Below are 72,089 nucleotides of genomic sequence, written 5' to 3'. Positions count from 1 at the left end.
TAATTTACTTGCCCCCCACAAAATAACCGGAACTACTTAATATTGACCAAAACCAGAGCAGAACTCCCACCACGGGACTCTGGCAATCAATTAATACAGTTGCAACCACTATATGGCAAGTATTTCATACAGCTTAAGCTAAACAAATCTGAACTATCCCTTTAAGCTGAGTGACTGGTGCTGAATAGGTAAGTATTGTAATTATGTATACATTTTTTAACCCACAGTGGGAGTGAGTCATTATTGCAACAGGTCATTTCAGCCAGGGAAGCAATCAGTTGAAGTAGGCATCCAGCTGTGCTTCTAACAAGCATGATGCACGCACGTACACACACAAACTCCTCTCTCTACATGTCTCTCTAATTCATTTGTCTCATGTTGCACAGCTGCGTCTAGATTCTCCCGGCGGATCCTGCCTATGCCATAGAAAGCATAGGTGGACCCCAGGCTAGTCATCAGCTGACCCATGGGGAGTGGGGCCATGGAGGGCTGGAGGAGCTCACAGAGATGGTGAAGACTCTTGTCCGGACGCAGAAGACCAGAGACCAGCAGATGGAGAGAGAATCCTCTCAACAGGAGCAGAGATGGAAGCTCCAGCAGCTCCACCTGCAGGTCAATGACGTGAGACTATAGTCTGGAGTCTGGACGTGAGGAGGAGGAGGAGCACCAGAAGGAGATGACACATGAGGAAGAAGAGGGGGAGCAGCACCAGAAGGAGATGAGGAAGAAGAGGGGGAGCAGCACTAGAAGGAGATGAGGAAGAAGAGGGGGAGCAGCACCAGAAGGAGATGACACATGAGGAAGAAGAGGGGGAGCAGCACCAGAAGGAGATGACACATGAGGAAGAAGAGGGGGAGCAGCACCAGAAGGAGATGAGGAAGAAGAGGGGGAGCAGCACCAGAAGGAGATGAGGAAGAAGAGGGGGAGCAGCACCAGAAGGAGATGAGGAAGAAGAGGGGGAGCAGCACCAGAAGAAGATGACAGATGAGGAAGAAGAGGGGGAGCAGCACCAGAAGAAGATGACAGATGAGGAAGAAGAGGGGGAGCAGCACCAGAAGAAGATGACAGATGAGGAAGAAGAGGGGGAGCAGCACCAGAAGGAGATGAGGAAGAAGAGGGGGAGCAGCACTAGAAGGAGATGAGGAAGAAGAGGGGGAGCAGCACTAGAAGGAGATGAGGAAGAAGAGGGGGAGCAGCACCAGAAGGAGATGAGGAAGAAGAGGGGGAGCAGCACCAGAAGGAGATGAGGAAGAAGAGGGGGAGCAGCACCAGAAGGAGATGAGGAAGAAGAGGGGGAGCAGCACTAGAAGGAGATGACACATGAGGAAGAAGAGGGGGAGCAGCACTAGAAGGAGATGAGGAAGAAGAGGGGGAGCAGCACCAGAAGGAGATGAGGAAGAAGAGGGGGAGCAGCACCAGAAGGAGATGAGGAAGAAGAGGGGGAGCAGCACCAGAAGGAGATGAGGAAGAAGAGGGGGATCAGCACCAGAAGGAGATGAGGAAGAAGAGGGGGAGCAGCACTAGAAGGAGATGACACATGAGGAAGAAGAGGGGGAGCAGCACCAGAAGGAGATGACACATGAGGAAGAAGAGGGGGAGCAGCACCAGAAGGAGATGAGGAAGAAGAGGGGGAGCAGCACCAGAAGGAGATGAGGAAGAAGAGGGAGAGCAGCACTAGAAGGAGATGAGGAAGAAGAGGGGGAGCAGCACCAGAAGGACATGAGGAAGAAGAGGGGGAGCAGCACTAGAAGGACATGAGGAAGAAGAGGGGGAGCAGCACCAGAAGGAGATGAGGAAGAAGAGGGGGAGCAGCACCAGAAGGAGATGACACATGAGGAAGAAGAGGGGGAGCAGCACCAGAAGGACATGAGGAAGAAGAGGGGGAGCAGCACCAGAAGGAGATGAGGAAGAAGAGGGGGAGCAGCACCAGGAGATGTGTCCTGTTAGTTAGTCCCTTAGCTAGCCAATCGGGTCTTCATTGTTTGTCGAGTTGACACCCGTGTCCTGTTAATCCCCGTGTCTACATTTAAACCCTATTCAGTGCGTTTGCCAGTTTGTAACCTCCTGTTACGGGTATGTCCTGTTCTAAATCTGTGCATGTATCTCAATGTGTTCGTGTTTCTAGCGTTCGGAAGGTTTGAACTCTGCATTTGGGTCCTAAAACCTTCATCTTGACAAGTGTGTTTTGAAAAGAAGAGAAGTGCTTTGAAAGATGAAACAGATTTGTCTGGATGGGCTCCTCAGCCGAGGGTCAGACTAACTGTGTTGTCACGCTTTGTGAGCACAAATGGTTGGCCAAATAGTGTCGTGGACACTTTATTCACCCAGCCATGATAGATGTACTAGAGGTTTTACTGATATACTCCTCAATCATTTGTTATAGGTTAGATCAGATGCCACTGCACATTATTGACCTGCACTTAATCCTATATATACACACACACACACACACACACACACACACACACACACACACAGTCATTTTAATGTGTGTGTGTGTGTGTGTGTGTGTGTGTGTGTGTGAATAAAGCTTAATGTAATATTTAATGCAAAAACACAACTAAATGCATCAAATTGGCTTTCTACAGTGTTTATTAATGTGGATATGCACAATGTACTTTATTTCATGATTAATACATTATTAATTAATGCATATTAATTATTAACCGCTTCGTACCTGAAAACCCATATGATAGAGGGGTCAAAGTTGAACAAAAGTTGCGCTAATATTTTAGAAATAGGTAAATAATACAAATGTTAGTTATGTGAATTAATTTACTTGCCCCCCACAAAATAACCGGAACTACTTAATATTGACCAAAACCAGAGCAGAACTCCCACCACGGGACTCTGGCAATCAATTAATACAGTTGCAACCACTATATGGCAAGTATTTCATACAGCTTAAGCTAAACAAATCTGAACTATCCCTTTAAGCTGAGTGACTGATGCTGAATAGGTAAGTATTGTAATTATGTATACATTTTTTAACCCACAGTGGGAGTGAGTCATTATTGCAACAGGTCATTTCAGCCAGGGAAGCAATCAGTTGAAGTAGGCATCCAGCTGTGCTTCTAACAAGCATGATGGAACACCTATTGATTGATTGAATTCTTCTGATTGTGATTCTGCTTGGTCAATGGTCAAGTATGTTATTTCAGTATATTGACAGCTGAGCTTAATAACAGCCCTGTTGTCAAGCACCTGCTGCTTGGTTTTGTGCTGTATCCAATGCAGCCCTGTCAAGGTTAATTTCTCAACAATGTCCCTCTAATGTCTCTAACCGACCCAGTGTGGGGTTGGAGTTGAGGTGGAGGGAGAGAGAGAAGAATAATTTTCATAAAACTACAATACTCAATGACCTTCATTTTCACGTACAAACTTTTCCCTACTGGGTATAATTCAAAATGGTGGGAGATCTAAAGAACAGAGGTCATAGGTCATGTGCCACATTGTTCCTCATAAGGAGATGCATATGTGCAATGAAGTTTCCTTGCTGTAGTAGTTCAAACAGGGCATGTGTTATAGGCTACCTGTTCAAAGTTTACATTTAGTTATCATTGGTCCAAGATGCTCCAGAATGAGTCCAGATAGATTGCCTGTAAAGGTGAATATGCAACAGTTTCACTAACACAGATTGTAGAAAGCAGATTTGATACATTGGACTTGATTATTGTGCATACAAAAAAAAATCTCAAACGATATATTTGATATGAATTTGGGGTTTTCGGGCATGAAGGGGTTAATTTACATTATTTAATTAACAATGCATTATTCGTAAATCAAATAGAGAAAATGAGAAATAAACTTTATCTGACGAAATCACGTTCAGCCAAAAATCTGCCTTCGGCTCCTGGACTACATTGGGATAAAATGCAACTTCAATTTAGAATAGAAGTGTTTGACTGTCCCAAACTGTGCGTACTTGTGTATTTATCATCTGTACTGATGTGCAGCTGCATTGTTGGCCTGTGTTATGCTGTTATTACACGATGCTCAACAGTACGTCCAGTTGGGGACGCCTACTGATGCCACAGGGATCCATCTTTGATGTCCGTTCAAAGATATAATATACAACCTTTTCCTGCTGTTAGACCTCAACTCTCCTTGGTTATTTGTTGACACAAGTGTGGAACATAATTCTCTCGAGATTAGAAACAAAATCCCCCAGGATAGAGAGAGGAAGGAAGAAGAATCGCAATGGAGGAACGGCTAAAACAGGCTCCAGATTTGTGACCTGTTAAATCAGAGCTTCCCAACATTTTTGTTTCACAGACCAATTTTTAAGGGTGGTGCGTGCATTTATTTTTGTTTTACATTTCACATTTTCTATTGCATTTCAGAAATAGAAAAATAAAAGATTCCATTAAGTAAAAAAGTTAAAATGGAATGTAGATCGGCTATTTTCACTTATTTGGAAACAGGGCTTAATTGATTATTTGGACCGATGGGTCTCAGACACACAGCTAGGCCTGACCATGGTCAGTGGTTGCGTGCGAGAAAGTATATCTCTAAGGGATTTAATAGGGTCAGGATAGATGCAGGATTAATATCTAATTCTTACTCCAAATATGGAGGCAGAACGAAGAAGATCATGATTGATTATGGCTGATTGAACAGGCTGGTTTCGCAAGGGGCTTTATAACCCGAAAATAGCAGACTTACTACTGTACCAGCTGAGCTTGTAGATCCGCTATTTTTGGGATGCGACACAGTCGTACGAGGAGCTGTAATTCGGGCTTGAAAGTGACACGATTCTCCGGACCTTTGACATTTGTTGTCAGCCTCTAGTGTGTAGCTTACTTTAGTCAGATGTGGAGATGAACTTCTGTAGCCTGTTAAAAGGATTGTTGGCAAGTTATTGAAGGGTCTGAGATAACATAAATAACTGTACTGTATGATAGTCTTGAACCATTTTCAACCACTGGTGTCCCTATTTTGGGCATGTACAAAATAATGTCCAAGTATAAAATTGTATCGGATCGGGAGCAAAAGAAACGTGATCTAATATATATATATATATATATATATATATATATATATATATATATAACAGATCTAGTTGCGAGCTTGTAGATTGGCAAGGTTTGTAAATACATCAAAGATGCATTTATAATCCATTGCTAATGGATAAAGCCTTGATATGGAAGATCAGGTGGTCTCCAACATCAGAGTGTTTCAACCCTCGGGCAGTGATTGGCCAAATCACTGCCCCTCTCATCCAGGCTTCCAGCTATAGACAAATCCACGGAGGGGCGCCCCGGGCGCAGCAATCACCGAAGTGCAACCAGCACCAACCACAGCATCAGCCACACCCGGCCAACAGGGCACCGCATCCATGGAGCAGTGCCCTGCCGGCCAGGTGCAGCCAACCAGCTCCGACCACACCCCAGCAACCACCGTGCCCAGGGCAGCCCCCCCAAACCCCCCCATTGTCCTTTCTCTTATGACAAAATAATGAGATTGATGAAGATCTGTATAAGTCTAGTCTAATAGCAACCACATTCATTCCCAACTCATAGAACACTTATTTGTAGTAAGCGGACGGAAATTAGTGCAATCAGGCCTACATACGGTTGTCAGCGAATCAAAAAAAAAAAAAAAAGACTCTGTACGTAGCCCCCCCCCCACAAAACGTTTTCTTCTTTCTGTCCTGCCTGGCTGCCACTGAGTTGTTTAGACATTGTTGGTGCTATTCCTAGTTTATGTTATCAACTTACGTGTCAGATGTCAACAGCTAAATGATACACACTGGATACACGCCCTGCACATTCCAACCAACATCTGTAAACATGAGCATTATAGTGATACTGGCAAGCAAAGGGAAGCTGTGTTTGTTTGTTTTGTGTAGTGTTAGTTGACACTGTACATCCATCATCATGTGTAGAGGATCCACATACAGTAGCACAGCAGAGAGACGGAAGGGAACCATATATGAAACATCCCGGGATTCCATCTCAGGGCAGCTGCTGGTACATGTGGTTCAGTAGCATCCATGGCCTCTGCCTGGGCTTCTAATATGATCTATAATAGTCTGAAGTATTTATTTTTCTTGCGATGCTCTCAAATGATGAAAAGATTAACCACTTTAACACTGTTACACTTAAGAAATAGTCAGCTTTGGGTAGGGTGACCAGATGTCCCCCTTTGCGTGGGACAGTCCCACATTGTGACTATAGTGTTCAAATGCCCTATAGTCCCCTAATAGTTGGCTTTCTGTTGTAAAGCTCTCATTGCCTCTTTCCTGCAAAATGTTGCCTACTATTAAGTCTGTTAAAATGAGAAATATCGCCTAAGCTACGGTACCAAGTCAGCCATACTACCCATGACCAAAATTTGCATGTAAAACCAAATGTGAGATCAGAGGGGTTTAATAATAAAATGATAGGCATTATTAGGCCTATCGAATATGACATCAACGCATTTGAGTAATAAGTTGCTAACACCGCCAGTCCCCCCGGTTGGATATAAGAGGCAACCTTCTTATTATATTTTGTTTACTTGTTAGAATCAAAGGTTTTAAGTAATAAGTTGCTACCCCGCCCCCCCCGTCCCACACAAGTGATACTTCTGTCCCTCAAATGAACACTTTGGATCTAGTCACCCTAGCTTTGGGGGAGCTTGTTTTTCAATCAAGCCTTTTCATTAGCCTACATGGCGACCGACTGATCGCTCTTTCATTGGCACCTAAAACATCTCCAGTTGCTCATTGTAAAGTCTGATGGGGAATTTCCTGTCGATAGATAGACATGTGTCGTCCTGGTCTCTAAACTGCCTCCCCCTAGCTGGCCATGGGCACCTGATGGAGGGCAAAGGAACTAGTTGGAATAAAGTGTTCCGTCCACGCCAACCGGAGGAACTACCCCCCCCACCCCACAGTGTCAAGTGAAAAGAGAGACTCCTCATGCATGGAGGGAAACATTAGGTCAGCCCGTTGCTCTCCCCAGGGGTTGGCAGAGGGAAGGCGTGATCAACCGCACAGAATGCAGCCTACTGAGATGATAGGTCAGTAGACAGCTACTGAGAGCATTCAATGCTCTGATTAGGTGGCACTAGACAAATGACACTGGGTGAAAAAAATGGGTTGCAAAAATCGTGGGAATAAATTGTGGCGTCACCAAATTTGCAACCCTGAAACGGATATTTTCCAGAAAAATATAAATGAACAATACAAGTCAAACGTTTTAATCTGGCCCATTTCTGCCCATGTAAATGACTCAGTAGGCCAACATGCAGCTGGAGGGCAGTGGCGCCAACACGTAATCGCAAAGAAATAACGCCCAAGAATAACAGGATACCGTTTGGTGTTGGGTGGAAAACTCATATGTCCAAAAACTGTTATTCTTCAGGATTCTAATAAAATAAAAATATATAGACAAAATAGCAGATCTACCTTTTTATCACTTTTTTTTGCTACTTTTGTATAGTATGATGATGCAGGGCATTTATTTAAGTTTGAAGATGGAGATACGAGGTTTCTGTATGAAAAACAATGATATGCAAACTAGGAAACTAAGTTGTCGTTAATGTTGGGCTGCTGATCTTTATCTTTAATTTGCAGGGACAACACACAGAATTGGATTGTAACTTCTGACTAAACATGTGGCTGTTCCCTTGCTTTCCCTCACACCATTTAAGCACAAAAGAAAGGGAGAAAAGGCCTGAACCTAGAAGCCTTCCTGCTTCGAAGGGACCAATGCAAAGACTTGCTGTAGCCTACTGAACTTCTATCATCTATTCTACTCACTGTATAGCTATTGCCTATCAGTGGTTCAACTTAATACATAATATGGGCCGCGGACCCCCTTCTGAAAACATTTTGTGCCAGCCAGGGACCCGGGACCCCGTATCATAAGAGTGGTGTGTTTAAAGATGTTAAAAAAAAATCCAAAATGTTCACAATTTCAAAATATTTCAAAAGTAGCAGGTCTGCAAGCTCACAACGTGCTGCGATGCATTTTAAGCTTTTAGATCGTACCCCTCAAGGACCCCTGGGGTTCCCCACACCCCACTTTGAGAGCCACTGACTGTTCTATAGCACAGAATGAGTAATGATTAGCAGTTTGACAAGTCGATAGTCGTAATCGTGTCATGCCGTCCACTGACATAAATCAATAGGGCTTGAGGGATGTTCTTAGACTCTGTCAAAGAACATCTATCTTTAAAAGATTCAATACCCATATGTACACAGCCAACCAGGAGAGCTCATTAGCTTCACTGTTTACGTGAAGATGTCAGGTTGCTCCTTGGGTTAATAAGAATCGATGTTTAAGTGGCTTCTCTGGTTCCAGGAAAAGTTGGACACAGGTCTCCACCAGGATATGATCGTTTGTGACGTAACAGTATATTCGTAATGTTATAAAGATGAATGCATGCTGTGTTTTTAAAAAATGGCTGGCATTCATTACATGACAGATCCGGCGTGAATTGAGTACATAACTATAAAGTCACTTGTGTGATATTTTGATCACATCTGAAGCACTAATAATTAAATGCACCAACTTCCCAATTGTAATTGTGGGTTGACGGGAGTCAACCCACAGAGCCGATCCTTTTATGCGCCAGAATGAACTAGACTAGACTAGACTACATTCAGACTAGACTATGTATAAATAAGGCCAGGCTTAGCTTCTTGCTTTGCCTGCCACCTAGAATGCCTGAAAGATAGTATGCCTTCAAAATACAGGTTGTGTCTCATCTCCCCCTTCTGGACACATTATGCACTTACACCAATACAGTATGTAAGCTACACATGCTCTACAAACAGCCATAAAAGGGATTTTTTGTTGGGGGGGGAAGACAGTTATGTTTGGAGGAACATGAGCTATGGAAATCACACCTGTGAATACACTTTATTTATATTTATCCATAAGGGTTTGCCTGTGTCATCATCATGCAGTGGGGTTTTTTTTCTCTCTTTTTTCCATTAGGACTTTTAACAGGGACACACCCACGCTGCACCCAACACCTCAAACATGGACACTAGAAAAGTGGTCCTCCAAATTTTCATATCTAGAACACCCAGATTGACTTATATGGCCACAGGCCCATAGGCCGTATAGCTGAAGATATGTACCAGGGACCCCATGAAGAAGATTTGATAATTTTCTTTACATGAAAGTAATGCCCCATGGCCTTGAAGGAAGATTTGCGTTAGTCTTCATATCAAAGTCTCTAAATAATGTGACATAGTGAGCTTGTAGATCGGCCATTTTGAATAGTCATCAAGCAGATATATATTTTTAGTTTGAAAATTTGAACTCTTCAAAAATAGCAGATCTACGACCTCATAGCACATCACATAACACGCTATAAGCTTGTATATCTGCTATTCTTTGAAGTCCGATAACACCCACTTCGAGAACGACTGCTCTAGAAACTAAAACACCACTGGATCTGACAGAGAACCTTTTAGTTTGAGATCTTCAAAAATGGAAGATCTACGATCTCATAGCACGTCACATAACGTGCTGAGCTTGTATATCTGCTATTTTCTAAAGTCCAATAAACCCCACTTCTAGAACCACTGTCCACTGGCTGCACTAGAAACTAAAATACCACTGGACCTAGTGGCCAGAGGCCACATGCCATATCAACTCCAACTCAAGGAAACATAAGTGTCTTGAGTTCGTTAGCCAACCTAGTTCATCTGGTTCTCACATGTGATGACACTTAGGCTCATCAAGGCTTCAGGGAGGGAGAGGAGAGTGGTGATATAAAGAGAGGCAAGAGAGAAGACACTCAGGACAGAGAATTAGGTGACAACTGGGAGGAAATATGACCAGGGGTCATCAATATGTCCCCCTTTGTCTGTGGCAGACTTGGCCTTGTCCGTGGCAAATTAAAGATTTTGTTTTTACATATCATCATCATGTTTTTATCATAAGTGCAAATTAGTGTGCAGGTTTTCTTCAGCATAGGTTTGCCACTGATTTACTATGACACTATGACACTTTATAATAATAATTAGAAAATACTGTTCCTGAAGAAAGAGTGAGGGCTCGAATAGCTATGAGTCCCTATACGTCTTCAGTATTCAAGTTATCCCTCTGTCTTCCTATTCCTATTGATTGACCCACATCACAGCCCAGTGGGAAAACGGGCCCGGGCAATATTTGTTAAAATGTTTTATGTGGATACGCCCACCAGTTCATTAAGTTTGCCTTGTTTGCCTAGTGGGTGGTGATGGCTGGTTATCCACCTGAACTGAAGCCGCACCCACAGCTGTGGTTGTATGATAAAGTAAAAAGTCATTAGCACGCTTGACTGAGTCTCTTGATGTCTTCCCTATATGGGAAGACATCATTGCACATAACCAAACCAAGGGGTCTAATGAAGTAAACATAAACACATGACAAACTGGAAAAAATACAAAAATCATGTCACTCCATCTTTAAATTACAGTGACGAGAGAGATTAAGATAGAGAGAGAGTTAGAGAGAGGGGCCAGTGAAGTTCAAACTTCTAATTAATTAAGAGCTCTGGCTGAGCTTCACAATGGAAAAGGGCACCTTTTCAGTGATAAAGCAGAGGAAAACAAAAACAATCCTCGGGAGCTCTGGAAACTACTAAACAACCAGCTAGGCTGCTCAAATCGAACGACACCCTCATCACTGACAAACTTGATGTAGACAACTACTTAAACATCTTCTTTACAAACATTGCAACAACACTGCAAACTGCCCTCCCACTCTGGGGCCTGGGCGCTTTGGTGTAGAGCACATCCAAACCTTCTACAAAAACCTAGGTGTTTGTAAAGATGATTTTAAGCTGACAATGGTAACAACTGAGGAGGTACTTAAATAACCGAATGCCCTTCAACCCCACAATTACACCCACTGGCCATGACAATATGAATATTCCCTCCAAATTTCTCAGACACTCGGCCATCTCTATAGCTCCAATCATCAACCATATAATACACCTTTGGTGAAACTGGCCAAAGTAACCCAGCCCCCTGCACAAGAAAGCAAATTAGACCTCGGACAGGAACAAACTGCATGTTGAAAAGGCCCTCAGCTCTTAACTTGGTAGAATTTGCACCTGGCTCGCTGATAACAAACTATCTTTACACCTGGTGAAAGAATTGTATGGTTGTAAGAAGGGTATTTGCTGGTTGTATATCACCCTTACACCAGTGTGCCTATTAGAGCACCAGGCCCAGACTGGCTTGTGGTTTCACATGGTATATATTTATTGAGGATGACATGGAGTGATGATTTTAACTGCACAAGAAAGAAACGGTATAACAGTCAGTAGTGCAAAACTTGTACAAACTTGGGCATAACAAACAATACGCAAAAATGACAGATAGAAAGGAGCAAACTTACATATTGTACAATGTACATATTGCATCAACTTGTGGCACAACTGTCAGGGTTCCCACAGTACTTCTCTGATAGAGGGCAAAATGTTTGTGAGGTTACCACCTGGGCCTATAGGCCAGCCGCAGGTGTGCCTAACTAGTAATTAGTATAGGGCCCCACCCACCACTACAGGAGGAATGAGGTGATCAGCTCCCACTCCACCCCACTCTCAGCTAGAGAGTGAGGGGATTTCGTACACCTGGGAAAAACTGAATCCATTCTATTTGGATCAAATAGTAATCTCAGCAAGGCAGATGGCTTCTTGGTTAGAGTGGGTGATAATATTATCACACGAAAATATTACCTACCTAGGTTCCATCCTGGAGGCAAATCTTTCCGGTGATAAAATAGCCACCAACGTAATCAAAAAGGTCAACCAAAGAACAAGATTCCTATAGAGGATCTCCTCACTGGTCAACAAAAACACCTTGAAGACCCTAACAGGAGCCCTCGTACACCTGTAAGGCCATTAAAACAAGGCTCCAGACTTCCCAAAACAAACTGGTCAGGCTACTACTTGGCCTCACTCCCTGAACCCACCTCACACCTGCCCACTTTGACAGGCTTGAATGGCTTAGGGTTGACGACAGAGTAGCCTACAGCACCTTGCAATGGGTCTGGTCCACAAGATTCGCTACACCACCAAGATACCCATGTACCTGTCTAAATACTTCCTTAATGTCAACGAAGTCCACCCCCACAACACCAGAGGGAGTTCAACAAACCATGTGCAACCCAGATTCGGCACAAACAAGGAATAAATTCATTTAGCTCCTATGCCACCAAAATGTGGAATGCCCTACCAACAGTCATTAAGACATGTGAATCTCTTGACTCCTTCAAAACTGCTCTCAAAGGGGACCTATACGGACGGCTGCAATTCGAAACTGGCCCCCGTAAAATCTGAATCCCCCACCCACCCCTAGCTGTCCCCCCTCACTGTGTATGTTTCTTTTCCCTTTTTACCTCCTATGATGATTTCCTTTTGACTATATAGTTGTGTATATTCGTACGTGTCTAAATGTTTTGATGAATTGAAAATGGTGGGCCCTATTGTAAACAAGTGTAATGCTTTATGGTGTCATCCACTCACTGTTAACAGTTTTTGTATTGAGTTGTACTTGAAATATACGGTACTGTAATTCTGCAAACTGTTAATCAATCAATCAATCAAATTAGCAAAGTCTACTTCCTGACTGCATGTTCCGTTATGTAATAATACTAATGTTCTTCTAAAGTCCTTCCTTCATGTCTATTCTTTGTACAAAGTCTCAACACTATATGCCAAAGCAAATTCCTTGTGTCAGCCTCATACCTGCCAAGTTTCTAATTCTGTGTAGATTCTGATATGTTTCCCACCCTTTCTTCTGTAAAATAGGGATGTTTTTTTTGCTCCCGATGATTGATTTTGAGCATCTGCCGATACCGATTTTTCCAGATCCGAAATTATATTTCATAGAACACGCTTATGCCATATCACAATAGTAGCCTACAATAGAGTGTATGGGCATGACATCATCAAACCCGGAAGTTATGCAGGAACGCCTACTGAGTGGCAAAAAAAAACTTTCTGGCCTTGACAGCCCATGCATTCCAAACAGAAAAGTCCTATCATTAAACAACATTAAACAATGTTAAACCCACTTTGCCTGTTGCTTTGCCACTCAATGTGCAATTCACTTTAAGCATATATGCGCATAGCCGCATACCCTCTATATTCCAAATCACAGACAATATCCAGTCTAATATCATGATATGGACATAATATTGATACTATAGGGATGTCCCGATCACATTTTTTGGCTCTCGATCCGATGAAAATTGTGTGATCGGCCCTGATTTCCGATCACCCGATCCGATTGGAACAACCCTAATTGTAAATTTACAGTATGTAAACACATGGGCAGTTACATATATGCCTTTAGGATGCCTTTAAGATTCAACACTGAGAACTAGACCATGTATGGAACTTTGCACTATTTTGTGCATATTTTGTACTTTTATTTAATTGTTTCACCAGTGTTAATAAGTGTGCGTTACAAGTAGGCTTGAACTGACACAAAATGCACACCTGTGTGTAAAATTGAAATCACATTTATTGTTTGTTCAGGAGCTGATTCAACTTGAACCTTTTTGTGTACAGTTCACCATTCTTCTTTTTCAACTCCTCTCCCTTCCTCCTCATTTCATTACTCTTTTTTTTAAACACACATGCACGCACGCACACGCGCACACACGCACACACACACACACACACACACACACACACCCCAGCAGATCAGCCAGTCACACTGGCTATAGGGGGCGTAGACACATTCATGCTTAATTTATACTCTGTAGTCTGTAGTACGACGGTGTCGTGCGCTGAATATAGCGTATGTACTGTACAAGCTCACTGTGAACTTGTACATACGCTATTTCCAGCATGCGCCGCCGTCAAGTGACTCGGCATAAACCAGGCTTCAGGGGGGGAAGCACAAGGGATCTGTCCGACCACTCACACAGCAACACACAAACTACTAGGCCTTCTATGTGAAACGCTGACCGAGGAATCAAATCTCAACGTGCAAAATGGTCCCCTTTAAGGCCCATTTCTTCTGTTTGTTTCGTTTGTTTTTAGAGTCCTTCGACGCCAGGACGTTGACACTCACATTTAAACACAATCCCACTTTCTTATGGGCTACTTTTCAGTCGCTTCTCATCAACTCTCGCAAACAGTCTTTATACCAGCACCAATGTTTCAGCTTTTAGAGAAGAAACTAACTAAGTACAAATGAAAAACAACTAAAGATTCACCTTCCAGGACTGCAAATACGGAAATGCACAGAGCAATAAAAAATACATAGCCTCAAAAGTTTAAATCAAATCACGATAAAAGGAATTAAGATCACTTTTTTTTTTCTTTTTTTCTTCCTTTTCTTCTTTTTCGTCCTCTTGTAACTATCTGGCTAATAGAACTGCTGACCGGCTCTACTAGCATCAACAGTTTCATAAGTACATGTAGTTATATAGGATTAATATGGGATACTGCAGAAAAGTCCTTTTTCTGGGGATATTCGCTTGGATCAAACAGTCATGTTTTGCAACACGTCACGTGAAACCGCTTTTGAGAGTTTCTCCACTTCCGGCGGGGACCCTCCGCCACTATTGCCTCGGCATGAAAGTTGACGAGAAAGCTCACCTGAAAGCAAAAAATTAATAAAGGAAAAGAAACTCCAGTTTGCGAACAGAGACGATGCACGTTTGTGAGGCTGGACTTGGGGCGGGTGGGTGAGTGGGCGTCCGGTGCTTTCGTAGAGCCCTGCTAGACATTGAGAGCTGGGGCTGTCGTTTTATGACACAAAGACAAAACCGGGCATAGTTTTGAGTCCATGTTTACATTGTGCAATAATAATCCAAACTAATGATTCTCAATGTGAGCTCCGGGGCCCCCAATGGGTTCCAGGGGGTCTCCGGTTAAACAATGAGGAACCAAACTGACCCAAGACTGTACAAATGGAACATAGTTCTATTCGTACCAACCAATGCATATGAAACTGGGGGGTCCTTGGAAAGAATAAAACGGTTGAGAATCACTGATCTAAAACCTAGTAACAACAGGTTTGTTTTGGCCACTTGGTTAGTCTTTAAAAGCCTCTACTGGGTGGCTGACGCAGTGGACACACACTCCACCACTATGCTATTAGTCCTAATAGTCCAACAGGACCCTCACAGGGTGGTTAAGTGGGGATCGGGTGGGGTAGCTGTGCAGGGTTCTTCCTCCGGGGCGAGGTCCAAATGTAAACAGCTTTTACAGCGGCAAAGACCAGGAAGTAAACACTCTCTTTGGCACATCCTCACAGAATGGATGCAGATGACGTAGTTAGGGCTTGGCCATATGGACAAATCATCATGATATGTCTTTGACCAAATGCGGCAATATCGATGTTGGAATATCGTATTGTGACGATAATGTGTTTTCTTTCGTTTTTGGACTCATCACAACGCATTGCAATGCAACGTGTTGTGAGCTTGTAGGTATTTTCCCTATATACTTTTGTGTGATTAAAAGTCATTTAAACCAGGACAAGAAAACACTTATCCATATCACAATATCCAAAATCGTAAAGGATATCTGGTCTCATATCATGATAGATATAATATCGCTATATTGCCCAGTCCTAATATATGAACATTCTGGTTAGACCAGTGATTCTCAACCTCGTCTGGATCAGGGCTTACTTCAAAATCTCTAAAGTGTTCGCGGCACTGCACGCATTTTCAGAGCATGATTAAGGTGTCAAAGAAAAAAATGACATTTTTGGGGGGGTGTTTTGCCAATTATTTGGTGTCCCACTTGCAATACCCCCGCGGCCTATCAGTGGTCCCTGGCCCACAGGTTGAGAATCACAGGATTTAGACTGACTGCAGACAACTTGACTTCAGCTGAGGGGGGGGGAGGGGTGGGGGTGTATCGTCTCCACAATGTTTGTCTTTCCCTTTACAGCACAGCGACTAATGTACATCTCACTATGTGTATGTACATACAAACTACCAAAAAAACAACGTGCACAGTCACAAACGCAACTGCGCACTCGCATAAAAGTGCACGGTATTGACCTAAACGTCACACATTCCAAATATATTTCTTTTAAGGTTAAAAAAATTCCTAGCTTACCACATTCAGATGTGTAATAAATAAATTAAAAAGAAATGATTTGGGTCACATTGAAAAGACAAGGAAGGGGGAGAAAAAAATGGCAAACACAAAACTTTACATTGGGGGCAAACTTCATGGTTTTTCTGTGGCCCCCGCTTTTCCCGTCCATAAATAGAGATTAAGAAGGGATTGTGTGCCATTCAAATAGCAGCAGCCCTGTGTGTGTGTGTGTGTGTGTGTGTGTGTGTGTGTGTGTGTGTGATGGAAATCTTTTTTTTTATCCTAGAGTGTACAAATGAAACCAAATGGGCACTCGCGAGTCCATTTGGTTACATTTGTACTCTCTAGGATTAATTAGTCTTCATAAAATCACAAAAGATTCACATATCATAAAATATGAAGTGATCAATGGCACAGAAATCGGGGGAATAGGCCATAGGAATATTTCTTCATACTTGATTATGTATGAATGTGTGCATATATAATATCAACAGATTTAGTGCTTTTAGCTACATTCAGGCAACAGGAATTTGTTTTAGGGGGAAAGGGGGAGGGACAGCTAATTATCTGTCACCTGTAATATTACATCATAAAGTGAACGGGTTGGTCTTCCCTTATAGGGAAGTGTGTGCTTCCACTTCCTGCTCCGTTAACCAATCGGAACTCGTCTTTGTCCAATTCTGCCCGGCTCATTGGGGCATTTTTAGATAAGTGCTCAGTGACAACATCTAAACATCAAACAATGAGTCCAGAAATGTGTGGTTTTGTCTCTGTTGTAGCAATGGTTCAATACCGTTGGAAAGCCAGTTGATTTCCCTTTTAAATGGTGCCCCAGTTGTAAGGAACAGGCATATGTGGGACGAGCAGCAACACAGTGGAAGATTTTTGCCAAATCTTCTCTGCCAATGCCAAACATCTTATTCTACTATGGCTATTGACTATTGTCTGGTGTTGTTTGGTGGATTGGATTATCAGTAAAAGAAAGAAACGAGACATACCATTGACATTTGGCAACAGAGACGTAATCTACCAAACACAAATTTCCTATGTTATTGTTCAATGTTTTACATTAAAAAGTGCCGTAATATACTTTTTTTTCCTAAAGTGATTTAAAGTCTGTACAATGAGACTAACGGGATTTCCCATAATGCACTGCTTCATTTCAGTCATGACCTTCTGTCTGAGGCTGAGGCCTCCCTTTTTTAAAGCACTTCTAGTAGAAATGGGCGTGGCCTCACAGGCCTTTAGTAAAGCACTATTTAGAAAGGAGGGGGGGGGTGAAATGGTCCTGGACGGGGAGGGTTAAGGTTTTGGGGGAGGGGGTTAAGGTTTTGGGGGAGGGGGTTGTTTCAATAAAGTTTAAAGCACCTTGACATTCAATATAAATAAAATAAAATACAAATCACCACCTAAGAAAAGGACAATAGCCTCCCAATAACCTTGGACCGCATCTCTGGCCCACAGAGAAGCCAGACGGCCTTGCTTCCCATGGTAATGGTGCGGAGTAACAGTCTGGAAGAAGGGGCCTCGGGGATGATCCCTGGAGGGGCATTGTGGACCCCTCCTCCTTCTTAGAACAAAACAAAAACACATTGCAAAAGGCCAAAGGAAAGACATGGATGGAAGAAGAGAACCGTAGAAACGTTTTGTTTCCTTTTCTTTACGGGTAAGACAATGGAGCGTTGCATTTAAGCCTGAGTTATACTTGGCTGCGCGGGGACGTTTCGCTTCCCAAATAGCCGATCTACAAGTTCACAACATGTCGCGTTGCCAGTGCTTCGCAAAGAGACCCCCAGTGGTCCTAGCAGGGGTTCCAGGGCTTCTCAAAGAGACCCCCAGTGGTCCTAGCAGGGGTTCCAGGGCTTCTCAAAGGGACCCCCAGTGGTCCTAACAGGGTGTGTGTTCCAGGGGGTCCCCATGCAAGTTGGTAGTTAATATAACATCACAATCACTTTAAACACTTTGTCTTTAACCATATTTATACCTCGGCTATTAAAAAGATGGCAGATCTATGAGCTACGAGGCAAAGTGTGGTGAGCTGCTATTATCTAAAACAAATTGAAAAAAATAAAATAAAAAAAAGGTTAACACAAATCTTCTCTTCTCTTCCCTCCTTCCCTTTCAGGGTCCGTGTCCAAATACATTATTTTGAGGCTCCTTGAAGCGGAAAACCTTGGCGAACCACTGACATCGTGACACGTTGTGAGCTCAGCGACCGGCAGATTCGGGGCGTGCGACACCAGCACGCCACTACCACCAAGTATAAATCAGCTGTTCTACACGGCCGGGGCGGGGATTATGACGCTCGTTGTGGGGGTAGAGATAGGGGTCGGAGGAGTTAACAGAGCCCGCTGCTCCGCGGCCACAACTGTCCGCATGGCGGCCGGAGCCAGAGGCGTGGGAGAGGAGGGGGCGCTCACACGGGCGGGTGCCGCCATCAGGACCAGGGCCGGAGCTGTGGCGGCACTGAGAGGGAGCGTAGGCGCAGGAGGGCTGGAGGTCAGGACCGTCGTGGTGGAGGCGCTACTGGAGCTGCAGGTGGACGTGGAGGTAGAGGTGGAGGCCGTTCCCGGTAGCGCCACGGGGGCTTTGGGGCGCTCCCGTTCCTCGGCAGAGGAGGAGGGGGCTTTGGGGCGCTCCCGTTCCTCGGCAGAGGAGGAGGGGGCTTTGGGGCGCTCCCACTCCTCGGCAGAGGAGGAGGGGGCTTTGGGGCGCTCCCGTTCCTCGGCAGAGGAGGAGGGGGCTTTGGGGCGCTCCCGTTCCTCGGCAGAGGAGGAGGGGGCTTTGGGGCGCTCCCGTTCCTCGGCAGAGGAGGAGGGGGCTTTGGGGCGCTCCCACTCCTCGGCAGAGGAGGAGGGGGCTTTGGGGCGCTCCCACTCCTCGGCAGAGGAGGAGGGGGCTTTGGGGCGCTCCCGTTCCTCGGCAGAGGAGGAGGGGGCTTTGGGGCGCTCCCGTTCCTCGGCAGAGGAGGAGGGGGGGGCTTTGGGGCGCTCCCGTTCCTCGGCAGAGGAGGAGGAGGGGGCTTTGGGGCGCTCCCGTTCCTCGGCAGAGGAGGAGGGGGCTTTGGGGCGCTCCCGTTCCTCGGCAGAGGAGGAGGAGGGGGCTTTGGGGCGCTCCCGCTCCTCAACCGAGGAGGAGGGGGCTTTGGGAGCGGCAGGCTTGTTGTAGTTCATCTTGAGGATGTGCTGCTGGAGGTGCCTGATCCAGTCCTCCTGCACCGACAGAGGCCCGTGAAACTCCACCTCGCAGAACCTACACACACGCGCGCACGCGCACACACACACACACACACACACACACACACACACACATTTAGCCACCGACCGCCATTTGACATTTCTATTACTGGTGATATATATTTATACAAAAAGTGTGTGTAGCGGGGCTAGTTACAAATATATTACAAATTATATTTTTGGGCCAAAACAGGGCTTTTGTTAAAAGGCTTCTGAGCATTGCTATACAGTGTTTGTTCTTTAATAGACAGAAAATACTATTTCAAATTGGTTGCCAAACATTAGCCAATCAGGAAAAAGTAGGCCTACCCATTTATCAGTGTTCCAGTTCCAATTCTGTCTGCTAATGTCACTTCCAATATCACTTGTTTAATCTGTATCCTGTGAGTTCTCTCTCCTGATTACAGACATGGAGACTCCTGTTACTGGACAATCATTCCATATCAATGAATACTATCAGAATAAATCTAAAGCTCTATATAAGCACTCAATCACACATCTGTATATTGTTACTGTACTAAAGCTCTTATCTCCATATTTTATTTTATCGTAAATTAACGCCCTACTTGATCATACTACAGCGTCGCACAAAAGCATAAAAAGTAACAGATCTGCAAGCTTGAAGCGCCATGCGAAGCACCGTGTTTTGTAGATCTACTACTTTTGCTATTTTTGAATTGTGAATGCTGAAAAGTAACAGTTTTGGACATACAAGGTTTCCACCCGACAGAGACGATAGCCCACCCAGCCCGCCGCTCTCAATATAGTGCATTACTGTACTTACAGTACATTAAGAAAAAGTAGCAATACCACTCTGTTGCTGTAATAGGTCTCCCCTGTATTAATAATTTGACTTGGCTAAAAGCACATTGGCATCAAAATATACTTACAGCACCAAAGTAAAAGACCTCAAATTTGTCAAAATGTGTCAAACTCTTTTAGAAAATAGCTGATCTACACGCTCACAAGGCTGAGCTTTAAGATAAAATGGGGCATAAGTGGTTAATGTATGTTTTGTATTATCAATCTAAATCTGCAAAGTAAATAACTAAAGATACAATTTTAGATGTAGTGAAGTAGAAGTATAAAAAAGTATAGAAACAATAGGCAAATAATTAAACCGATATAAAAAGGGGGGCTTTAAAGTGTTTCAATTGGCCAGCCAAATGGGTTACCGGCATATAAGTGATATTGCACTAATTGTATATAATATCAGTTCTTGATGTAACTGTTTATCACCCAAACTTGTGAAGGCTAAGTTGATAAATAAGTCCAAAAATGTAGTTACTGCATTGTGGCTTTGTACGGCTGTACAGTTCTTGCGTGAATGCACTTTCCACCTCCACTGCCTCCACTCATGGCCTCCCTTCAGTCACCTCTTTGAGAAGCGACTAGCTTAATGGCACATTCATTGTCTCCACCCCAAGGTGGAGACAACCACCTTGGGTCACTCACCGGCACTTCAGGGTGTAGAACTTGCCCACCAGCTTGACCAGGGGGTAGGCGGGGGGCTTGGGGACCAGGGAAGGGATGGTACTGCTGCGGGGGGGCTTCGGGGACCCGCTGTCCCTCTCCTCTCCATGTTTCAGGGGCCTTCGCTCGAAACCTAGACAAGAATCGCAGAATAATTAATTGGGTTAAAGGTAGGGTATAAGTGACATGTTTTGGGCTCAAAACAAAAGGTTTTAAAGCACTATATTCTGATGGTATTCATTGCTATAGTGTTTGTTCAATAACATCTCTCCAGCTATATAATAAACAGAAAATAAATGTTCGAGTGGGTTGCACATTTTCAACCAATCAGGAGAATGTACCCATTTATCAGCTTCAATTGTATAGATATAATCTCATTTCTTTGTCATCACTTCCAATTGCACTTGTTTATCCTGTATGAGAATGAGTTCACTGATTGGATAACATTGGTATATCCTGAACTGAAAATGCCTTTTCTATTCATTAAAGAGCTGGAGGGAGTCTCCTGTTACTGAACCAACACTCTATAGCAGGGGGTTTCAACTGATCGTGAACCAGGGACCACCACCCTGACTAAGAATCAACCTGGGGACCACTGTTGGGATGGGTTATGGGCTAAGAATAGTGCTTTCGTAACACTTGCTATGCAATGCATCCCATATCTATACAACCACTGTTTGTCAAACGATGGTCCACGGACTACTAGTGGACCAGGGCATAATAGGCCTGCAGGTGGTCCATGGGAAAATGTTTGAAATATAAATAAAATGCCTTTGTTAATGTATTAAAATATGTTTAAATAATACACAATTTGAAATTAGATCATGACTGTTAAGGGCTTGATTCCATTCATTGCATGATACTACGTGCAACAAACTATATCAAGCACAGGCATTATTTAACTGAAATATACAGGGGTTTTTTGTTATATTTTCTTTTTTTTGAGAACCACTATCTATTCCTATCCCACGCCCGGTTACCCTTATTCCATTGTCTTACTTTATCCAACCTTCCATTAAACTCAGATTAACGGATATACAGTGCTGATAGATGACACATGATGAAATGATTATATGGGCACATTTCCTAATAATGATGACTCAATCAGGCAAGCTGGAACACTTACCCTTCTTGAGATTCTAACTCCCTTTCTTAACATCAGACTTCCCAGTAACTGATAACATTGACGCAGCTCCATGTAACAGTGCACAAACTTTTAGTGCACAGTTCCGTGGAAGAAAATACTAAATCTTCACTTTGCTACATTACTAACTGCAAGTTGTAGACCTGCCAACCGTGGGATATTGACATGCGTACCAACATGCGCAGCGCAGCAAATACAGTGCCCGCGCAAAGCCCGGTGCGGTCCCCCCGCCACAATGCAATATTAGTATAGGAACACCAGTTGAAAACCCCTCTTCTATAAATGCTTACTATAAGAATATTACAGTTATAAGAACAGTTATTTTAACAAATTAATATCTTTTACCCTACCTTTAAGTAGAATTTTATTTTTAATTCATAGTATAACTAACAGTGAAATAAATACATTTTTCATGAAACAATTAATTTACTGCCGTTGTACAAACTCCCGAATCAAACTCCCAGACTCCCAAACTCCAAGAGTCAAAAGTTCATACATGCTTAATCAGTGTTCACTGTTCACACACAAAGCACGATAACTACAGTATAACAAAAATGTGTCATTTATTTTAAAAATCATTCTAACTGAAGTGGATGGCACATCATGGCAGAGTCCACACCAAGGGCAGGGTGTCAAGGCATGGTAGATCATCTCTTTGTGAGGCATAAGGCCAATCTGAGAGGCAACGGCCTCACTGTCAATATTGGTATCTGGCCTGCTTTCTGTCTCTTCCTTTCTTCTCTTTACACCTTTCTTGAAACTGCAATTATGGAACTTGTATGACAAAGAATTTGACCCAGTTTTCTCTTTATTTATTTAAAACATTTCTTTATGGAATGTGTGTGACAATATAGCCGAGTTGGGTTTGAGTTGATGTACTCACACATTCAAACTGCAGGGCATGTGCAAAAATGTGAATATGCACAATGCTTAGTAGCTTCTAACACAAAAACATTACAGTACATCTCTGTCGGGTGGAAACCTCACATGTCCAAAACGGTTACTTTTCATTTGTTTCATTTGTTACTTTCATAATGCTTTTGTCTGACACTGTAGGGTGATGAATTAGGGCTTTAATTCACAAAACAAACAATACTGTATGTTAGAATATGGATATAAGAGGTTTCTGCCCGACAGCAAGTACTTTATTGATATCTTTATTCTGGACATGGCAAGGACATGTAAATGTAAATAAAGCACTTTGTTTTGGAGCTCTGCTGCAGAGTGAGAGTATGGAAGTGAGAGAGTGAGAGACCGATGAGTAACTGACTGAATTAAACTCCAGCTGAAATGGCATAAGCTAAAACACACTAGCTTCGAACGGCGCATGTGAAAACATCAGACCATTTATTGATTATATACACCAGTGGTGATAGATGTGTGCCCAGTGTTCTAAAATAGAATATCCTGAACAATTGTGAAGAATTTTAAATAATCGTACAAAAATCCTCTTTTATGGGGGTGGTCGGCAGAATTGGGCGTCCTTGGCCAAACACACATCAAAATGTTTTCTAAAAGGTTAAATAAAAAGAGATCTTTCATTTCAGGTCGACTGCAGCGGGAAAAGAGAACACGTAAATCTCGCTCACCTCGGGGCAGACGGACGTTGAGCTCGCTGCGTGCGACCTGCGCTTGAGGCGCGAGTGTGCTGGATTGACGGCCGGGGCTGGGGATCCTGCCGTGGCCCGGCCTGGTGGCGGAGGAGGGAACCTGAAGGTTGCTACCGCCGCCCCCGACGCCCACTTCTGTCGTCCTGGAAGAGCCCTGGCTGGCACCGAGGCCCAGCGGCTGCACCAAGCTCAGAGCCACAGCAGACCACGGACCCGAGGAAGAGGACGACGAAGGCTTGTGGGACGACGACAAAGAGAGGATGTGGTCGGGGTCCGACGTCGAGGACAGAGGAGAGTTGCTCTTCTGGGAGACAGAAGGAACATAATGCAGTTTGTACCGTGCTACAGTACAAACTGTGATGTTGTACTGTAGCACGGCCTGGTTTAACAGCCTATCAATGTATATGCCTAACAAACTGTATAGCCAAATTAAGATCCAAGCTAAAATTGTTGGTAGGCCAGTTGAGGTCGTGTTACGTTCCTTTAAAGAGGCCCAGACTTGCGAAGAGTATCTCTTCTGACCCCTTACATGTTTTAAATGATGAATATCAACTGTTGCCCCCCATGAGGCGGTTTAGAGTCCGTACATTTAAGAAAAACAGACTAAAGAACTCGTTTGTACATCAATCTAATCTAATTGCTTCTAAACCAAAATCGTTAAACCAGTGGATATGTTCTCGTTCCTGATTGTTTCTGTCTATCATTTTGTAATGTACGTGGATTGTAGCTTTGTAGATTTTGTAGCGGCTACAAACATCTGGCGTTGCTTTAATATTCATGTCGCTGGCGTCCAGTGAAAATGAACTATAACGCAAATGTGTACAAATGAAGAAAATGGACCCTTACGAGTCCAATTGGCTTAATTTGTATACTCTCTGAGTTAAATAATCACTGAGGATTTTACTGTGTACATCAGGGTTCCAGTAGTTTATCTCTGTGAATATCTTTTTAATGTCAGGCATCCCAAGTTTGATATGCATTAGGCCACATACCCCCATTTAATACAGGGTTTTTTATTTTTTTATTTTAATCTCTGGGATCCTCAAACTGCAGTTGTAAAATCCTCAGTGTTAAGCATATGCTGAAAACGAGAGCAGCATATAACACAGTTTCAGTGCATACAGGCAGACCTGTATAATCAATTCCACATTACAGGCGGATTTGAGTCGACTTCAGCAGAATAAGAACACATTCACAATAAGATGACAAGGACATCTTAAAGGTAATGCATTCTGTATGTGTGTCACATCACGGCGGAGGGAGTCAGGGTGACAGTGACGCAAATGCACCAGAAACTAAACCAGCGGGGAATGGAGAGAGAGAGAGAGAGAGAGAGAGAGAGAGAGAGAGAGAGAGAGAGAGAGAGAAATTGTATATTTGTCTCTATCAACGGCGCACCATAATTTATCTGAAGATGAAACATAAGCTGCCAGGCACCCTGGTTACTATGGCAACTATCAAGTCAATAGCCAACTAGTTCTGGCATCTGTCCCTGCAGCGATATTCCGTCGCTGTGGGGGAAGAAACCTTGTATCTCTATATTTCAAGATTTGTTTTTTGGGCTAAATTAATGCCCTACATTGTTGTACCACATTGTCACAAAAAATAGCAAGAACAGCCAATCTACACGCTCTCAATCACAGCACGTTGAGAGCTTGTAGATCAGCTATTTTTGTTACTTTTGAATACAGTTTTGTAAGTGGGTATGTGTGTCTGTGGGTAGCAAAAAAAAGCTCAAAACGTTTTGAGCTTGTGAATCTGCTATTTTTGATACTTGTAGTAGATGTTGTAGTAGTAGTATGATCAAGTAGGGCATTCATTTACGAAAACACACGTACAAATATGGAGATAAGAGGTTCCCCCCCCCCCACATTTCCTGAAAAGTAACAGTTTTGGACATAGGAGGTTGCCACCCCGACTGACGATATTTGCAGGGTGTTAAGATGCAAGGCTTTACAGTAGAGCTGGAGGCTTGTTAGACAACACAAGACACAAAATGTCTGTCGAGGCGCCAGCAGAGGCGTTTCATGCTGCCTGGTGCGCGCACAGAGCCGTGCTCGGAGCTGACAATGCCGTTAAGTAAAAGTAACATAGTCCATAATGTGACGAGTCAAGGTTATACTATACTGTATATAAGCTACTGCCAAGTCTTGTGGGCGGAAAACACTACATTAATGGATGTTTAGACCTTCTGTAATACAGTGATTCTAAAGCTTCTTTTAATTCAAGTACCCTCACAGTTTGATTAAGTGCACTAGGCCACGGGCCCCCATTTCATAGGACTTGTCTCTCTGGGACAGCAATCTACACAGTAAAATACACAGTCCATTTGGTTCCATTTGTACACTCTTTGAGTTACAGACCTGTTACAGTACGTTTTAACAGAGGGAATTTTACGGAAGTGCATTATTTTTCAATGGGACGCGGCAACTACTGGCGATAGCAGGCGAACAGGCGATGGTCGAAAAGTGGGCGGAGGAACGTTGGCTGAAAAGATGAAAATAATTCATCTTTTCGCTGACGTCATCTGGCGATAGTGGCCGATTGGGGCGATAGCCAATGAAATTCAAGTGTCGCTCGCCGTTGTTCTCCCGCTGTTAAAATGCACTGATCTACAAGATCGCACATGCATCCCATATCAAATAATTCCACCTCTCGTCGAGGATGAGCACGGATCTGTCCAGTGGTTGGTGGGACCAGGGGTCTATACTTGGCCCTCAAATTTTATATATTAACTCATAAACACATAATTAAACTCATAAGCCTCTTTCCGCTGAATGTTAGAATGTGAACACTAATGTTCCAGTGGTGACGGCTAGCAACAGATGAGCGTCCCTCACCTTCTTGGGGGTGGAGCGGTTCCCCTGCATGTAGCTGCGGTGCATCTCCACCACCTTCTGCGGCCTGCTCTTCATCCAGGCGCTCAGCGTCTCGATGGGCGAGCCGTTCACGCACCACTCCGTCACTCCGAACTGCCGCAGGTGGGCCCGCGCGTGGCTGGCCAGGGCCTTGCGGTTCTCAAAATAGAAGCCGCACAACTCGCAGCTGGCATCTGGAGAAGAGTTTTTTTGTTTACGCCACAAGGATGTAGAATTGCGTGTGTTCATTGAGAATATTCATGCATGCCCGCAGTGAGTGTTTTTATTTTTTACCACTAAACCCTATAGAAAAATGCGTATAGATAGATAGATTGTTCAGTTATTTTCCTAATTTCCTTTTCCTATTATGATATGCCCAGAGCCGAGCTATTGCCCATTGGAGTCACTAGCGCAGGGACAAAGATCACCCCCCAAAGACATCCTCCTCTGAACATGGAAAATTGTGTTCGCTCTGCAAAGGTGGTTTCGAACCTCTTAAGCTCTACGGTGGTGGGCAGGTACACTACCCCTGCACCACCCACCCAAGTGCCCCTGATGGTTCACGTGGTTAGTATAAATGTTTTACAAATATAAAAAGCCCACTGTACCTAAATCTTAAACCATATAACCAAATGTCATATTAACCACCTAATGTCTTACCCTGATGCCCGGCTCCGTGCTTATCGGGGGAAGACTTCCTCTTGAAGGAGTAGTCGTGCGGCAGAGGGGAGAAGGTCTTGATGTGATGGGATGGTGACTGGGCGGTCTCCACAGGATGGCTGTCCTCCGACAGAGGCCTCTTCCCCAGCTGTGACACCCTGAAGAACTTCCCCGAGCTTGGGCTGGCCGACGGCCCCAACAGTCCCCCCAGGCCATGCTTGTGGAGCCTAGACCATTTACAAAAACAGTCAAATCCCATTTTAAAATACCAAAAATAACCAATCTATGAGAGCTTGTAGATCTGGTATTTTTGTCCATTTATTTGACTTTTTTTATCTGGTGTATTCAGCAGGATACAGGACATTATTTTAGCGGAACAGATAAACATGATAAATATCTATGGACAATCCCGGACGTATGGTCACTGTACCTTGACCCCGAGTGCAGGAGGCTCAGGGGAGATTTGCGGTATTTAGCTGACTGGTAGCTCGAAACCCGCTGGCCTTCCAGACTCTCCCAAGCGGGGCTGCCACCTCCCTGGCCGGACTCCTTCTTCACTCTCTGGTCAGATGGAGAGGAGGTGCCTCCTCTCCCTTCTCGCTTGTGCATAATCTCCCTCAGGGTGTCGATGGGCGAGCCGTTGACCGACCACTCCGTGATGCCCATCTGGCGCAGGTGGGAGCGGGCGTGACTGGACAGGCCTTTGCGGTTCTCGAAGTACTCCCCGCAGAACTCACAGCGGATGTCCCGTGTCGGTTCGGCCTCATGGGTCATGGCTGGGCGACGACCGTAGGCGAGAAGAGAAGAAATAGAAGAGTGAGTAAACAAGTTGTTTGTCGTTACAAAACAAAGAATCAAACTTGAGGACAAAATACTTGAGTGGATGACCGCAAGACTGCAACTATCGATTATTCCCTAGTAGCGATTATTATATTGATACATTTTTCGATTGATTGAATAATGAAGTAAGTAGGTTTTTTATATATTTTTTATATTCTAGAAAACAAATTCTAGACGATTGTTTAAATAATCAACTAAATTGATTAGTCACTTAAGCCCTACTTGTCATACAATGGTCACGGTGTCACGCAATAACAATAGCATATCAACAAGCTCACAGCGTGTCACCGCACGATGCCTTGTGAACTTGTAGGTCTGCCATTTTTCTAACTTTCCCCACCAAAATAGATTATTATTAATCTTTTTTGTAATAATCGTTTAAATCAATTACAGTTGGATTAAGTGTTGCAGCCCTAGATCAGCGGTTCAATGTGCGGGCCGGGGACCACCAGGGGTCCTTGACAGGGGTTCCAAGGGGTCCCCAGCTAAATGATTGATACTTCAAAACCAAATGAACCCCTTTTTGACTCTGTAATTCCAGGGAGCATACTTATGGAACCAGGATCCGTTTGGTTCCATTCATAGAATTTCGTACACATTTCAAGGACCCCCGGTTCGAACATCAAACCGGGGGTCCTTGAAATGAAAAGGGCTGAGAATGGCGGCCTGAACGCACCTAGGTTAAGGGGGAAGATGCTGTCCTGGCCGCTCCAACTGCAGTTGAGCGGCGCAGAGGCCCGTCCTCCCCCGGACCCCCCGGGTGACATGGTGACCTCTAGCTGCATGGGCTCCGGCTTCATCTTGATGACCAGACCCCCAGAGGGGGACGAGGAGGACCCCGGCCTGCTGGCACAGGCGGTGGGCTGCGGCGGTGGGCTGGAGGGCCGGGCGAAGCCGAAAGGAAGACGACCAAGGAGCGTGGTGGGGGAAGGGGAGGAGGAGAGGGGGGGAGGGGAACGGGCGGACGCAGCCGACGATGGAGAGGGCGGCGTCTTGTGCCTAGAGCTGTAAGGATGGTGACATTGCTGCATTTAGTTGACAATTAACTGTCACACAAATAACTGCGGTTAATGATTGAATTGGAGAATTTGTTTGCATTATATATTTTCTGTTCGTCTTTTAGGCTTTGTGAATAAAAATTGCACTAGACAGCTATGACAAATAAATAACCTATACTGTACTTATAAATAACAATATACAAAATTACTGACGATGACCATTACCAATAATGAAAATAAATAATGTACGTATGGCCAAAATAGGCAATATATTTGATAACTTTCAAACAAAATTTTACCACTTTGGCACTCTATTTTTAGAGAAACTTGTACTATACACCTAAACTCATTGTACTATACACCTAAACTCACTGTACTATACACCTAAACTCATTGTACTATACACCTAAACTCACTGTACTATACACCTAAACTCACTGTACTATATATACACCTAAACTCACTGTACTATACACCTAAACTCACTGTACTATATACACCTAAACTCATTGTACTATACACCAAAACTCACTGTACTATACACCTAAACTCACTGTACTATACACCTAAACTCATTGTACTATACACCTAAACTCACTGTACTATACACCTAAACTCATTGTACTATGCGCACTGCTATTGTCCAACAGATTCATTTATCTAGGCAAAATAAATTGCGATTATCTCAGATATATACGCGATCAGGTGATTGATTATGTAATATTAGTGCCAGGCCTACTTATGGGGTTTGAGCGGCAAGGCGCAGGGCAGGCCCCGCCTGGTGATCACCTCCCTCAGGGTGTCGATGGGCGAGCCGTTGACCGACCACTCCGTGATGCCCATCTGGCGCAGGTGAGAGCGGGCGTGACTGGACAGGCCTTTGCGGTTCTCAAAGTACTCCCCGCAGAACTCACAGCCGATCTCTTTAAGAGGTTCACCTGAGCGGAGGACACAAATTGGAAGTAAATGCATTTGGTTCCTTTACAGGAACCAAATGGACCTTTACAGGTCAGTGAGAATCACAGACCTACATGACAGCCTGAACGTACAAATGGAACCAAATGGAACCCAATGGGTCTACTTGATTCCCCAATTGTTTTCCTTCTACACAAATCACTTCTCTGAATATAGACGATCTTTAAGCTCTCAAAACGAACTAACCTCTCTGCGCTGTTAAAGTGTAGACCGGCTATTTTCACGTATTATAAGGACGTATCCAGAGTGGGAACGCTAGGGTTCATATGGTTGATGATTTATGATCATGCAAAACGGGCACGTTTAGCGTATAGCACTCACTGTGTGGAAGTGCCATGAGCTCGCCGCTGCTCAGGCGGAAGACCTGCATGGCGGAGGACTTGTGCCGCTTGGTGGGTGGATGGCCGAGCAAAGACGAGGCGGACGAAGAGGTGACTTTGGATGGCGAGCCCCCCCTCGACGTGGTCATCTTATAGAGGAGAGGCGAGGGGGAGGAGGTGGACGTCAAGAGGGACGGCGGGCGCTTCGAGGAGGCCAGCGCCGTGACGAGGCCCGGTGTTTCGACGGAGGCGGGACCGTCGGCCTGCAGCGTGTTGACATTGTGCTTGAAGTCGTCCGTGTGGATGAGCTGGTTGAGGAGGTCTATGGGGGACCCTTTTGACTCGGAGTACTCCACCCCGAAGTGTCGCAGGTGGGCCCTCGCGTGGCTGGACAGGCCCTTGCGAGTCTCGAACCAAGCGCCGCACAGCTGACAAATGATGTCTTTGTTGGGGTCCACCTCCAATGCTGCAGGAAAGCAACACATCTAGTTAGCACAATAGAACCCTAAAACTACTTACAGCAGTGGTTCCCTGACATTTTCTGGATCAGCATTCCAAATATCCAATTCTGTGTGTAGTTTGCATGTTCTCCCCGTGTCCCCTAGGGTAGATACCCTCACAAAAACATGCAGTAATCCTGGTCTCTAAAACTACCTCCCCCTGGCCAGCCAGGGCACCTGATGGAGGGGAAAGGAACTGGTCGGAATAACGTGTCCCTTCCACGCGCTACGTCCGGCTGGGGAAATTCCTCTGTCAGGTGAAAAGAAGCAGCTTGGACTCCTCATGCATAGAAGGAGGCATGAGGTCAGTCCGCTGCCCCCCCCAGGTTGGCAGAGGAAGTGTAGCGCCCAGGATTACATTAGATAATTGGCACTGGGTGAAAAGAAAACTGGGTTACAAAATCGTGGGATAAAAATAAAAAAAAACAAAGAATTGTAAACTAGTTATAGAATCATAAACTACATAAATAATTGAATCATAAACAAGTAATCAAATCTTAATTTAGTTGTAGTTACCAGCAAACTAGTTCCTTTACAAAAGGTTCAGAATCTGGGTCTTGCCTGTACTTTTTGTTTTTTAATTATGTTTTTATTTTGGTCATTGTGTACAAGCATAATGAACAGCTTTACATCATGTGGTCAAGTGCATTAGATTAGTTTGTGCTAGTTTCTTACAGGTATGTTCTCAATGGTGTGTGTACAAAGAGGCTCTACGCACACCAAAGTCCTTGTGGCGGTGCCGACGCACGGGAGAAAACTATATAGGAGATCTTGAATGAACAAGAAGGTGGCCGCACACACCAATAGCCAGAGTACCAATATTTATTCGGACAGCAGGTAAGACAACATGTTGTCTTACCTGCTGTCCGAATAAAAATAATAATAAAAAATAATAAAAATGTTCTCAATGGTGACCAAAGTTACAACATTCTATTTCTTTTTTTCCTCGAAAGAAAACAAAACAGACAAGAAAAACAAAAGACAAACGCCTGTACTTTTTAACCTTTATTTATCTTTTGTATATTGTAATTGTACAACATTTCACTCCTTGTACCTAAACTAGATGTATCATAAATTAGTTATAAAGTGTGAGTTCTAATCTAGAGGTCCCCACCTAAACTGTAGGAACCAAATTAACCTTTACAGTAATGCTGCACAATTCTTGCTCAAATGTGAAACTCGATTTTGAATTGAGATCATGATTCTCACACAATTCTCATTTTTTCCATGGAAATATTTATTGTCCTTGTTTGTAGTTGCTGAACAGTAATAAATTCAAAATGTGGCACCTGGAGCGAACTACTATGGCTTTAAACAACATCAAAGAGCTTTACTTAAACCTCTCTTAGTCCTGCATACCAAACTTGGGTGTCCTTGAAATTAAAGGGTTTTGAGAACCACTGATTTATAGACTTTTGGCTATTTGTGCTATTTCTGAATTCCACCATTGTACAACATAAAGGGCCATTGTCACCGACCCCGAGCGCTATAACTATAATTATGTCGTTCACCATTTTCTTTGTTATAATTATGGTGTGGACTCATCCACATGAGTTGTAACTAATTCATATGATATATGAATTAGTTACACTACAACTATAAATATTATTTATAGTTATACTATAAATATTATTTATACGGTAGTTATGTGCTTGGTGTGAACAGCCACTAATATAGGGGTATCAGACCAATCGAATTAGTCGATTATAAAAAATAAAAAAAATCATAAACCCTGCTTCTTGATAAATCGATTACCTACATGAGCAAGATTAAGCTACGGTTAAGGTTACTGGTTCGGTATATATTTCCAGTGAATTGCCCACTAGCCCTAATGCAAGAGTTCAACATAAGCTGGGAGGAGAAGTTCCACTTACTGAGGTTGAGAGGGGCGTCAGACTCCTGCGGTGCCCAGAACGGTTTGGTGGTGGCGATGGAGGCTAAGCTCTTGATGCTCTTGTGGTCCGGGGAGCGCATAGGCAGCAGAGAGGATATGGGGGCTTTCCTCACAACGGGGGACGGGGAGGCGGGGCGCAGCGGGGCAGAGGGGGGCCGGGGGGATATGCCGGGGGACGGGCAAGGCGTGGGCGTGGAAGAAGAGGAAGACGCGCCCTTCACAGCCTTGGCCAGGACAGATAGATGGAGCGGCTTCTCTTCGAAGTCCTGCGGTTCCGCCTCCTCGTTGTTGTGCATGGCGGTAGGGCTGTTGGGAAATGTTTAGCTGACGATTCATTGATTGTCATACTCGTACAAGTACATAGCGATTAGCGATTTCATTGTGTTTTGGGGCACACTAACACTGGAACATTTACAAAGCCTTTTAGGCTTTGTAAATAAAAATTGCACAGGGCAATGACATATAACTTCAATATACAAAGGAATGATCCGTAGCAATAATTTAAATGAATAATGCACGATGGCATAAAAAAAATGGCCGTTGTGAGGTTGTAGATATGATATTTCCGCTATTTTTGCACACTCTTCAATCCAACAGATTAATCCATACAGCTGAATGGAAATGATTTCCAACGATCGCGCACAAATAATTGTGATTATCTCAAATAATTGTGATCAAGTGATTATGTCATCATCGTGACAGGCCTACTTCTTGGCAGACGGTGGCCGGGGTGGTGCAAGCGGCGGGGTGAAGTGGCCGTCCATGCCTCGCTCCTTGGCGATCTGGTAGAGGAGGTCGATGGGCGCGCCGCTGCTCTCCGACACGCTGATGCCAAGCTGGCGCAGGTGGGAGCGGGCGTGGCTGGACAGGCCCCTCCCGGTCTCGAAGTGGGCGCCGCACACCGTGCACTTCAACAGGTCAGGGTCTGTGATGGAGGGAAACGCAGAGCAGCGGCATGAAGAGAGAGATGCAAGGCAACAGGCAACAGGCAATTTGTACTTATTTTTTGTGTAATTATTTCGTATTAACTTAAACTGCTCTTTGTGTCATGAGTACAACAATAAAGCGGCTAATTTCTTCCCTGAAACAAGGTTGGTTTTTCACCGATACATACAATCATCAACAATCATCAACATGAGGCATCACTAAATTAATACTGTCTTTGATATTCGCCAATGCATTTTTGGATGATTTATTTTCCGCGATCCCGGACTTTTAGTTTCACAACAGTGTCTCGCACTGGAAATAGCCGATCTACAAGATCTTCAGATCGGCTATTTTTGGTGCCAAGTACAATCCTCTTTCCCTCCTGACATGGTCAAGGCAGATGGCCATCCACCCTAGAACCTGGGTCTGCCACACATTTATTCCAGTTAAGGGGGAGTTTTTCCATTGCCACCGTCAAATAAATAGTTTGCTCAGGGTGGGATAACGGGGGTCTGCTCATAATTCCGACCTCCCTTTATTCTGACATCCCAATAGTCCGACAAATGTTAGGTTAGTGTGAGGTTAGGGGTAGGGTTATTTATCATGGGGCTAGTCGGCCAAACAGGACGTCGGAAACATGAGCCATCAGAAGAATGACATGGCACTGGACAATGTAGGGTCAAGGCTCTATAATTATGTAAAGTGCCTTGAGACAACTGCACTATAATAAAATTGACTTGAGATGAACTGAATACATAACTCTGGCTTAAGTTTAACGTTCCATTCAGCACACTTCTGAATCCTTCGCGAGAACCTTTTATTTTTATTTTTACGGACGGTTCGCTTATTGACAGCTATGTTAGCTTGTTGCAAAGAAAGCAACCGGTTTGCATAACAGAAACAGGTGCCAGGAGGAGTTCCCTCATCTCAACCTCGGTGCATCTGTCTCCCCTGAAATCAAACAATGGCAGCATTTTGCAGTGGGCCACCCCCCTCCCCTCTAGTGTCTACACACACCGTCACCCAGTGGGCCACCCCCCTCACCTCTAGTGTCTACACACACCGTCACCCAGTGGGCCACCCCCCTCACCTCTAGTGTCTACACACACCGTCACCCAGTGGGCCACCCCCCTCACCTCTAGTGTCTACACACACCGTCACCCAGTGGGCCACCCCCCTCACCTCTAGTGTCTACACACACCGTCACCCAGTGGGCCACCCCCCTCACCTCTAGTGTCTACACACACCGTCACCCAGTGGGCCACCCCCCTCACCTCTAGTGTCTACACACCGTCACCCAGTGGGCCACCCCCCTCACCTCTAGTGTCTACGCACGCCGTCACCCAGCTTGCGGTAACACGAGCACACAGCTCCGAGGTCTTCCCTATTAGCACCTCAATACGTCCGTCTGCCCCTGAGGACGTCCCGAGGGGCACCCCTCTGGCGTTTGCCGTTCGGCAACGCTGATCCGAGGTCAGTTGTGTCACTGCTTTACTCAACGAGACAGATCAGTGCTGGACCGTGGCAGAAAGTGATCCACTGTCAGTCACGCCTCGATCCCAAAAGGCTGAAATGCATTAATGCACTCACCTTGGCTGCATCAATCAATTATTTTTTCAATGATTATTGATTCTTTTTTGATTAAAATCGAGAAGTGCGTTTAAAAAAAAAACATGTAGTATACTGTATATATACGGCACACACACACACACACACACACACACACACACACACACTATAGGCTACATATAGAGTATATAGCCTATCAATTCAATTAACCACGTAAGCATTAACTTATACTTTCTCACACAACGGTGTCATGCAAAACAATAACAGATCTACAAGAGATGCGATGCATTGTGAGCTTGTAAATCTATTTTCAGTATTTGTTTTTTACTTATTTTTTGATAACTATGATGACAAAACAGGGATCGATTATGAATGGATTATTTTATCAAATTATCAAAACATTCAACCGATCTGCAGCTGCATTAACTGTTGCGCTCCTGAAGTGCCCTCACTCACCCTTGGTGTCTGCATCATCCTGGTCCCTGGGAGAGGGGTGGTCCGGGTCCTGGCTGAGCGGACCCTTTGTCCCTGTGTTGGAGCTCAGACCCTCCTCCTCCTCCTCTTCTACACCCTCCTCCTGAGGTTCTGGTCCACACACAACCCACCACCACCAAAAGAAAGTGTAAAATGCCCAAGCCACTTATTATAAACTTCTGTTGCGGTAGGAATTTGACTTACATTAGCTAATCACCTGTAATGCCGGTATAGGCTACTGTTAAGAAGGAAGGTATATGTATTTAAACTGCAGACTGCAAACAAAACAAATCCCTTTTGCATTTATTATTCATATTGTCCAGTGACCTATAAGTATAGGCTAGTCTGTACATAATGAAAATGCAGGATGAATGTCAATCTATAGCCAAACTGTGTGAGCTGATTTAGTAGCCTATAGTCATAATAATAACAAGAGCCATATTCACAACCTTCCGTATAGAGAAATAATAGGCTAATCATGAAATAAACTCAAGTAGATAAAAGACACCCCATCCTTGTGTACAAGCAAAACATGGCTCTGACAAACACGGCAGTCTTGGCGCGAGCGACGCTGGCTGCATTCCTGGGACAAAAGTGCCATTTTCTGCGACAAATCGGTAAATCAAAAGAGACGTGCAGACAGACAATGCTTTTTGTCTGGTGGGAGGGCGTCTCTGCGCTTGTCACTTCATCTCCTGACTGTAAAAGAGCAGCGCTACTCTGACACATCAGGGCGCAGCGGCGCTATATAAAAACATCACTTATTATAGGTATAGGTTACGATACAAACATTGTCTTCTTATTTATTTTTTACGAAACAAAACTAAGTTATTAAAATGCTACGTTGAGTTGGCATCCATTGTGCAGACAGAGGGAAGCCCGTATAAAGCTTTTGAGCAGCTCTCTAGTCCGAACACTTCGCAAGTAAAAAGTGACACTTCGATTTTTTTAGCCCACTTTTCCAGATCCGGATAAGTTCTGGTGATGATCGCTTTATACATCACTTTCGCTGGAGACAGCACGGTGATGTTGGCGTGACCATGCGCGCTATTACGCTATTATAACAACACGCACAAATCTACATGCACTTGAAAGCACAGCGCGTCCTCTATCAACAATCAAAGGAAAGTAAAATGGCGAGGATTGGGGGAACAGTAGGTAATTTTAGAGATCCCGCAGCGTTGAGAAAGAGTGGACGTCATTCCAGACGCGCACCAGCACAATCACAAAATATAGACATTTGGTCTAGACAAAGCCAAAACAAATATTTCCAAACATCATCAAAAAAAAATTGTCGCGCATGCGAAATGTGCAAACCTGGTGACACACGCCAGTCGCCAACACACACTCTCACACAGTCACACACACAATGACAATCCGGCTATAATTACGCTTTTAACATGATTTTTCTTGGGCGCGACATTCTTTGGAAAAGGTGTCATAATCTGTTTGGCTGTTTTGTGTCTGGCTACAATAATGTGACAGACGGCAGGAGACGCGCACCAGACAGTGCAACAATGTGTGCTTGCTTACGTGTGTGTGTGTGTGTGTGTGTGTGTGTGTGTGTGTGATCTGAGGCGAGGGGGGCACCATGCAGCCGCGGTCCCAGTGCTCCCTACTCACCGGTCAGCAACCGCAGTGCATCGGGCTCCCCGGCTGCTAAAGCCAGACAGTTTTTCCGCTATTGTTTGGGTCTGCGGGGAGGTGGAAGCAAGCAGCCATTTTGCCCCCATATGCACCGCTAAAGCTATAAGGCGTGACCAATCGAGTGGAGGCGGAGGTTAGTGGAAAAGAGAGGAGACGTGCACTCCTGTGTGCCACATTAACCCATGTGGGCACATCAGACAGTGAGGAGGGCGGGGGCGGTTTTTTTTCTCTCTCTCTCTCTCACAGACACAGACAGACTACACACACACACACACACACACACACACACACACACACACACACACACACACACACACACACACACACACACACGCACGCACGCACACGCGCACGCACACACACACACACACACCACAGGACCACTGCCACACTCTGAAGCCACTGTAAAAATCCATAGCTCATAACTCTGAGAGTGTGCATGCATATGCACATCATGTAACCAAATGTACCTATATTAAGTGTCCATGAATAAGGTTAAGGCTACATTATTTTGCACACTCTCAGATCTACTTACTGACCCTGCAGACCTGTAAAGGGTCAATTTGGTTACATGTGCAGTGCACATCACTATGGGTCCATTTGGTTCCTAACTATCAATCATTTAGCTGTGGACCCCCTGGGCATCGAGGGGGTGTGGGGGATATCACATAGCTTATTTTACAAAGGACTACACGCTGATTCGACACCACAAGCGTATACGTGCACACGTGTGCGCGAGCGCACACACACACACACACACACACACACACACACGTACACACACGCGTATGTACACACACACACACACACACACACACACACACACACACACACACACACACACACACACACACACACACACACACACACACACACACACACACACTGATACACACACACACACACACACACACACACCACAGTAATATTTATACAGGACAGTATGCAGGTCTTTTGTATAGCATGCACCCAGGCCAGGGTAAATCCATTCGCACCTGCGGAAATTATAGCCAAACCCAAATCTCCCCTGAAGCGTGCCACTACTACTGTCACTCTCAATTATTTCTTTACAGTCACATGACAAGTGAACTTAACAGTCACAACACTCCTTAAGTGAAATAACCAGCCATTCCTATTTCACGTAAACACGTAAATTTAAGCAACAACCTTTCCAGACATGTTTCATACATTTAGAACAATACAACACTGCTATTGTGCGGATGCGTTACAGCAGTGGTTTTCTTTTTTTTTAATCAGTGGTCCGCGGACCACCAGTGGTCCTTGAGGGGGTTCCAGGCAGGTGGTCCCCAGCTAAATGATGGAGAGTTGGTAATGGACCCTTACAGATCTTTTAACTCTTGAAAACACATGTGTTACAGCAATAATCTGTAACTTTCATGTCCTAACCGGGAATTGTATTGCACTTATGAGCTTCAGGCAGTATTAATTGTCAACCAGTAGGTGTCCTACCCAACACCAGGGTCTACATTCCTCAATGGAAGAATAGAGAGACCACCTCCAACCACTGCAAATTTGCTACACACGTACAGTATTAACATACTTATACCATGTGGTTCTCAAATTGGGGACCTCCTGGGAACCACAGATCGGTTACACTAAGGTTTTAGTCATTCAAGTAAGTTCCGGATAGCAGCTCCAATAACCAAGAAGGATCAGGAACGAGTACATCAGAGGGATAGCGCATGTTAAATGTTTTGGAAATAAAGCCGGAGAGGTCAGACCGAGAAGGTTTGTACAGAGGAGGGACATTGAGTATCGGTAGAAGGATGCTGAGGCCTATAGAGGAAGACTAAAGTAGAGATTTATATGGATGAAGTTAGTTGGTGTGAGAGAAGAGGAGGCAGAGGCCTGGGTGAGCTGGAGCCAGATCATTCGCTATGCCAACCCAGGGAGGGCTCAGCCGAAAGATGGAGAAAAGAAGAAGAAGAACAGAAGCTTACCTCGAGGCTCTTCAGTGTGGTTTTCACTCATCCATGTTCGAGGGGATGCAGAGACCGCGGCGCTCTGCACGCTCTCTTTCTTGACCTGCTCCGTTTCCATCTCCTCCTCCTCTTCCTCCGCCTCCTCCTCCTCCTCCTCCTCTTCCTCCTCCTCCTCCTCCTCCTGGGCGGGCTGCTGGGAGCAGGGGCTCCGCGGGGGGGACGTGGGGATTACCAGGTCAGGCCGGCTGGAGAATAATTCCCTCAGGATGTGGATTGGCGAGATGGTCACCTCCCAGTTGGTGATGCCAAAGTCGCGGAGGTGGGCCCTGGCGTGGCTGGAGAGGCCGGCCCGCGTGTCGAAGCCAGCGCTGCAGAACTCGCAGCGCATCACGCTGAACGTGTCTGGGTCGAAGTTGGCGACTGAGGAGAAGGATGAAATAAAAAAAATACTCTTACAGCTTTACAATTATGATGTGGTAGTTATAGGGGTACCTCCCATTTCCACTAAGGGAAACAAACAAACAAAACCAACCAAAATCTTGTAATCTATCCAGTTATTATTTAGTCTAGTTAGGAGGTTAGTCTAGTTAGTCTAGTTAATACTTTTCACTGGTTCAATATTCATAAAATTCACAGACAATTCACAGACTAACCACTTTCAACCGACATGGGTCCCTATTTTGGGCATGTCATTATCGATTTCTAAAAATGTTCAAAAGTAGTGAAACTAGCAGATCTAAAGCTCACAGTGCTTTGCATGACACTAGCTGTCATATCAAATATGAAATATGAAATATACGGAGATACGATATTTCTGCCCGACAGCGATGATGTTATGTACCACTCACATTCACATTCCAGTAATATCATAAGGAGTCCTGTGATTATTATGGCACAATGAAACCTATTCACATTATAGCCCGAGGATAATTTGCCGACCTTTCTTCTTCTTCTTCTGATAAGAGAACTTCTTCTCGATGGCGTTGACCTCCTCGGGGGAGATGAAGTGACGCACGTTGTAGCTGACGCCCACTCTGTTAAGGTGGCCCCTTACGTGATTGGCCAGCCCGATGCCGTTGTGGAAGCGCTCGGGGCAGTAGGGGCATTTTCTCTCCACGCTCTTCAGGGAGCCGCTCTCTAGTGGTTGGCACAATATCATTTCATTGATCATTGATTACCGTAATTTCAATTAGCCGTTTAATTGTGTTTTTGGCATTGAACAACGGAGTATAATATGAATATTACATTCATGTTTGCGTTTTAGGCTTTGTGAAAAGAATTGCACGGGACATATTATGACAAATAAGAAATTATTGACAATAATAAAAATAAATAATGTGATATGGCCAAAACAGGGCATATACTGTATCTATATTTGATAATTAAAAAGAAAGAAGTGAAAGAAGTTCACAATGCATCAGTATCAATCACAACGGTATCATAATCATATAATAAATAATGGCCAAAACAAGCCATATACTGTATTTGATTTGAAAAAAGAAAGAAGAATTGCCGATCTAAAAGCTGACAACGCATCACATTCACTATCTTTTAACAGATGAATTTATACAGATTCTCAAATAAAGTTCTAGTTGGGATGTCTCCTGGGCGTCTCCCTAGTTGCATGTCCCACTGAGAGGAGGCCTCAGGGCAGACCAAGGACCAGATCCCCATCTGGAGGGGGTTACATATATCTCCACGCTGGCATTAGAATGTGTGGCTAATGTTGCCCAGGAGAGAGAGGTCTAGGATTCTCTGCCAAAACTAACTCCGTGATTGGACTCCGGATAGGCGGATGAAGATGGATGGATATCATCTCTATCACTATCAGGTGAAAACCTCATAATGTCCAAAACTGTTACTTTTCAGGATTCAAATTCAAAACCAGCAAAAGTACTGGATTGGAACGCGTTTTGAGCTGCGGGTCTGCTATTTTTGATACTTTTGTGAGACGCTGTAGAGTGTAGAATGATCAAATAGGACATTCATTTATGAATAAAACACAAAAAGTAAGAATATGGAGATAAGAGGTTTCTGCCCGACAGCGATGATTTGTTAAATAACTGCGATCGGTTGATTATGTAATTATTGTGACAGGCCCATACCGCTCTCCTGGTCAAAATCGTCCTCGTCTTCGTCCAGGATGCCCTGCTCCGCCAGGAAGCGGCGCAGTTGTTCGTCATCGACGTCGTCGTCGCCGTTGTCATTGTCCGCCGAGGCGGCGAGCACTCGGCTACTTCTCCGCAGGATGTAAACCTTTGGGTCTTCTTCCTCAACATCTGAGTCTTCCTCCTCCTTCACTTTCTTCTCTTCGGGAGATGATGTGTCGCTCTGCTGTGCTAGAGAAGAGCCGTCTAACACAAGACATCTATGTTATACTGCCAGGGAACCGCAATTCAGCTTTACATTGCTTGAAGCTACACAGCCAAGTGTTTATTTAACAATACAACTTAAGAGTCAATTTTTACACTTTCAGAGTTTGTAAAGACTTATAATTGGTGGTGTATGATAGTTTCTTTGTTTTAAAAAAAAGTTATTTGTTTAAATGTTTTTTGTTAAAACCTTGAAGCTCTACATTCTCTGATATTAATCATTGCAATAGAATAGAGCATCAAGAAATCTAATAATCAGAAAATACATTTCCAGTTTGGGATACCAAGTTTTATCCAATCAAGAGACAGAACCCAGATCAATTATCAATTTAAATGTTATAGTTCTCTAGTTCCAATTGTGTCAACCACTTTCATTTTGCATCATTAAGACTGGATACTTGGCTTTAATAATAGTCTTACCGAGGTGGGATCTCGCTCTTGTGTGTGGCCTCAGTCCTGCAGGTGAGTCTGTGTGATTTAGGCTGAGCTCAGAGTCCAGAGGCGTCCGCTGGCCTTCATGCAGTGTGTTTCCCCTCTCAGAAAGGCTGTTGTTGCCCTGTCTGGGACGCAGCTGGACCAGCTCGTCCCATTCCCCCTCTCTCTTGGTGGCTTTCCTGTTCCCAATGCACTTGAAGGCGGGGCGAGCCACAGCCACATTTGGCTTCTGGTGCTCCAGAACGCTGTCCTCCGCGGCAGTGATCCCATGCTGGCTTTTCCCCTCTGGAAGACTGGTCCCGGACCCCGAAAGATGGTCAGAATCCGGGAAAGAGTTAGAAAAGGCAGGATCCGTGCTGGATCTGGAGTGTTGACCCATATCGTCAGGCCATACCCCACTGACGGAGGGCTGCCCTGGGTGGCCCGTGTTCTGGTGTTGCTTTAAATGCCCACGGACCAGGGAAGTGGAGGACAAGCCTGATGGAGAACCAGCACGGAGGGCAGACGCCACAGACGGAAACCTAGTCTGCTTGTCGGGGGAGGTGTGAGGTGGGACTGGGGGAGGTTTTCTGTTGTGGGTCTTGGTATGGTTGGCCAGTGCTTGGGAAGTTCTTGTGCTGAAGTTGCATTTGGGGCAGACGAAGCGACGGCGGTGGGAGGGGCCGGCTCGGGGTCGGGCCGGGGTTGGCGCCATGGTGGGCAGAGGGGATGGGGAGGATTCTGAGTCCAGAACCGCGTCCAGGTCCAGCGTTGCACCCGGGCCCGGGGCTCGGACGGGAGTGCTCACTAGGTCAGTGTCTGGTCCTTTGCCTGTAGCAGGTGGGACATTCTGAGTTACAGGCTCCGTCGCGACACTCTCCTCTCTCTGCAACTCAGCCACCTTCCCGGTGTCGTTCAGCTTCCCGATCTCCTCCAGGATCTTCTCTCTGGACTCCTGGTGTTTCCTGTGGTGATCGGCCAGCGCCAGCCCATTGGGCAGGTTCCATCCGCACTCCACGCACCGAAACCGGACACTCTTTGCCAGACGGTCCCTCCTGCCGGCGGCACCGCTGGCACCCGACCCGCTTTGGCAATGCTCGGTCATGTGCTCTTGCAGGTGGACCTGCTTCTTGAAGTAAATGCTACATTCCACACAGGTGAAGATCTCTTTTCCCGGTGCCGCGGCGCCGTCTTCTTCTTGGCCACTCTCTCCAACTTCCTCTCCCAGGACGCCTTCCTCTTCCAGCTTCACCGACCCGCTCCCCACTTCCGCCCTCAGGTCCATCTCCTCAAAGTCGTAGTCCCCGCCTATAAGGTTGTCCCGATCATGACATTTTTACGGTTAATTGTCATACAAATAATTGCAAATTAACAATTTAACTTTAAGTTACCATTGGACATTGGACTAGAATTTCTGACATTGACATTTTTGTTTGGCTTTTAGTCTTTGTAAACAAAGATTGTACAGGACAGAAATGACAAATAATTATATCCAGGCCATATATTCTTTATTTATATTAATATTAATTGAATAATTCCAATCATTTTCCATAAACAGCCGATCTACAGGCGCTCAAACAGTGAGCTTGTAGATCGACTATTTTCACCATGTTTCAACATGAATTTATACAGATGAGCGGAAACGATTCTGACAATATCATGCAAAGATAATTCAGATAATCTCAAATAATTGCGATCAGGCGGTTGTGTAATACTAATTGTGACAGGCCCTTACCCCCGGCGTCTTCGCCCAGCTTTGCTGCCTCGGTGGTGGGTGGAGACCTCTGAGGAGGCGCCCTCATCCGCCTACCCGCCTCGGGCAGTGTGCGCTGCCAAGTGCCCAGACCCGAGAAGGGCCTGAGCAGGGCCCTTTTCTTCTTGCGGCGCTGGATGAATGTGCAGTGGGCCCAGGGGGCCGGAGGGGGGCTCTCGGGGTCGGAGTCCCCCGGGAAGGTGTACACGTCCCTCTCGGAGTCCTTGGCGTCCATCCCCCTCTGTGTTTTCACGTAATTGTCATTGCCCCCTCTCTCCTCTTCCTCCTCATTCGCTATTTGGCACCCTTCCTTTGGTTGGACTTTGGTTGGAGGCAGAAACGGTTCAGCGCTACTCTCAGATACATTCCACGCTTTGTCGTCCGCCGCTGTGAAGCAAAAAATAAAAAGGAAATGGAAAATAAAGATTAGCCACTTTGAACCTGTCCCTATTTTTGGCATATCATTCTGGATAAAAATAGTACAAAGTAAATACAGTAAAGCTCTCAATGCGTCGCCATGCAAAGCGATGTGCAAACTTGTTGATTGGCTGTGTTTTGCCACACAACACCATCTATATGACAGTGGTTTTCAACCCTTTTCATATCAAGGCCCATTATTTATTCGGCATCTGAGCCACGGACCACCATTTGATGGGATTCTAGCCTCTCAGAACCAAGACTTATATTTAGTTGTCGTTGGATAAGATTTTGTCCATAATTCCATGCTGTATTGATGTGGTACCTGACGAGGAATTTACCATCACCAAAAGCTCATTGGAATACATTTAAATGAGCCTATAGTACCATGGTAATTGAATACACTAAATTAGTCTAGACGGGCCTTGGAACACTGTAACCATGCTGTGATCTGTGGGCAACATTTGGCGGTTGTCACTTAGATCCTCTCCACTCCTCCACCTCACAACCCCCGTCTCTTCCTGTCCATGTTGGGAGAGCAAGTCCCCCCCCCCTTCCCGTCTCACCTGTTCCGTCCCACCCCCCCCCCCCCCCCCCTCTTCCTCTTCCTTTGTGTGTAAACAAATGGTCCTTTGCTTTCACCTCCCCATCCTGTCTGCTCTCATTCTGTAGATCCACCTTGTGGGTGGGGCTAAGACTGTATATAAAGTATAGCTCTGTGATTGAATGGCTTATGCTTCTTGGGAGGACCGGCCTGCGAGCCAGTGGCATCCGTGTATACTGAGTGCACGTCAAATAAAGATCTACAAGGGAAGTTGATGTCTCATGCGTTTAGTGTCAGAAATTCAGCCATATCAGTTTGGTGTCGAGAAGTGGGATCCTGTTGTCGTCTAAAACTCCGGGAGATCAAAACTGACTGATTTCAACAAACGGACAGATCTACAGAAGAGTCAAATGCTGAATCTACGGAGTTCAAAACGCCAGGATTTAAAAAAAAACCTGTGACTACACTGAAACGGTGAGAACCTTCCAGATTAAGTGCTAATTCTCATATTTTGAAAAAAAAAAAAAAAAAAAAAAAAAAAAAGAGAAAAGAGAGACCTTGTTAAGTCGCAGCCGAAGAACCGTGCTTGCCAGAGACGCAGCCAAAGAACCGTGCTTGCCAGAGACGCAGCCAAAGAACCGTGCTTGCCAGAGACGCAGAACCGTGTTGCATTAAGAGAAGTCGCAGCCAAAGAACCGTGCTTGCCAGAGACGTCGCAGCCAAAGAACCGTGCTTGCCAGAGACGCAGCCAAAGAACCGTGCTTGCCAGAGACGTCGCAGCCAAAGAACCGTGCTTGCCAGAGACAGTATTTCAATTTGCATTAAGAGAAGTCGCAGCCAAAGAACCGTGCTTGCCAGAGCAGCCAAAGAACCGTGCTTGCCAGAGCAGCCAAAGAACCGTGCTTGCCAGAGCAGCCAAAGAACCGTGCTTGCCAGAGCAGCCAAAGAACCGTGCTTGCCAGAGCAGCCAAAGAACCGTGCTTGCCAGAGACGTCGCAGCCAAAGAACCGTGCTTGCCAGAGACGTCGCAGCCAAAGAACCGTGCTTGCCAGAGACAGTATTTCAATATGGGAAACAAAAAAAGTGCCCCTTCAGCCACAGAAAAGAAAGAGATGGTTGCAAAATATGAGAAGAAAATTAGTAAGAAAAAGTCAGTAATGACCGCCACAAAAAAGTATTTTCAGTGTGGATGGAGGAAGAGACAACTGGGAAATCATATAGAAGAACTTCCAAGGACACAGAGCAGACCACTGGCTCCTCAGAAATCTCCTTTGTCTTCACAGCAGGCACTGACTCTCGACCTGGGCTACATACAAGCCAGTCAATGCCCAGACGGAGAGGAGACGGTGCCTGCAGGAGCCCACGCGGACGGTCCACAGCCTTCAACCAAGAGGAAATCGTCTGACATCGAGGTGGGGAGAACAGAACCAAAACCAGCAGGAGCAGAGCAGCCAGCGACAGACGTCGACGACAAGGGGACGACTCCTGTGCACAGCGCAAGAAGGCTCCTGACTGCAGGGGCGGACCTTTTCGGGACCGGAGACGGGCCAGCGGCAGACGTCGAGGACGGGGGGACGTCTCCTGCGGAGGCCCTGAATCCTACCTGCACAACCCTAATCGTCAAAGCAGCGACGGACGTCGAGGGTGTCAAGAATCTACTCGTTCAACAGGCGGTGGGAGAGGAGTGCACACTCATACGCCCAGAGAGGATTCCGGCAGGCCAACAAATGAAGGAGAGGATGACCAAAGTACCGGCAGTTGCATTCCGTAAGTTTTTACACGCACTGTCAGAGTTGGCAGGAAAGGAGAGGTTCACGCCTCCATTCCTTAAATCTAAGGCCAGAAAGATGCCTTTATTTTCCGATCCCGATGGAAAGAAAAACAAGGTGAAATGGAAATGGAAAGACACTTTTCGGAAGTCTGCTAAAAGTAGCAGCATGTGACTTGCCCACCGCCTCAACAACACACACACACACACACACACACCCCTATCAGAAGATGGCCGCCGATGCCAGGGGAAAAGGTGCCCCATTGCAGCTGTCAAGGAGGCAGTGGGATTGATCTGTGTTGTTAAAACAATTGTATTGTGTAAATTGTGTTATATAGAAAATAACATTACCAAGTACAAAATCTCCTAACCAAAATCAGGCACACCGAAGATGACCTGACTCATAGGATGAAATGGAAAATAATGTCTATACCATGTTAACTTCTTTCCTTCAGTTAAGGTAGGTAGGTGTAAGGTGTGAAAATCGACACCTGCAGCATGCCAGTTTGTTGCTAAAAAAAAAGCTAATGCAATACCTGGAAAGAAAATATTGTTTGGAATATATGATGTTCTCTGGGCTATTTGTTATGTTATAGTTTGCCGTGCTAAATCAACAGGGTACTGTATTAGTATCATTTTTAGGGATTTCTTGGATCCTTTGTAAATTAGATAAGATTTGGATTGTTAAGCCTACAGGATTTTCTTATTAGTCAAAATATATAGTCTCCATGTAAGTGATAAATGAGCTAGCGATTGAGTGCACATCAGTGATTTTTTATCAGTCTAAAAAAAAAATAGAGGAGTATGTGTAGTTTGTCTATAAATGTGGGGACATAGACACTGCACAGAACTTTATGGAAAGTATTGCTACAATTGCTAGGAAAGAAGCACAAAGTTCAACAAAAAAATCGCATTGTGTCATCCCTTTGCTTAAACCATGCTTACAATGTATTTTGTTCAAATGTATTATGATGTATTATTTTGATATTGATGGAAAATTCAAATTATTGTTTAATTAAGCTGTTGTTTTAATTAACAAGAGGAAGGATTTGACGAGGAATTTACCATCACCAAAAGCTCATTGGAATACATTTAAATGAGCCTATAGTACCATGGTAATTGAATACACTAAATTAGTCTAGACGGGCCTTGGAACACTGTAACCATGCTGTGATCTGTGGGCAACATTTGGCGGTTGTCACTTAGATCCTCTCCACTCCTCCACCTCACAACCCCCGTCTCTTCCTGTCCATGTTGGGAGAGCAAGTCCCCCCCCCCTTCCCGTCTCACCTGTTCCGTCCCACCCCCCCCCCCCCCCCCTCTTCCTCTTCCTTTGTGTGTAAACAAATGGTCCTTTGCTTTCACCTCCCCATCCTGTCTGCTCTCATTCTGTAGATCCACCTTGTGGGTGGGGCTAAGACTGTATATAAAGTATAGCTCTGTGATTGAATGGCTTATGCTTCTTGGGAGGACCGGCCTGCGAGCCAGTGGCATCCGTGTATACTGAGTGCACGTCAAATAAAGATCTACAAGGGAAGTTGATGTCTCATGCGTTTAGTGTCAGAAATTCAGCCATATCATACCATAAGAGACATAACAGGCAAACGTTGATCAAAATAACCATTATTTTACATTCTCAAATTGTAAACTTTATTTTGTAATGTTGTTACAATAATAATAATAATAATAATAATAATACGTTTTGGTTTTATTTCACGCTCTCAATAGTTAAAGATCTAAAAAGGGTCAATTTGGTTACCAACTCTCCATCATTTTAAGGCTGGGGACCACCTGGAATCCCCTGAGGGACCGCCGGGGTCCCCGGACCACTGGTTGAAAACCACTGATATACAGTATGAGAAGGTGTAAAGTGTCAAGAATAGCACTTACGTTCCATAGCGCTATGCTGAGATGCCTTTGGGTCCTCAGTGTGTGTGCTCCCATCGTTTTGGCTCGGCCCCTCCACAAGGCTGGGTTTGTCACCGTCACTACGGGAGGGCTGTAGTTTTTCAGGTGCTTGGTCACCCTCACTCTCCGGTCTGGAGATTCATAAAAGAAGTGACATAATTATAAGGTCCAAATAATGCCATCATATACCAGGGCAATTACATTACAGTACACCTCATAATATGAGTACCGTCCGGTATTAGTATGTGTATATTATCACAATGTCTCTAACATGTGGACTAACTGGCCTAAAGAGTGTTGCTGGTTCCATCCCCTACACCGTCAGGACAAATCTGGGCAGTGAATAAGCAACACTGTTCCCTCCCTGTTGAAATGCACTTTGAGCAAGGCATTTAACCTAGGATGACCCAGTTTGTCTATGTTTGTCCCGTGTACTCAGCAAACCCACCAGGATGAGAGCTGGATATAGGAATGCCTAAGATTAGTGATAAGGCATGAGGTGCCACAAAAGAGAAAGCTCCAAATTCTTATAGTAATCCCTTTGAGTGTTTGTTCAGTAACAGCGCTCACCCCACCTCTCCAGCTCTTTAGTAAACATAGAATACATTTTCAGGTGAGTTACTAAAGTCAGGAGAAAGAACCCCACAAAGAACATTCATCAGCTTCTGTTCCTGTTCCAATTTTGTCATCACCTCCAATTTCACTTGTTTTCCCATAGGCCTATCGGTATGCTCCATGAGTTGGTATGCCGATGTAAACATTTATTTTCTGTTGATGAGCGCTGGAGAGACAGGGTCAGGGAGAACACTGTTACTGAACAAACACTACACCGCATGATTATCTCTATGGGGAATATAGAGCTATTTAATACATATTTTAACAAACAATATCACTTATACTCATAGCACCCAACACCGTCAGCCATCCATCTATCCACAGCCCATCTCACCTGAGTCCAGAAGAGGGGGATCCTGGGCTGTGGGCAGCCAGACCATGAGGGTTAGAAAAGTGCTGTAGCTCCTCATCTGACACATGCACCACGGCACACAAACAAAACACAGTGAAACATACGGAACATGCTCAACATACAGAGAAACACAGAGCTCTCTGACTCATAGATACAGACAGCAACATCCTCAGTGTGTATATAAAGGTACTGTAATATTTTTTGTTAAAATAAGTGTTAAATAGATCGATATTCTTTCTGATAGTAATCGCTGCTATAGAGTACTGTACTCTGTAGCAGTGATTACTATCAGAAAGAATATCGAGTGTTTGTTGAGTAACAGGGTTCTCTAAATCTCTCCAAGCTCTGCAGTAAACACAAACACTCATCCAACAGGACAGAGAGATCGCATACAGGGTAAACAAGTGAAATTGGAAATGAAGAAAAACGAGTAGACAAAATTGCAACACTATAAAATGTAAGCTGATGTAATGGGCTCTTTCTCCTGATTGGTTGAAATTGGCATCCCACCTGAAAATGTTACTGAACTATTGCAATTGAGCTATAAACTTTTAACTTTTTTGTTTTGTTTTAACCAGACACATTACAGCACCTTTAAAGCAGTTGTAAGTAATTTGCCTTGGTAAAAAACATTTTTTGCTAAAAAGTTAAAGCTCTATGAAGCTTCAGCGAAGCTTCAATACGGAAGATCTTTTCTCTCACACTATCTTAAATGTCTCACACTACGTCACTTTGTCTTTCACACGCTATCAGAACCTTTCATTCATGAGCACTCCTAGAGCCAATCAAACTCTTTCAATTTGCAGTCAGCCATTCAGGCGTTTTACAAATCACTACCTCTGAACCTGTCATTCTCTTTTCAAGACTATGGTTAGAGTTTGGGGGTTACTGTCGGATTTATGGGTGTCGGATTATTGGGACGTCAGAATAACGCTATGCACCCCACCAGCTCCACATGTTTTGTTTGATATGCTTTCAACCTGATCTTTCCTTATTGAAATATTAATTTCTATAGAATTATTCATTAACAGAGCTCTCTCCGTCTGTTTAGGAAACAGAAGATACATTTTCAGGTTGAGATACCAATTTTATTTAAATGAGGAGAGAGAACCCCAAAAAGTATAATTTTCAATGTAATAGTAGTCCAGTTCTATTTTGTTTTTCCTATTACTTACACTTTAGCTTTTTTTTGTCCTGTATGCTGTGTGAGTTCCCTCTCCTGATTGGATGAAGTTGGTATCCTGACCTGAAAACGTATTTTCTCTTTACTAGAGATGGCGAGACCTCTTTTTATTGAACAAACACGCGATAGCAATGAATAATATGAGAATATAGAGCTATATTTAACACTTATTTTTGACAGAAAATAAATATCATACCACAACTCCCTTGGTTCCATTTTGTACATTCTCAGAGTTAACATCAGATAACACTGAGCATATTAATTGTGTATAGGCTGTATAACATTTTAAACCCATGTCCAATGGACAACAGTAGTATACAGTAGCAACAATAACAAGTACTGTCGTGTTAAAACACCAACAAACTGGAAATGGTAAAATGGCACCACATATTTGTTAGGTTCAGTCTAGACTTGTGTAGCCAGATCAGATGATCTGGCATCTGGGGAAATCTAAAGTCAATACATAGTGGGGCTGTAAATGTCACCATTCTTTAAATGTTTTGCTTTTCACCTATTATGACAAAATAGGGATTTATTAATAATTCACTTAAAAGTGAGTAAGTACAATTTTGAGGTATTTCCAGGTCTCAGTACTTTTACTTCTACACTCAGAGGCATATTTTGTGCTTTTACTCCACTGCAATTATTGGAAGACTTTAGTTATTAATTATATTGTATTACCTATTACAAAACATACGTTGCTTGTAGATCTGCTATTTTCAAAAGGTTTTTTTTCAAAAGCATTTTATACATTTGAAAACTTGAGAAACAGGACCTTCTGCATAATGAGTATACTTTCTACTTTTGGTACTTTAAGTACATTTTGATACCAATACTTAATTAATTCCGGACTTTTGTAAATAAGAATTTCTACATTGCAGTATTGATACTTTTACTTAAGCTAAACATGTGAGTACTTTTTCCACCACTGTGTTTTAAATGGCTATTAAGCCTGTTAGTATTAACGTTGTTACCATCTAATGTTTCTTTCTCAGAGTCAGAGTCCCAGGCGAGGGAGGATGGAAAGGCTGAGGGTCTGAATGTCCTCTGTGCAGTCCTCCCTGGATCTGGACTAGCCAGGGGTCCCCGCGTCTGCTCCGACACCCCGTCTCCGGCCAGGGGTCCCTGCGTCTGCTCCAACACCCCGTCTCCGGCCAGGGGTCCCTGCGTCTGCTCCGACACCCCGTCTCCGGCCAGGGGTCCCTGCGTCTGCTCCAACACCCCGTCTCCGGCCAGGGGTCCCTGCGTCTGCTCCGACACCCCGTCTCCGGCCAGGGGTCCCTGCGTCTGCTCCGACACCCCGTCTCCGGCCAGGGGTCCCTGCGTCTGCTCCGACACCCCGTCTCCGGCCAGGGGTCCCTGCGTCTGCTCCGACACCCCGTCTCCGGCCAGGGGTCCCTGCGTCTGCTCCAACACCCCGTCTCCGGCCAGGGGTCCCCGTGTCTTCTCCGACACCCCGTCTCCGGCCAGGGATCCCTGCGTCTGCTCCGACACCCCGTCTCCGCTGTTGGACCACAGGCTCCTGCCGTGCATCAGCTCCTCCACCCCGTTTGGAGAACATGATGCCTGCTGCTGACAATTGAAAAGCTTTTAACCATGGCTTTGTCTGGGCGATGATGATAAAGACAAAGAAAAATCACATTCATATGAAGTGAGGGGTGCTCTTATCATCATCATCATACATAATCTCATTCTGGCCAATCACAATTTACGTCCTCACTTTTGTCATCAATGTTTGTGTTTACACATGGCCTTTTGACCAGAACTCAAAACTATAGTCATAGGAATCGGTAGCAAAACAATGTTTGTGTTTACACAAACCCTCAAAGCTGTACAATCAATGAAATAATTAGCTATTTCACAAAGCTTCTGGAATGTCCATTATGATGTATTCATCGTGGATGTCGGGCAGAAACCTTGTACTGGATCTCCATCCATATTTCAACGTTTTATGTTTTAAAGTTTTAAATGATGCCCATCTTCATCAAACAAGTGTGTCATGAAAAAGTAGCTGAAATAGCTCCTCTACAAGCTTGTATATCAGGATAGAGGGTATGCGATGCATAAAGTGAATGTCAAATCGAGTGGCAAAGTGAGTTTAACATTGTTTAATGTCGTTTAATGCAATTAGATATTACTTTTCTCTTTGTATGTATGGGCTGTCGAGGCCAGAAAGTAGTTTTTGCCACTCAGTAGGCATTCCTACATAACTTCCTGGTTTGATGATGATGTCACGCGCATACCCTCTATACTGGGGGTCTGTAGTCTAATTGCACAATTTATCAAACATTGGGTCGCGACCCATTTGTGGGTCACGGACCAATTCTTATGGGTCACGACTCGAGTAAAATCCAATTTCTTTTGACTACATTTAAAAAATATTTATCTGTAGGCATATCTTTCAAAAGATTTTAGATTTTTTTAATAAAAAATAATAATAAAAATAATCGTGTAACTGTTAAAACAAACAAACAACAAAAACAAAGAACTCACATGAATAAAAAAGAATAATAATTAAGAAGTCTAGTGAAAATTGCTGATCTACAAGCTCGTAGATTGGCTATTTTCACTAGTTTGAGTCACTGGCAATTGGCAAACGTCTAATGTCTCTTTTGGGTGCCGACCTAAAACGTTTGGGAACCACTGGTACTCTAAGGCGGATGAAGGGGTCCTTGAAATGAAAAAAGATTGAGAATCACTGCAGTGGAGACTCAATCAGTGGAAGACTCTGCCTAGATTTCCAGGCATGCGTACCTGTAATGTGTGATTTTGGGTGGTAGGGGTGGAGGGTGGCCCATAGTTGGTCCCTGGGGTGAGGGGCTCCCCCTCTGGCTCCATGGTCCCCCCAGAGCACACGGTATGGGGGTCCCCACAGGTGAATGGTTCGCCTACATCTTTCAGTGGCCTCTTCTTCCACTTCTGGGGTACAAACATGCACACATGCATGCACGCACAGGCCCGCACACACACACAAAACCCAGATAAGTGTTTCTTCCTTAGTTGAATGGTTTCATTCAAGATTACTTTTTATGAGAATATAATTTCTTTATCAGTGATGGCTTGTTGCGACGGTAGGTCGCATTTACTATGAAAACCTGCATTTCCGTGTGTCACGTCACACCTCCATATATGGTCACGCCTCCATATACTCACACCTTGTGACATCACTTCTCCATCTCCATATATGGACCTGTTCTGACATTCCATGTTGATCCTTCCTAACCCATCCTTCCTCAAACTAAGTTATTAGTGCAGCCGCACCCGGCAGCCGGCGAAAACTAGAGTTCTCAACAGGCCCGAAACTTAAGGCCCGGCCCTACCTGGGCCCTCATCAAACCATGTACACCCAAGACACTGCCCCCGTTGCCACCCTTAGATCTCCACATATGGAGCTGACCCGTTCTGACATTCCATATGTTGATCTGACCTCATCAAACCCTGTATAGTCAAGACACGCTCCATACCGTATATGGCCAGACCTCATCAAACCCTGTACACTCAAGACACTGCCCCCGCTGCCACCCTTAAATCTCCATATATGGAGCTTACCTGTTCTGACATTCCTTATGTTGATCTGACTTCATAAAACCCTGTACACTCAAGACACGCTCCATATATGGCCAGTACAGAATTCATTCCATATGTTGATCCCATGCCAAATCCCATGCCAAAGCGCCATCGCTCGTCCAGCAGTCTGCCGTCACCCAGACGGATGCGTCATGCAACCTCGGTCGCTTCTCGCCCTCAGGGCGTCTTGTACTGGTATGCATTGTGTGTGTGTGTGTGTGTGTGTGTGTGTGTGTGTGCGTGCGTGCCTGCATGCTTAGCTTATACTGTATATAGACTATTGTAAAGTAGAAAACTTGACTCTTCTTGAAAGATTTGCCAGAAGCCACAACTGAATTTAATATGGCATACAGGCTAAAATCATTTGTTCTCAAAGTTCTCAAATTGAGCTGGGGAGTGGGGACCCTCTGGAACAGGCTTCATAGGGGTTCCAGGGGGTCCCCAGCTCAATTATTGATAGTTTAAGTTTAAGGAACCAGAGGTCCGTAACTCCATTCGAGTGTAGCCTAGTTATTATGGCGTGTCCGTGAACTAAACGCACAACAAAACTGGGGGTCCTCCTTTACTTATAATTTAAAAAGTTTGCAGAACACTTATAAATCACAAAATCTGAGATCTGCCTCTTAAATACAGGGACAAGCGGGCCTAGTCATAACCGTGTCATTAAGCGTGTGACGTGATATGCACTCTGTGACAGATATCTGACCAGATTTGAGCAAGGTCTGACCTATTTTCTCATTCTTAGCATGCTTGTGTGTTCAAGTGCAAATGAAATAGGTCGCTCAAATGGTTACATAAATAAAAGTGGCCTTTATTATATTCAGGCCCATGCCCTCTCTTTTTCTGACCCTCTGGAAAGCATGAAAAATGATCGGGACACATCAAGGTGTCCTATAAGGGCTACGGCTACCCTCTTATTATTATTGGAACTGCTGCCGATCGATTCATTGTCAGCTGACCCGTTGCAAGAATGTATAGCGTAAATGCTTTTCAAATTAAAACGCCCGATAAGCGATGTTTATTTATTTTTCTCGTCTCCTTTTTCTCTCTGCCTCTTTTTCTCTTTTTTTGCAAATACTCACAGAAATCGGCCTGGCTTTGCGGATCGCAGTAAAAAAACAATGTTTGTTTTATGCAGCGTCCGTCATGCTTCCAGAACGCAGCTGTAGCGTTGAGCTTTGCAGACGCATGCGGGCGGACTTGTGAAGGTCTCCGGCGTGTGTTAACTTGGTCATTCGGTGTTCAGGCAGCTCCTGCATGGAATGGATCTATCCCGTGAAGAGGATGCCAGCCACAGGACTCCATGTTATTTGGCTTGCAGGCACGCCACGGCTACGTACGTAACGTCAATGGGGGTGGGGGTGGCGGTGGGGGTGGGGGAAGAGACCCTCCGCCACTGCCAAGTTCATAGACAGATAGTGTAGCGGCAGAATAATGGGAGGGTATATTTCTATTTCTTAGCCTATAACTCATTGATTTAGCCTATGTAGGCTCAACACGGGGGTAGTTTTTATGGAATGTATAGTAGGCCTATTTAGCAAACTTATTTATTAGCTAACGATCTTGACGAAACTGTTGAGAAGTATCCTGATTGATTTGCATGGCAAATTGGCAACTACACTTAAAATCAACGTGAACTGATGTTGGATTGTGATAGCTATAGGCTAGATTAATATTAGAGATTATGTTTATTTAGATAACCAATTAAATACATTATAATAATAATATTCTAATAATGAAAGATAATAATAAACATGTGATCAGTGTTTGGTGTTAAAATATTTAATTGTTTTTAATCAATTCACCTTTTCACAATTTTCTCAATACTAAATTAATCTATCATACCATAATACTGCTCAATTGAATGCATATGGCGCTCTCTAGTGGATGCTGGACGAAATTGTTTCTACTAATGGTGCTTCCCAAGTCGGCCTTTCACAAGATGTCATGAATGTGAGTGAGTCAGTGAGACAGTATTTAGAACAGCAGTGACACCAATATTTTAAATATTTATTACTTAAAACTTTGGTGTGTCCAAGGCTCTTCGTGTGGTGAACCAGGCTTGTTATTCATTGACTTCCTGTCAATACAAAAAACAAAAACAAATTACCATCAGGAATGCATGCATGCCCAATAGATAAATACACAGAATATAATCCTTTTAGTATGCAGTGGTTCCCACATTTTTCTTTTCAGCTTGAGACCCAAAAGAGAAAGTTGTGTTGTGTCCCCAGGTGTCTCCCGGTACCCAATACCAATAGGACACTTTAAAAAGGGGGATATTTACTCGTGAGCCATAAAAACGGTTGCATGACCACCAAAAACTCACTCACCCCAGTGTTTCCAGCCTTGGATCTCTCTGTAGAGAGCGTCCCCTGGACAGGTGGTGTCCACAACCTGTCTGTGACCTTGAATGGTGAAGTTGGCCACCAGTTGACCGCCGCCGACGGCACAGGAGGTCAGACGGTCTCTCACCAACTCCATGGCATGCTGCGAAGGCAGGCTGGAAGAATAGTCACCGATGAACGGAACCCCGTAGCCTTTGTCGTTGTGGCCTTTGGTGTGGGCACCTTGCCAATTCCATCCTCTCCCCATGTATATATAACCATCACCACCGGCGACAAAGCTGAAAGGAGACAAAGATTTACATAATTACAATCTCCTCTGCCACCTGTGAGGACCAGCTTTTTGATTGATTTAAAGACATTGAAGCTGAATGAGCCTTGATGGGTGACATGACGAGCTCCTGAGACTATAAAACACTGTCAATAAAGTGTTTTATTCTATTCTTCTGTGTGCTATGTAGGTAGGTGTAGGTTTAAAGTAGTTACTTTACATTCCAAGTAAAGTCTGTTAATACCATCATTATGTTGCCTCCTGGGTTTGGTTTTAGTCCTTGAGTTACCTCTGTAGTGAATACAGGTAGTAGTGAAAAAAACAACTACTTAGGTTGAGAATCAGTGAGAAGGTTGAGAATCCGTTTTTAAATTCTCTGGGAACAATATCTACATTGTAAAACCTCACTGACATGTCACTGATTTAACTCAAGAGTTACAGGCCCACAAGAGACACATTGGGTTCCACAACTGTCAATCATTTGAGAACCACTGTTTCTACCTGTATCCAATGTCGTCCCAGCCTCTTTCGTCCTGATGGTATCGCTGCATGGCCCTCATGTTAGCAGAACACTGGTCAAAGGTCAGACAGGGCTGGCTGGGTATGGCGGTGTGGTGGATGTAAAGGAAGGGCAGAGGGAGGGAAAGGAGTGTCGGAGTCCCTCTGTAGGGCTTTGCACCCCACATACACCGTGGAATGATGGCTGGGCAGTCTGTGTGCGGGTGTGCGCGCACACACACACACACACACACACACACACATTTGAATTATTTTATTTGGATCTGCACAAGTGGCGTATACAGAATAGACTCAAACACTGGTCAGAATAAGGTTATACATTGATTATATGGTCCAACCAAGCTGCTGCACATGCTTAACACACAGAGGGAAAAGAAGAGAAAAAATAAATATATATATATATATATATAGCACATTGTTGACATACTATATACTTGATACTACTAGACAGGATGTTTGTTTTGGGTTTTTTAAGCCACCTAGGGATAAATGAAACAACGCCTTCTCCAGACAGACAGACTGCCCATAGTAGCTGAGACAGAACAGTATTTAGCCAGCTTTTTTGCATTTGTTTTTAGCAATCCGCCCAATTGCACACACACACACACACACACACACACACACACACACACACACACACACACACACACACACAACACAGTTACCTTGCCATGATGTAACTCCAACGGTGGCCAATATAACAAATTGTTGCTCCATTTATTAGAAATGGATCATTCAAAATAGGCTCCTCATTGACTTAAATTGCAATTGCACAGCTCTCAAAGTAATTATCTTAGCATGTGTCCTATTACTTAGTTGTGAAGTTGCAAAAATCTGGACCTTCGACTTGACTTTGTCTGTTCTGCTGTGAGACCTGACCTACTGTATGTGCAACATGGCTGCTTTAAGCCTACATTTTAGACAGTAAAAACCAAGGAGCTGTAGTTTATTCAAAGAACACTCACAGGTCTAGTGTAAACAACTGCTTTGCACACATAGTTCTATCTTTCTGTACCGTTTGTCTGGAGTAACCTTGGTGTTATACTATATAGTTAAAGCTTGATTGTGCATGTTGGTAGAGGTCTGGGTTATCTAGTTACTTTGCCATGATGTAACTCCAGATATTGGTGAGACATCTTGAATTGCTGCTCCGTTGATTAGAAAACAAAATCATAAACCAACATAGTCTCCATATTGAGCTACATTACGCAGTCACTGCATCACAGTGTGAAACATATCTCAAAGCCACACTTTTAGCACACAAAATGCAAACAAAGAGGATTCTGTGACATTACGAATCCTGACTTTATGAAAATGTCACATTTCTGTTTAGTTTAACATTTGTAGATCTGGATCTGCCTGCATGGATCAAGTTCGGATCATCTTCCCAATTCAAATTTCAACTATTGAAGACAGCTCGCCATGGCAAAGTAACTACACACTCAAACCACTTATAACAAAGTGTAGTTTTGCTTAAAATAAACACGGTTTATGGCACATCAAATGTGATTCGTTACCCATGTATTTGTGGACAAATTCTTTCATCCCCTCATTCACCACGATAGTGAGTCCCTTCTCCTCCATCACGTCCATCTTGGGTTGTCCTGCTAGCCTCCGCTCCAGGGCTGTAGAACTCACTACCTGCCTGGCCAGGATCGGAGGTCTGACCAACTCCTGGAAGTTCTCCCTGCGACGCTGGCTAACATGGACCGGAGTGGTGTCCATGCGTTGGCAGTAGTATGAACTCAGCAGGCTGCTCAGCTTGACGGCAGGCCCTCTGGACTGGGTGGAGGAGACCTCCATCCCTACAATCACACCATCCATACCTCCATTGACCATGGCGGTAGTGATGCGGGAGACCGGACCAGAAAGGTTAAAGTTGACGGGTGTGGAGATGCTGTCCCAGCAGCCATCTGGGCCCAGACGCTGGGGGGTGATGGACTTCTGGAAGTCCCCAAAAGAGAGAGCCAGGTCTCTGGCCAGCGTGAGGGGGTACAGACCCTCAACGCCGCCCGTAATCTTGGAGAGGAGTCCGACTTCGATGCCCAGGAGGAGGGGTCTGAGGGCGACTGTGGTTCCATCTGAAGTCAGGACGACTCCCTCTTCTCTGCCATCCTTGGTCACCCTGTGGTGTATCGCCCCGTCAAAGTAATCTGAGAGACCAGCCTCCATCACGGCTCCATCAGAGGACGAGCTACCAAGGAAGTGTTGAATGAATGTGTCCATCAGCCCAGCTGCCCTGCGCAGGCTTCGCAGCACATCGATGGGCTTCAGACCCAGGTTGGCCTCCTCCACTTCCTTTATGGCCTCGATGAACTCATTCATGTGCCAGTTACTGGGAAAAGCTAAGAGATGAACAGTGACAATACCTTACTTGACATGATTTGTAAGACAGTTCTAACTCAGTAGAATGTGTAGTGTTGATTTACTAAGTCATACTGTGTATAACCTTTCCAATGAAACAAAATATATAATCTTTCCCTGAGATATTTATCACAAAATTACCTAGGCAGAGAAATGTAACACAAATGCATGCATTTATGTATTTCTATGTTAATAAATACAGTTTCTGACAACTTGTTACGTTCCAAAAGATTCTCGGTGTTAGAACCTTGCAGCATTCCTTTTTGAGCAGTAGGCCTACTTCCATTTAGAGAAACGGCATAATGACAACGAAACAAGGTGTCACCAAAGATATTACTAAAATGACTGTTACACAGGAATCAGATTACTTTAAATGTGAAAGTGTATACCTATTACTCTTTATACCCATCTAAGCCCCCTTTTTTCTTTTTTTTACAAAATAGGAATGCAAGGTTGGAAGGGGTTAAAAGTGAAATTAATTATCCTGAATTAACTGAGTTGTTCCTCTCAGAATGTGTGTACAATTTACAGTAATTGTGAATTTGTGATGTTACAGTACGTGTGTATGTGTATGCGTTGATACACAACTGATATATAACTGATCATAGATAGAAATCAACACCCTGGAATCCTCCCACTTACACCAAAACACATTAAGGCACTGGTTCTCAACCTGTCACAGGTTGGGCCCACAGGATCGTGAGCATATTGGAAGTGGGCCCCCAAATAATTGGCAAAACACTCAAATTATATTGATATACGTTAATATTTTTTAAATTATGTAAAGAAAATGATGGTATTCTTTAAATAAATAAAAACTTTTATCATTGTGATACCGATAGGAGCTGAAAGTATATACTGTATGTTGATATTTGTTCTTCTGATCCAAGCCAGAACACAATTGATTGAGGCAGAGAACCACTGTGCAAATAGAAATCAAAACCACGAAATGCTGAGATTACTCAGATTACTGAATGACACAAAGTCTTGTATGATTCCCACCCCTGACCCCACATTACTACAAAACTATGTTTTGAGACCATCATACATTTCATAAGTATGACAAAATATAAAATAAATAAATATTGTATTTACCATCTGTGGAAATACTGGACAAGACCACAAGAATGGTGACAGACCATATGATGTATCTCTCCATGTTGTAATGTATCCTATCCACCCAGCAACACTTTAAGATGCAGCTGAATCAAATGTTCTCTCATTTTAAACACACAGAAAGAGGTAGTTACTAGTTCCCCACTGGGCATTGGGCAATGTGGGAAACTGGCACCTGTAGCAAGCAAAGGATTATGTTTGACCTTACATGCCCCAAGAACCCTGGGTATAATATGATGTTGACACAGCTGTCTTTGACAGTAATATACAGCCTTTCAGACATTCTCTAATATATTATATGTTTTTTTTCCAGATGGATAAGACTCAATAAAGTATAAACAGATAATAATAACTAAATGGAGAAACGAGAACTCCTACACAGGGAGGAAGTGAAACTGTTGGTGGACCACACACAACCTGGTCCTGAATGTCAACAAGACAAAGGAGATCATTGTCAACCTCAGACGGAACAAGCACAGTCAAATCTCACTGTTTCGGGGATATTCGTTTGCCTCCCGCATCTGAAAACACTGTTTCGGGGATATTCGTTTGCCTCCCGCATCTGAAAACACTGTTTCGGGGATATTCGTTTGCCTCCCGCATCTGAAAACACTGTTTCGGGGATATTCGTTTGCCTCCCGCATCTGAAAACACTGTTTCGGGGATATTCGTTTGCCTCCCGCATTTGAGAACACTGTTTCGGGGATATTCGTTTGCCTCCTGGATCTGAAAACACTGTTTCGGGGATATTCGTTTGCCTCCCGCATCTGAAAACAGTGTTTCGGGGATATTCGTTTGCCTCCCGCATCTGAAAACAGTGTTTCGGGGATATTCGTTTGCCTCCCGCATCTGAAAACACTGTTTCGGGGATATTCGTTTGCCTCCCGCATCTGAAAACACTGTTTCGGGGATATTCGTTTGCCTCCCGCATCTGAAAACACTGTTTCGGGGATATTCGTTTGCCTCCCGCATCTGAAAACACTGTTTCGGGGATATTCGTTTGCCTCCCGCATCTGAAAACAGTGTTTCGGGGGTATATTCGTTTGCCTCCCGCATCTGAAAACAGTGTTTCAAGGACACCCGTTTGCCTCCCGCATCTGAAAACAGTGTTTCAAGGACACCCGTTTGCCTCCCGCATCTGAAAACAGTGTTTCAAGGACACCCGTTTGCCTCCCGCATCTGAAAACAGTGTTTCAAGGACACCCGTTTGCCTCCCGCATCTGAAAACAGTGTTTCAAGGACACCCGTTTGCCTCACGCATCTAAAAACAGTGTTTCAAGGACACCCGTTTGCCTCCCGCATCTGAAAACAGTGTTTCAAGGACACCCGTTTGACTCCCGCATCTGAAAACAGTGTTTCAAGGACACCCGTTTGCCTCCCGCATCTGAAAACAGTGTTTCAAGGACACCCGTTTGCCTCCCGCATCTGACAACAGTGTTTCGGGGATATTCGTTTGCCTCCCGCATCTGAAAACACTGTTTCGGGGATATTCGTTTGCCTCCCGCATCTGAGAACACTGTTTCGGGGATATTCGTTTGCCTCCCGCATCTGAAAACACTGTTTCGGGGATATTCGTTTGCCTCCCGCATCTGAAAACACTGTTTCGGGGATATTCGTTTGCCTCCCGCATCTGAAAACACTGTTTCGGGGATATTCGTTTGCCTCCCGCATCTGAAAACACTGTTTCGGGGATATTCGTTTGCCTCCCGCATCCGAAAACAGTGTTTCGGGGATATTCGTTTGCCTCCCGCATCCGAAAACAGTGTTTCGGGGATATTCGTTTGCCTCCCGCATCTGAAAACACTGTTTCGGGGATATTCGTTTGCCTCCCGCATCTGAAAACACTGTTTCGGGAATATTCGTTTGCCTCCCGCATCTGAAACACTGTTTCAAGGACACCCGTTTGCCTCCCGCATCTGAAAACACTGTTTCGGGGATATTCGTTTGCCTCCCACATCTGACAACAGTGTTTCGGGGATATTCGTTTGCCTCCCGCATCTGACAACAGTGTTTCGGGGATATTCGTTTGCCTCCCGCATCTGAAAACACTGTTTCGGGGATATTCGTTTGCCTCCCGCATCTGAAAACACTGTTTCGGGGATATTCGTTTGCCTCCCGCATCTGAAAACACTGTTTCGGGAATATTCGTTTGCTTCCCGCATCTGAAACACTGTTTCAAGGACACCCGTTTGCCTCCCGCATCTGAAAACACTGTTTCGGGGATATTCGTTTGCCTCCCGCATCTGACAACAGTGTTTCGGGATATTCGTTTGCCTCCCGCATCTGAAAACACTGTTTCGGGGATATTCGTTTGCCTCCCGCATCTGAAAACACTGTTTCGGGGATATTCGTTTGCCTCCCGCATCTGAAAACACTGTTTCGGGGATATTCGTTTGCCTCCCGCATCTGAAAACACTGTTTCGGGGATATTCGTTTGCCTCCCGCATCTGAAACACTGTTTCGGGGATATTCGTTTGCCTCCCGCATCTGAAAACACTGTTTCGGGGATATTCGTTTGCCTCCCGCATCTGAAAACACTGTTTCGGGGATATTCGTTTGCCTCCCGCATCTGAAAACACTGTTTCGGGGAAATTCGTTTGCCTCCCGCATCTGAAAACACTGTTTCGGGGATATTCGTTTGCCTCCCGCATCCGAAAACAGTGTTTCGGGGATATTCGTTTGCCTCCCGCATCTGAAAACACTGTTTCGGGGATATTCGTTTGCCTCCCGGATCTGAAAACACTGTTTCGGGGATATTCGTTTGCCTCCCGCATCTGAAAACAGTGTTTCGGGGATATTCGTTTGCCTCCCGCATCTGAAAACACTGTTTCGGGGATATTCGTTTGCCTCCCGCATCTGAAAACACTGTTTCAAGGACACCCGTTTGCCTCCCGCATCTGAAAACAGTGTTTCAAGGAAACCCGTTTGCCTCACGCATCTGAAAACAGTGTTTCAAGGACACCCGTTTGCCTCCCGCATCTGAAAACAGTGTTTCAAGGAAACCCGTTTGCCTCCCGCATCTGAAAACAGTGTTTCAAGGACACCCGTTTGCCTCCCGCATCTGAAAACAGTGTTTCAAGGACACCCGTTTGCCTCCCGCATCTGAAAACACTGTTTCAAGGACACCCGTTTGCCTCCCGCATCTGAAAACAGTGTTTCAAGGACACCAGTTTGCCTCACGCATCTGAAAACAGTGTTTCAAGGACACCCGTTTGCCTCACGCATCTGAAAACAGTGTTTCAAGGACACCCGTTTGCCTCACGCATCTGAAAACAGTGTTTCAAGGACACCCGTTTGCCTCCCGCATCTGAAAACAGTGTTTCAAGGACACCCGTTTGCCTCCCGCATCTGAAAACAGTATTTCAAGGACACCCGTTTGCCTCCCGCATCTGACAACAGTGTTTCAAGGACACCCGTTTGCCTCCCGCATCTGAAAACAGTGTTTCAAGGACACTCGTTTGCCTCCCGCATCTGAAACACAAACACAAACACACACACATTCTCTCGGCACAGCGGCTCGAGCACTCAACACAAACACACACACATTCTCTCTCTCGGCACAGCGGCTCGAGCGCTCAACACACTAAAAAAGCAACTTGCCAAATATTGATCTGTTTGGGCTCTTTATAGGTGTCCATGAACTGTCAACTGTTATATTTGTCTCCTTGTAAAATTAACTGTCATTTGTGGATTCAAATGAAAAACTAAAATTGTGTGCGCGTGCGTGCGTGTGTGTGTGTGTGTGTGTGTGTGTCATTAGTATACACACGCAGCATACAGAGAATCAAAACATGGCTCCTACTTTGAGCAGTCTTCTAACCGATGTCGTCATCAGTGTAAGATGCTGCAGGATCTCATCATCTCATCCTCAAACTCTGCAATGTTGTCATTTGGACTCTGGGGTCATCAGCAGGATATCTGAAAGAAAGAAAGAAAGAAAGAAGCTTGTGACTAAATAACTACAATATAGGTCCTCTATAGCGCCACCTATACTGTATTATCTGTATACCAAAGGAATCAAGTTCGACACACGTTTTGAACAAGGTCAACTTCTCCCTCTTCCGCATTCAAAGCCCACGCACGCATGCTGCCGTGTGCGGTGTTCCCCTCTGGGGGTCTGCGGTTCCCCGGGGGCGTCCCCTGGGGCGTCCCAGCTCACTGCTAAACTGCATATCACACAGAACCAGAGAGGCTCCCCATTGTTCCCCATTGAAACTCTGCCGGAGGGGTCTGGACAGACAGTGGGCGATCATTGGCATGCGCGGCCCGCCGCGGCACTGAATATTAAACCATTTAGGCCTGACAACTGTCTTCTAAATCATGATGTTTTTAGATCAGTGGTGCTCAATATTTCATGTCAAGGATCCCCAAAAAGTAGTTGGCCGCCGATCGACCCCCATCTGAAAATATGTTGTTTCTTCAGGGACCCAACCAAAAGCAAAGATTTGACTTAAACTTTGACTCTGTTAACAATATTAAAAAACAGCAGATCTACAAGCTCATGGCGCGGCACACAGGTCCATTGTCCACCAGTCGACCTTGAGGCTTAATCAGGAGTTGTAGTAGCCACAGGATAATCTAAGCGGTGGATATTGCTCTTGTCTTCATGTCTTTATGTAATTGTCTTGTTCTTTGTGTTATGTCAAATGTGTGACGTATATGTGTTCTGCATACTTGGCTGCTGTGTCGCAAGACAAATTACAGTGTGAACTGACAATAAAGTACTATATCATATCACTCGGTATAGATCTGCTATTTTTCAATAGCTAAAATATATAGCATGATGCTTAAAAACACCAAAAGGGGTTCCCGTGCTGAATGGGTTAAACCAGAAGGGTTCCGTGGCGCACATTTGTAAGAGGCACACACTGGAAGGGGGGGGGGTGCCTGTCACACCCAGAATAATTAGCATTTATTTAACCACACACACACACACACACACACACACACACACACTATCTATGCCAGGGGTGGGCAACTGGTGGCCCGGGGGCCACATGCAGCCCCCACCTTCACTCAATGCGGCCCTCATGTTAATATCAGAATACATATTGATTTCAGCTGTTACAATTCCAAACCCACTTTAATTACTTCATTATTGTCTTTGAGAGAAAGTTAACATAACTATAACTAAATGCATTTGAAATTCAATAAAAAAAGGTTACTTTTCAGGATTCCAATTCAAAAATAGCAAAGAAATATTCAGGTTTTCAATTCAAATATTGCAAAAAATAGCCGATCTACAAGCTCAAAACGCGTCGCATTGAGGCGCGTCAACGGGTGTCAATTTCTACGACAGTAATATGCACTGTGGCCCCTCTGGAATGAGTGTGGAAATATATTGGCCCTATATGCATCATCAAAGTTGCCCAGCCCTGATCTATGCTATATACAAGGCTAAAGGTTTTGTTTAATTTTAACGTAAGCCTATATATATATATATATCATATTTAATGTTCTCAACCTGGGATGGGAGTCCCTGTACAGTACAACGTGTACACAGAGCTCAAGACTTAAATCAACACTTATAGGATTTTACAGTGAACTTTGGGGTCCCAGTCAGTCAGAGAATAAGAAGAGTTGTATCAGATGGGGGTAAACCGCTATAGAAATCACTGAACTGTATTAATCCATTTTGGGTGGGAATTAACCCCTTTTGGTGTTTTAAACATTATGATATAATTTAGCTATTGAAAAATAGCAGATCTACAAGCTCATGGTTCGCGCGCTATGCGCTTATAGATCTGTGTATTTTTGAAAAAGATCGAAGACATAGAAACATAGCTTTTTCAGAAAACTGTCAGGATGTATAGAAGACATTTTTTGAATCTGATCTCAGGTCAAAATGGGTTCAAATGGGGTAAATCACAGAGTTACAGCACTAAAGGACCAATGCACACAACTATACCGTATAGGAGTTCCTGCTGTCTTTACTGATAAACAAGCCCAAAGTAACAGCTTGAACAGATCTACAAGCTCACAATATTAAATATAAAAAAAGGTATTAAAGTTAAATCTGACTTGCCTAAGCCTGCAGTGCAGATACGCTGTTATATGGAATTTTCAGAATAGACAAAATTATTATATATTTTTTCAATACAGAATGAGATCATATCGACATATCCTTAGTTCCTGACCTGCAGTATAGCTGATAGCTAATATTACTCAGATCTAGTACTCCTTACAAAACACAATAATATTATATTACTTGGATTCAAAAGAAATATAATACTACATACGTAATTTTGCTACCCCCACCCGCAAAAAAAAAACTGAATCCAATTCATTAGAATAATCAGTCACCAATATCAGCCAAGCTGAATAACCAGTCACCAATATCAGCCAAGCTGAATAATCAGTCACCAATATCAGCCAAACTATTTTTCTGCTGCAAAATGTACTGTAGATATCTATATAAAATAAAACAGCAATCTCTAACCTACTACAATTTTTTTCTTTTACATATTAATAATATTAAAGTGTTTTCAATAGCTAAAATATATAGCATGATGCTTAAAAACACCAAAAGGGGTTCCCGTGCTGAATGGGTTAAACCAGAAGGGTTCCGTGGCGCACATTTGTAAGAGGCACACACTGGAAGGGGGGGGGGGGTGCCTGTCACACCCAGAATAATTAGCATTTATTTAACCACACACACACACACACACACACACACACACACACTATCTATGCCAGGGGTGGGCAACTGGTGGCCCGGGGGCCACATGCAGCCCCCACCTTCACTCAATGCGGCCCTCATGTTAATATCAGAATACATATTGATTTCAGCTGTTACAATTCCAAACCCACTTTAATTACTTCATTATTGTCTTTGAGAGAAAGTTAACATAACTATAACTAAATGCATTTGAAATTCAATAAAAAAAGGTTACTTTTCAGGATTCCAATTCAAAAATAGCAAAGAAATATTCAGGTTTTCAATTCAAATATTGCAAAAAATAGCCGATCTACAAGCTCAAAACGCGTCGCATTGAGGCGCGTTTTGAGCTTGTAGATCGGCAATTTTTTTCTACGACAGTAATATGCACTGTGGCCCCTCTGGAATGAGTGTGGAAATATATTGGCCCTATATGCATCATCAAAGTTGCCCAGCCCTGATCTATGCTATATACAAGGCTAAAGGTTTTGTTTAATTTTAACGTAAGCCTATATATATATATATATCATATTTAATGTTCTCAACCTGGGATGGGAGTCCCTGTACAGTACAACGTGTACACAGAGCTCAAGACTTAAATCAACACTTATAGGATTTTACAGTGAACTTTGGGGTCCCAGTCAGTCAGAGAATAAGAAGAGTTGTATCAGATGGGGGTAAACCGCTATAGAAATCACTGAATTGTATTAATCCATTTTGGGTGGGAATTAACCCATTTTGGTGTTTTAAACATTATGATATAATTTAGCTATTGAAAAATAGCAGATCTACAAGCTCATGGTTCGCGCGCTATGCGCTTATAGATCTGTGTATTTTTGAAAAAGATCGAAGACATAGAAACATAGCTTTTTCAGAAAACTGTCAGGATGTATAGAAGACATTTTTTGAATCTGATCTCAGGTCAAAATGGGTTCAAATGGGGTAAATCACAGAGTTACAGCACTAAAGGACCAATGCACACAACTATACCGTATAGGAGTTCCTGCTGTCTTTACTGATAAACAAGCCCAAAGTAACAGCTTGAACAGATCTACAAGCTCACAATATTAAATATAAAAAAAGGTATTAAAGTTAAATCTGACTTGCCTAAGCCTGCAGTGCAGATACGCTGTTATATGGAATTTTCAGAATAGACAAAATTATTATATATTTTTTCAATACAGAATGAGATCATATCGACATATCCTTAGTTCCTGACCTGCAGTATAGCTGATAGCTAATATTACTCAGATCTAGTACTCCTTACAAAACACAATAATATTATATTACTTGGATTCAAAATAAATATAATACTACATACGTAATTTTGCTACACCCACCCGCAAAAAAAAACTGAATCCAATTCATTAGAATAATCAGTCACCAATATCAGCCAAGCTGAATAACCAGTCACCAATATCAGCCAAGCTGAATAATCAGTCACCAATATCAGCCAAACTATTTTTCTGCTGCAAAATGTACTGTAGATATCTATATAAAATAAAACAGCAATCTCTAACCTACTACAATTTTTTTATTTTACATATTAATATGTAATAATATTACAGTTTTTGGTCAGTAATACCTCTCGTCCCTGGGTAGAATAAAGATAACAATAGAGATTGATTCTGAATAATATTATAATCAAAGTAACTTGTTTGAATGCCCAACACTGTAGCTAGCTGTGGGAGTGGGCTGCTCTACTCTGCCCCCTGTGGGTCGAACAGCAGTGATGCATCCTGCTTCCTTAACCACACCAAAGGGTCACCATGATGACCCTTGGGGTCCAAACGGTTGCAAGGAGCAGTGTTGTTTGGGCAGAAGATTTTAGTTTTAGTTTACATCACTGCAAAGTGCTCCTTTAACCCATTTTGGACTGAGGTCGATAAAAAAAAAGGGTTCTAAATCCTATTTTTTCCTGAAAAACGTATGTTTCTATGTCAGTGGTCCTCAACCTTTTTCATGTCAAGGACCCCCAGAATTCTCTATTGGGCCACGGACCCCCATCTCAAAATATGTAGTTCCAGACCAGGGACCCCCCCAGAAGCAAATATTTTAGTTAAAAATGTTCGCTCTGAAATATATATTCAATGATTTGTGCCACATTTTAACGATTTTTCAAAAATAGCAGACCTACAAGCTCGTAGCGGCCTTTCTGTGTGGAGTTTGCATGTTCTCCCCGTGTCCGCCTAGGGTAGGTACCCTCACAAAAAACATGCAGTAATCCTGGTCACTAAAACTGCCTCCCCCTGGCCAGCCGGGGGGCCTGATGGAGGGGAAAGGAACTGGTTGGAATAACGTGTTCCTTCCACGAGCCAACCAGGGAAACTCCCCCCTGTCAGGTGTAAAGGAGCAACTTGGACACTCATGCATGAAGGAAGCATGAGTTCAAGTCCGTTGCTCTCCCCTTGTCCCCCATATATGGGGACTAGGTTGGAGGAGGGTGTGTAGAGCCCAGGATCACATTAGATGATTGACACAGGGGTGAAAAATGAGTTACAAAATCGTGGGATAAAAAATAAATACCTTACTACTGAGCTAAGGTTGGGATCTCTCGGCAGTAATTCTCAGGCCCTTGATTTAGGGCCTCTGTTACATTAGTTTTTCTTTCAATCTTAGACTATTTTTAAATCCGATAGTGTCACACACTACACAGGATAATCTTATCAAATTGATTTAGCAGATAATCTTAACCCGCTCAGCACAGGAACCCCTTTTGGTGTTTGAAGCATTATGTTATACTTTAGGTATTGAAAAATAGCAGATGTACAAGCTTGTGGCGCGGCACTGAGTGCCACGCTGCATCCTTGTAGATCTGCTATTTTTTTTAAACCGTGAAAATGTTGATCTGCTATTTTTTTTTTATCGTGAAATTTTGGTGCAAATCTTTGAATATATAATTCTTTCAGAGCGAACGTTTTTAACTCAAATCTTGACTTTGGGGGGCGTCCCTGGAACAACATATTTTCAGATGGGAGTCGGAGGCCAATTACAGATGATTTTTGAGAGTCCTTGACATGAAATAGTTCTAGAACCACTGATATAGAAACATATTTTCAGAAAACTGTCAGGATTTAGAAGATATATTTTTTAGAAGCCGCGTCTAAATGGGTTAAAGGCATCACACACACACTACAGAATTCTATGCAGATTATCAGGTTTACCCAAAGACAGCATTATTCCCTTGCAATAGTTTGCTAAATCAACAGATGTATAAGAACTATGGAGGAGTGCATCAACATGAAAGGTGGATCATATAGGCCTATAATAATGATCAGCATATCAAAGTCATACGATTTGTCACACACGTTACCGCAGTGAAATTTGTTGACCCATCTCTTGGAGCGGTGAGCCGCAGCCTAGGAGCGGTGAGCTGCAGCCGTGCCGCGCTCGGGAATCATTTGATTAGTAGATTTGACCCCCCCAAACCAACCCTTTGATCCTGAGTGCCAAGCAGGGAGGCATTGGGTCCCATTTTTACAGTCTTTGGTATATGAATCAAAACATGGTTCCTACTTTGAGCAGTCTTCTAATCGATGTCGTCATCAGTGTAAGATGCTGCAGGATCTCATCATCACATCCTCAAACTCTGCAATGTTGTCGTTTGGACTCTGGGGTCATCAGCAGGATATCTGAAAGAAAGAAAGAAAGAAAGAAGCTTGTGACTAAATAACTACAATATAGGTCCTCTATTTAACACAGCTTATCTTTTCTATTTCCTGAAAAGTTCAATTTGGACACACACACCTTACACTCACACTCACTGTGTGTGTGTGTGTACTGTGTGTGTGTGTGTGTGTGTGTGTGTGTGTGTGTGTGTGTGTGTGTGTGTGTGTGTGTGTGTGTGTGTGTGTGTGTGTGTGTGTGTGTGTGTGCACGCCGGCTGCATGCAGAGAGCAGTGAGACGAGCCAGCTTACTGTTTTAAACATATAACCACGCACACACCCGTTGTAACTGCCATCGCTAATGCAGTAGTGTTCTGACATGTTTTGGCCTCCCTCCTTCCTAATTATGGGACAACCCATCAGGGTGTACGCCCGTAATGAGACGTACCCATACCTGGGCCATAAGTTCAACATCGCTGGCGAGTGGGGGGAGCAAGTCAAGGAGCTCACTAGAGAGTTTCACCGTCGACTCGACCTGATCGATCTGTCCCCCCTCCCTATAGTCATGAAGCTCGAGGCTGTGAGAGAAGTGGCCCTGGCGAAGATACAACACCTATTTGCCAATGTACACATCGCACAACATGCACTGAGAGACATGACAAATAGAACTGTTAAACTGCTAAAATGGGCAAAAAACAACGGAAATGTGTTCACCATCAAAGCAAGACTGTAAGTATTACCAACCAAGTACAATCTGTCAATCTGGTATCCCGACACCCACACTCCACTCTGTATAAAACATCATGATTCTGAACAACACCTAGAATCCATCGCACATAACAAATGGATGTAGTGCATACAAAAACTCGCCACGACCGGATTGTTGACCTCCTAGTGTCTGATGCAGTTCGAAAGTATGTGCCATCTAGTGCAGCAATGTATAAACATTCAAGAGTGTTACCAGATTGGTTTAGCTGCATGCGATGTCTTTGCTAACATCCCGAATACACCTGATGTTGTCTTTGTTGACACCAGTCACAAGGAGGTCCTGATTCTGGAGGTGGGCTGTGTCTTTGATTTGTACATGGACCAGGCATTCCAAGATAAACATTCCAAGTATCAACCATTACTTGGAAGTATAACAAACCTGGGGTATCGCTGTAGATTTGCCATACTGATATTCGGAAGCCTGGGCCATGTGCATAAACTGACCATGAGTGGCCTAAGAATAGCTGGCATGACAA

General features: G+C 44.2%; 2 protein-coding genes across 4 annotated transcripts; both read right to left on the bottom strand.

The window, feature by feature from the left end:
• Positions 1-13,444: 13,444 nt before the first annotated feature.
• On the bottom strand, positions 13,445-55,236 carry LOC308323940 (protein Wiz-like). Of its 3 annotated transcripts, none has more exons than XM_080775819.1 (22): positions 55,049-55,236; positions 53,154-53,318; positions 51,374-51,968; positions 49,199-49,274; positions 48,232-48,380; positions 43,595-43,999; positions 41,866-43,167; positions 41,179-41,427; positions 40,013-40,210; positions 39,092-39,493; positions 35,466-35,594; positions 33,222-33,438; positions 32,494-32,819; positions 30,121-30,585; positions 29,564-29,762; positions 28,503-28,831; positions 27,417-27,762; positions 26,987-27,213; positions 26,309-26,520; positions 23,448-23,772; positions 20,697-20,847; positions 13,445-19,257 (listed from the first exon to the last, which is right to left on the bottom strand). In XM_080775819.1, exons 2-22 carry the CDS (start codon positions 53,235-53,237, stop codon positions 18,282-18,284), a joined length of 7,362 nt encoding a protein of 2,453 aa, XP_080631945.1. In that variant the 5' UTR covers positions 53,238-53,318; positions 55,049-55,236; the 3' UTR covers positions 13,445-18,281. The 3 variants fall into 3 exon arrangements, with proteins under 3 accessions (XP_080631945.1, XP_080631946.1, XP_080631947.1); XM_080775820.1 differs by having other exon boundaries at positions 41,179-41,412; XM_080775821.1 differs by lacking the exon at positions 40,013-40,210.
• A 538-nt stretch (positions 55,237-55,774) lies between these two features.
• LOC308323873 (N-acetylmuramoyl-L-alanine amidase-like) lies at positions 55,775-60,661 on the bottom strand. The gene is made up of 5 exons (XM_080775729.1): positions 60,561-60,661; positions 58,619-59,446; positions 57,084-57,294; positions 56,300-56,592; positions 55,775-56,046 (listed from the first exon to the last, which is right to left on the bottom strand). Exons 1-5 carry the CDS (start codon positions 60,622-60,624, stop codon positions 56,036-56,038), a joined length of 1,407 nt encoding a protein of 468 aa, XP_080631855.1. The 5' UTR covers positions 60,625-60,661; the 3' UTR covers positions 55,775-56,035.
• Positions 60,662-72,089: the final 11,428 nt, after the last annotated feature.

Source organism: Protomyctophum bolini, assembly GCF_963924005.1.
Source record: "Protomyctophum bolini genome assembly, chromosome: 11".
Lineage (NCBI taxonomy): Eukaryota > Metazoa > Chordata > Actinopteri > Myctophiformes > Myctophidae > Protomyctophum > Protomyctophum bolini.
Note: the sequence above shows the minus strand (reverse complement) of the source record. Positions and strands in the feature narration are given on the sequence as shown.

Excerpts from the sequence above, each read along its gene's own strand:
- LOC308323940 (XM_080775819.1), bottom strand. The coding sequence starts at position 53,237 with ATGGAGCCAGAGGGGGAGCCCCTCACCCCAGGGACCAACTATGGGCCA. Across the intron at positions 39,494-40,012 it reads TCAGAAGAAGAAGAAGAAAG|TCGCCAACTTCGACCCAGAC; the intron begins GTCGGCAAATTA and ends CCTTCTCCTCAG. Across the intron at positions 35,595-39,091 it reads CCACACTGAAGAGCCTCGAG|AACCTCAGGAGGAGGGTGTA; the intron begins GTAAGCTTCTGT and ends TGTGTGGACCAG.
- LOC308323873 (XM_080775729.1), bottom strand. The coding sequence starts at position 60,624 with ATGGAGAGATACATCATATGGTCTGTCACCATTCTTGTGGTCTTGTCC. Across the intron at positions 57,295-58,618 it reads ATTTGTCCACAAATACATGG|ACTGCCCAGCCATCATTCCA; the intron begins GTAACGAATCAC and ends ACCCGCACACAG. Across the intron at positions 56,593-57,083 it reads TGGGACGACATTGGATACAG|CTTTGTCGCCGGTGGTGATG; the intron begins GTAGAAACAGTG and ends GTCTCCTTTCAG.